This window comes from Vicia villosa, unplaced genomic scaffold (assembly GCF_029867415.1).
Source record: "Vicia villosa cultivar HV-30 ecotype Madison, WI unplaced genomic scaffold, Vvil1.0 ctg.001235F_1_1_3, whole genome shotgun sequence".
NCBI classification, from domain to species: domain Eukaryota; kingdom Viridiplantae; phylum Streptophyta; class Magnoliopsida; order Fabales; family Fabaceae; genus Vicia; species Vicia villosa.
Genome location: NW_026705544.1, coordinates 183,031 through 255,119, shown reverse-complemented (window position 1 = coordinate 255,119; position 72,089 = coordinate 183,031). Strand labels below are relative to the sequence as shown.

The window sequence follows — 72,089 nt, the reverse complement described above, 5'->3', positions numbered from 1 at the left end:
AAGCATCAATCAGGTGATTGGAAATATCTCAGTAATGTTACTGGCATCGGTAAGGTTACCGGAAGCATCAATCAGGAGATTGGAAATATCTCAGTAAGGTTACTGGCATCGGTAAGGTTACCGGAAGCATCAATCAGGAGATTGGGAAGCACATCTCAGTAAGGTTACTGGCATCGGTAAGGTTACCGGAAGCAGGTGGATAGTATAGCTTAGCACCAGAGTTTTTGATGTATGGGATAATGCTTATGCTCGTGCATATGTTGATTGATGTAATGAGTGGAACGAAGTAATGTCTTCTATTAGACTACCTGAAAAGGTTTCCGGAATGGATACGAACATTTGTCTTAAAGAAGACTACCTAAAAAGGTATGGTGTAATGCATCAACCAATGTATGTAATGCATGATTTGTATGTATTTGTATGATGCTCCAACGATAGGTTATTAATAACCAAAGCGTATATAGTTTGCTGGAGTTGTGGGTTTGTTTGATGGGGTGTGATGCTAGCGCGATTCCCCGATACCTATTTTTGAAGATCGTAGTTAGGAGAAAGATTTGTAAAGTGTGGGAACACCTTTTTTTCTTTTTTTTTGTGCGCCTTGCCCTAGTTTGCCCCTTTGAATTACTCCACGCCTTTAACCTTTGAGGTTCTCCGCGCCTTTAACCTTTCGCGGTTCTCCCCACCTTTAACCTCTCGAGGTTTTCCACTTTTAAGCTTTCGGGGTTCTCCACACTTTTAACCCTTGAATTATTAACCTTATGTAACTCTCCACACCTTCACCCTTTTTTTTTTGGAATTCTCCACATCATTCGAGATTTTCCACGCCTTTAACTTTTGAAGGTCTTCTTTATGGATTTGATATCCAATGCCCCAGTATTTAGTGGAAAAAGATGCCTATGATCTCTAAGCCATGAAGGTAGTGCCCCGAGAGATAACCTTGTCATATGCTTCGACGTTTAGATTTAAGGGTATACCCTTGATCTCCAGGATATGGAAGATTATCCATAGTGTTCTATCCTTTGTATTTGAATTCTTCCCATGTTTGACATGCCCCTGTTTGTTTCGAGATGTGACCCGAATCAATTGAACCTTAGGATGACTGCCCCTAGTTAATAGGATGTTTGATTGCATGCCCCTGCGATCCTTGAACTTTTGCCCCTGTTTAGGAGAACCCCCTAGATGTGGTTATCCTTATTCCAGAGTCTTTATTCGAAATGATCGCCTTTGATTAAACCAGTTTCGAGATTTCCTCGATGCTAAGTGTATATTTGTAGATGACATTGTACTCTTCGGGAAGTAACTCCAATGGAATGTGTATGCAAGTTTTGAAATCGAAATCCGTTATGAATTAGGACGGGATGAATGCTTGAAGAAGCGTAGTGGTTAGAAATAGTTTTAACAAACTTCAGGAGTCAGTATAACAATATCCTGCTTAATATGCCTTCGTAGTTAACCTCGCCTCAATTAGGACTTTTAAATGTTGTAACTTGGCCTGGTTCATGTTTTAAGAAACAACGGATATAAGGCTCAAAGTTTTATTTATCCCACCCCTTTCTCCTTGATGTTTCTCCAAGTCCTAAAAATTCGCCTAATCCAATGGATGTGCTTTGTTTGTAAGAGAATCAGTTTTGATTTCAATGTTGAGCAGAAGCCTTAGTAGAGATCCAAGCATTGACGAAAGATGTTGTAGAGACCCAAGCATTGATGTGAATCCTTGATGGTTTAGCAGTCACAAGTTTATCCTTTGTAGTTCGCCTTTGTTTTTATCCCTTATTTTTTCATGAACCAACTCCTTTGAGTTTGATCCATCGGGATGCCCTAGTTTTGCCTAAGTCATTTTTGTTTTCTTTCCTGAAATTTTCCATTTTGACTTAGCGGACGTTTTTATTTTGAAAGCTCCTTTTGAGATTGATCCTTGGATATCGAATGTTGTGACTGCCATGTTGACTTTGATTTGGTAAGCTTCACCTTTGATACTTCCTCGATCTTGAATGATGTATTGAAGAAGAAGATTGTTGTGAATGTTATCTCCATTGCTTCCTCAATCTTGGATGAATGCGAGGAAGAAGATATGCTTGAACCTTTACTTTGCTGGATCCTTGCGCTTGAACCTTTGCTTCACTGATTGACTCTCTTTACAACCAAAATACACAATTGAATTAATTGAAATCTACCCTGCCCTTGGTTAAAATCAAGGTTTTTTTGAAAAGTATAGACAAACTCCAACTCCTGGCTCGAGGGGGTGACGAGGGATTAACATCCTTATATCTCCACTGTTTGGGAATTGAAACAATGCCTGTACATCCTCGGCTCGGTCTTACCTCGAAAGCATATGTTTAGCGAGACTTAGTTATTTGTATTCTTCATTCTCCCTTAAGTTTGTTAATAACTTTAAATTTGAAATAGAATAGGATAGAAGCGAAATGAATTGACTCAAAAACCTGCATGGTCATCCCATTAGAATTGCTAATCCGAAGGTACAACTTTTTATTTTGAGTAACACTTAGCGCTCGTGGGGGTTGAAATTCTGAGCATGATAAACATCTATTAATCCTAAGGACAATCTCCTTTGTAGATCCATTGACCTTGTTTTACTCCTTAGTTGATGAACTTGTAGAAGTGAAGTGTAACCTCGAGTTCTTCTTGGACATGTCAAACCTGTTGGGAATAAATCGTCAGCGGTGGGTTTTTGTCGTATCGGAACTTCATGAGATTCCTTCGACTGAACCTCTTTTTCTTTTCCCAAGGATAGTATCACTTATGACCCTTTTTTTCCTTTGGTATGGGGTTGACATATGTCGCATTCCCTCCATCGTAGTCATGCATTTTTGTTCAGGGTATTGCCCCAGTTGGACTGACCCTTGCCCCTAGGTTATCGTAGAGCGTCCTTGTAAATTTGATATGTTCTAGATGAACCCCTTTTATGACTAGATACATCTTGAGTGTATCTATGAGGGAACTCTTTGTTGAACTAATCCTTGCTCGATAAAAACCTTTATTGTATTTATAATCCTGTTATGACAAGGCATGGACATGCGGCTGGCATGGTGAAAGACATTCTCTTTTTCTTGGTAAGACTAAGATCATTCTCAATAATTTATCCTCCTTTCTCCATATTCTATGATCCTTTTTCTTTCTTCGGGAGTTTCGGGAAACCGACTAGCATGGTAAGTATGGGTGCGGGTGAAGATGTAGATGTAAATGTAAATGCAAATGTATGACTGCATGAAAATGCGAATGCACGCGTACGCGAGAGACTCCTTGTATTATAGCTCCTTGTATGCAATGCAGACGGGTGACATGTAATCCTAGCCTTAGAGGAAAATCCTGGTAAGATAGATGTTATGACACGCCAATGGAAATCCCTTAGATTAGGGGGTAAGCAGAAGGTAGCGGTTGGTGACCGTTCAAGACAGTCACCAAGTCTCATGGCCATCGAGAGGCCAATCAACGTGTACCAATGAAGTTGTCCCTCGTGGGAAGGTTCTCTATGCGGAACACAGCCAATATAAGGACGATTATTGGATGAAATGAAATCCCTACAGGCTAGGGATGAAAGATGTATAGATGGAAGTCCAAACCCTACAAGTTAGAGGCTGCGCGGAAACAAGCATGGAGTGACCGTTCATGACAATCACTAGATCTCATAGCCATCGAGAGGCCAATCGAACGCATGCTAGTGAAGTTGTCCTTCAGGGAAGGACGCGTCGTTGTAAAAACACATGGATGTAAAAGAAAATCCCTATAGGCTAGGGAGCACGTAGGAGTAAGCACGGGGTGACTGTTCGAGACAGTCACTAAGTCGCATGGCCATCGAGAGGCCAATCAACGTATGCTAACGAAGATGTCCTTTGTGGGAAGGACATGTTTTTGGAGTTAGAATCCCTATAGGCTAGGGAATGCGTAGATGTAGGCACGAGGTGATCGTTCAAAACAGTCACTAGATCGCATGGCCATCGAGAGGCCAATCGACGTGCGTTAATGAGGATGTCCTTCGTACGAAGGATGCGATTTTAGAAATATAATCCCTATGGGCTAGGGAACGCGTAGATGTAAGAACATGGTGACTGTTCAAAATAGTCACTGGATCGCATGGCCATCGAGAGGCCAATTGACGTGCGTAAACGAAGATTTCCTTCGTGGGAAGGACACGTAGTTGTAAGAATACACGGCTATATAAGGAAGGTCCCTATAGGCTAGGGAGTGCGTAGATATAGGCGCGGAGTGACCGTTCATGACAGTCACTAAGTCTCATGGCCATCGTGAAGCCAATCAACGTGTGTAAATGGAGGTGTCCTTCGTGGGAAGGACATGGTTTTGGAAATAGGGTCCCTGCAGGCCAGGGAACGCGTAAGAGTACCTGCAAGAATTAAAATGCAAGGCAATCGCAATATATAAATTGCATATATATAATAAGCACGTAAGCACATAAGCCCTAGGTTCATAGGTTCGACGTGACGGCTTATGGTGCCTACCCTTCCCATTGGTATGTTCTAGAAGGTCTCATGGGATCGTTCGTAGCCGCCGAGACTTTTTGTCTCTTTGGATTTTAGAACAACTCATTTATCCATGAGGTTCGAGTTTTAGGGGTAGGTTCCTAGAGAGATCAGCCAAATACCAAGTCCAGCCCTCAACAAGGTCAAGCCTCGTATCAGACCTTTCCGGATATTCAACCCACTCTGAGTGGAATTATAATAGGACTCGTAGGCGATGTAATTCCCCTCTGGTCATTATTATAATTCCCACGCTTAGGTTTAACACAATTTATATATACCCAAAAAGTGCAGTAAAATAGCAAATATTCACGTAAACAAATATTTAATTAAATTACTGTAAATAAATGTAATTGTTGTAAATAATTGAAATTGCAAGTAAATAAATAAATAAATAAAATTTAAATATTTACAATAAACCATAAATATTAAGACTTTTAGAGTCGCCACCTATTCTGAAGGGCGAATAGGAAACCCTACGCAGTTAAGAGATTCGGGGTAAGTTATTATAATCAGGTCGAGGGAAGGTGTTAGGCACCCTCAACCCTTTCCTATTGGCTTTGAATCTAGGGTAACAGTTTTATGGCTAAAATATTGAGGTTTAATAGCTAAGAAAGTGAATAGGGTGAAAATTGAGATTTTAGGGAGGGGGACTCGCCTTGGTTATCCAAGTGCCTACGTATCTCCGTAGGGAGAATCAGAGTCAACGTAGTTCGGGCACAGGATTGTACGCCTTTGAATTTGAATTGATATGGTTTGGAGGCTTTTTGAGTGGCCTATCGTAGTTTGAATTTGATTTGAAAGGCATTTTGAATTGCCTAGGATAAAAATCCGTAGTGTCGTGGTTTGGTGTATTTTAGATGTTTGGGCGTACAACCCTGATTTGATATGGCACCGTTAGATGCGGTGACCAATAGATTTGGTCAGTATAGCTAACGGATTAAGGGGCATTGCTGGTTACTCAGATCGATAGATTGATCGTCGCGAGCAGTAAATTAAATGTGTTTTGGATTTTATGTATTTTTTATCTCACGTCTAAAGCGACTAAATGATTTAGTCGGGTCAAGGAGAGAATTAAATAAAGAATTTTAGCATTTTTTATCTCTCGTCTTTGCGACTAATAGCTTTAGTCGGGTCGAGGAGAGAATTAAATAAAGGACTAATTAAATTATTATTAATAAATAAATTAGATTAATCCAAATTATTTCTCGCCTAATGCGACTAATAGGTATAGTGGGTTTGGGGAGAAAATTAATTGAATGTTACTGTTTCACCAAAATGGGCAATGGGATCGGGCGAACCCTAATGCATATAACCTTTCTAGGGTTTTTGTGATTTAATCAATTAAAATTAATTAAATCAATTAATTCGAATAATCGAAATAATCGGGGAAGATAATTCTACCTAATTATAGCCTAATCTTATTTTTAATTTCTAACCCTAAATATATTAATTGATTAAACTAAACCTATTTTATTAATATCTAATCTAAAAAATAAAATAAAAAAATGTTAGAAAAACCTGGTTATGATTGTATGTGGCATGTCCTTGGCTATCCATGGTGGTCTTGCTGCATCCAGGGCGTTGGATCTTGCTTAGTGATGATCCAATGGTTGAGTGGAGAGGGCGCATGATGGACGAATCTTGGTTGCACGCACCAGATCTGTAGGCGAAGGAGTACATATGAATGATAAAAATATTAGTGGACCACGGGGATCGAACCCGGATCTGTTAGGTTATCCATACGTATGCCTTGCGACTGAACCATCCACTTTCTGTTGACATTGCATGAGGACATGTTTAATATATATGAACAATTAATCATTGAATTAAAAAAACGCATGGAAGACACGCGCTCCCCCTTTCTTCTTCGCGAACTCTTTTGGAAACAGACACAGGCTTTTGGCAACAGTTCCTGATTGATGATATTGGTTCTGAAAGAGCAGGGACGAAACCCTGAGATTCTTGGTTCCGCTCATAGCCGCGGATCACTTCATGCGCTTCACCATAGTTCCTTAACCAAAGCACCACGAGCGTTGCCGCCGCCATGAACACACAAACGAGAGAGAAGATGGACGGTGCAAGGCAATCCAATCTGCTGCGATTTGCAGCATCAGATTGTCGAGGATATCGACAATATTTTGGTCGTACTATCTTGATTCCACCGCCGTCAGCTTCGACAAACTCGTTCTCGCTAATCTCAGATCCAATCGGTTGATATGGTTTGTCGAAACTAACAAACTAAGAAGATCCCTCAAACTTCTCTAATCACTAATAACAAGTGTCTATGTGTTTTCTCTGGTTTCATATAAAATTGTAGGATGATGCTGTTGTTTTTCTTTTAATCATACACTCATGTGTGAGAGAGTGTTGTTTTGAGAGGTTTTCTTCCTTCTTGACTTGTGCTATTCTGATAGAGAATACATGAACCAGACCCCCTTTCCAGGTGGTTGTGTGAATGGGAAATATACAAGGGTATGGATTGGTTTTATGAAAAGAAAAAGGGTCTCCTTGTTTTTGTTTTTTTTTTTCGGTGTCCCCTCCCCTGGTTAGAAAAAAAAAATGCCTCTCTTATAATGTACAAATTAGGTTTTCTATACCCTAATGGGCCTATCATCTATTTAATCATTTTAGCCCAAATAAATTACCCGTCCATTAATTAATTGTATATTGTATATATAATAACAATAATAGTTGGACATAATTATAATAGTCTTAATAATAATATTATTAAAACCACTACTAATTAATAGTAATAACTAGTTATAATAATAAAATGATTAAACCAATTATAAATAATAAACCATGTGAATAATTTTGTAAGAATGGACTAAAAACCTCAAAAAAAAAAAGGAATATATGTGTCAGATGACTGGGCCCAAACACCTTCTATCCTTAACCACATTGTTTGGGCAAATTTTGGGGTACAACAAGGTGCAAGTGTGCAAAGTGCTTTTTTTTTTTAAGTTTTATCTTGATTATTAATGTTTTAGATCAAAGGTAAAAATATGGTCCAAGTGGTCAAAAGGAAGATGACGGAAACATAAACAATGCGTCCAAATGGACAAAGAAAAATAGCGGAAGCATAAATAATATGTCCAAATGGACAAAGAGAAAATAGCGGAAACATAAATAATATGTCCAAATGGACAAAGAAAAATAGCGGAAACATAAATAATATGTCCAAATGGACAAAGAAAAAATAGCGGAAACATAAATAATATGTCCAAATGGACAAAGAAAAAATAGCGGAAACATAAATAATATGTCCAAATGGACAAAGAAAAAAAATAACAGAAATATAAATAATATGTCCAAATGGACAAAGAAAAAATAGAAGAAATATAAATAATATTTCCAAATGGACAAAGAAAAAGTAACAGAAACATAAATAATATGTCCAAATGGACAAAGAAAAAATGACAAACATAAATAATATGTCCAAATGGACGAAGAAAAAATGAAAGAAACATAAATAATATGTCCAAATGGACGAAGAAAAAATGACAGAAACATAAATAATATGTCCAAATGGACAAAGAGAAAATAACATAAACATAAATATGATGAATGATAAAATAAAGTATAAAGCAAGAAATATAAAGAACAATATAATAAAATGCGGAATTTAAAGTTAATTGTTAGTATGTTAGCACGCGAATCATCTTGAAGCTAGTCAAGTATATCCACGATGTTAGTGAAGATCAATGGTGAGTGAATGATGATCTCGGATTTAAAGTTAATGAAAATTTATCAGAAGCTTTATAGAATCATAGCGACTACACGATAAATTTCCAAAAGTCTTAAATCAACTGCATACAATCTCTGCCATATTTGATCTTTTATTCCAATTTAGGACAAAGAAAAAGATAAGAAATAATATCAAATAATATACAAAAATAAATATAAAACAAATTAAACTTAATTCAATTTTTTTTGTGATTTTTTTGGAATTGATTTTAAGTTAATTAACAAACTAACTAAACAAATAATTATACAAATAATTAAACTTAACAAGAAAAATATTCTTTTTATTTCAAAAATTAGATTATAAAAATATAAACCTAAATCTAAAGGAAAACTATTTTTTTTTGGTTTTTTAGGTATTTGCAATTCCAAATTCTTACTCCCTTTGAAACTTGAAACTTGAAACTTGGAAGAGAGAAAAGAAAAGAGAAAACAAAAGACTTGGCAATGTTTTTTTTGTGTCCTCCAATTATTAACATATGGTTGCCTATTTATAGGAAAAACTTGGCTTATGGAACAAGTAAGGTAATGTATGCAATGGTTAATGGATAGAATTGTGAAGTTTGAATAGAATTTGTTGAATGGTGACTTAACAATTCTCTCTTATAATATATAAGGATAATGACACAAATAAAAATTAAAATATAACATTTAAAGATAATATCAAAATAAAAATAGTTAAATCAAGTTACAAGATAATATCAAAATAAAACTTGAATACTAATTTTGGTTTAAGACAATAACAAAAATGAAAAAAAATATAAAAAAAGAAAAACGAGATAATAATAATAACATAACTAATAAAATAAATTTAAACAAAAATATGGTTAATTAAAATAATATTAACTAAAATAAAAATTGAGAATGAAGATTTGTAGAAAAAATCAGATAAGATGGTTAGATAAACTATTCTAATAAATTAAAATGATTGTGGAATAAAAATATAGTTAGTTAGAATATTCTATTATAACAAAAAAAATTATGATATTATTTGGATAATTATTAATAAATATGTGATGATGAACTTTGAAGATAAAATGGAATATTAGCATTTAATGCTTTAAGTTAAAAAGACTAACCATGGTTTAAAATCTCAAGTGTTTTATTATTCCTTCCAACTTATGATCATTTCATATCTTGAATGGAATCTTGGCCTTTAGAGATGAATTGGATCATTGCTTGCATCATATGAGCATCTTGGATATGTTGTGAATATCTTTAAACATATGAGAATCAATATTGAATCACAAAAGAATTGGCCTTTTTGAAAAAAAAAATCAAATTTTGGTCATTACTTGTTTCATGCATTTTTCCAAAAAAGGTCAAATTCATCAAGGCATATCTCCCTCAATTTTGATCCTATGAAAGTGTTCTTGTACTTTTTGGAAAGCCCAAGATGTCCTCTACAAGCCACTTTGGAAACTTTTCTGCATTTGGAGAAGTTATCTTGATGATATGGGCTTTGACAAAAAACTGCTTTTTGTTGACTTTGAAAATGACTTGTAATTTTTTGGCTTATATCTCTTAGGCGGGAGCATTTATTGACCTTGGTCCCAACATCAAAGTTGTAGAGAATTGAATTTCCTTGAGAATGAGCTTTGGTTGGAATTTTTCTGATAAATTATGAGAGAGTTATGGTCGGTCAGAGTTTAGTTGACTTTTAGGTAAAAAACTCTAATTTTGCAATTTTGAGTTTTGTTGATTTCTAAACTTTTCTTGATGAATTATGATCAACCATTGATCACATGATGAATCTTTTGACAAAATATGGATGTTGACAAAAAATTGCATTTTTTACTGTCTGTTGACTTTTTGGTCAAACTGGTCGTTTGTTGACTATTTGAGCTGTTGACTGTGCGTCTGGGTATTAACGTAACAATTAAAGTGAAAACTTAATAGTTAAAGTTAATTTTTCTCCTTGTTTTTGTTGTGTTAATGGTGAAAAATTATTTACATGGTTTGTTAGAAAAACAAAAAAAAACATAAAAAATATACTATACGCGAATGAAATTATCGATAATAACATTGAAAAGGATTTAATGCATAGAAATACAAATTTAACTAGCAATAAACACGCATAATATCATCTTCAATAATTAAACGACGGTACAACAAATAATACAATATTTAATACTGACAGTACAAATATTATATAACAAAAATATAACAAACAGTACGACAAATATTATGAACGGTACATTATTTGAAAGCGACAGATACGACAAACTTTAAGTATGACGATTAAAGATCCATGCTATAAACAACAGTATATAGATGCATGGGAGTGTAAACATCCCAGGTCCGCATTTTTCAGGACTATGCAGACAGAAAAAGGACATGATCACCACAAAAACAGTGATGACCACAAGAAGAAACGTATCCACCCACTTTGCCATTTTTTGCCGGGGAAGAAGAGAAAATGATTAGGAGATAGTATGATAGAAATTTGGGAGATGAGTGAAATTTGATGTGATCAAATTACAAAAAAAAATGAGGAGTATTTATAGAGTGAAAAGAGAGAGATAGAGACGTTGGGAATGGAGTGGTACCAATAGTAGTAGGATTTGAAAAAAAGTATGGTAGGTTTTGAAAAGAAAAGGGGTGTAGAATAAAACTAGGATTTGATTTGAAAGAAAGAGATTTGAAAAGAAAGGAAGATATTTGAAAAGAAAGAAAGAGATTTTGAAAAAATAATATAGTATAAAAATAAAAATTAGTGGGAAATAAAACCAATAATAATTTAATTGTTACCAGTATAATCTGACACCCAGACTCCGCGCTTGCAAATTTTAATTTTGTACCAACTGCGTCAGCATTATTTATCTGAAAATATATCTCAAATAAACAGTGTATGAATTGATAAATAGTATTTGGCGTTTATGTAAGAATAAATTTAACAGCGAACCAAAATACTGGAGTATTTATAAAATCAGGATATTTATGAAATAAAAATCCAAGATTGTATAAAACTCCAAATTTTTAGACATAAGTCGGTTGACTTCTCTTTTTAAAAAAACGCAGGCAAATTTTGGGGTATAACAATAATGATCATAACACTTAGAAAATGATGGGATCTCAGAGGTCAAAATTTGGGGTGCAACAGATGCCCCTATATAAGTATCTTCTTTCCGGAGATGTGAAGATTGTAAATCTTCGTTTCGACGTGATTGAAGAGACTTAAATATATATAAAAACACAATTTTTGAACCTGAGATGCAATGTAATGCTTATGATTATGAATGCATATGATTTCCACGAGAATGAAACAGGACACCACAGGGGAGAAGTAAACAGACTCCGTTGGGGAAAAGGTATAAGTCATCCAGGAATAGAATCGGACTTCACAAAAGAAAGAAATAGTCGACATAAGCTTTCAGGAATAAAACGTGAAAGGAACTCTGGACAGGAAATCAATAGAGACGTTCAGAAAGAAAAATCTCTGGAACTCATATCAGAAATAACTCAAGTGTAAAACATGAATGAATTTGAAAGGAGTATAAATTGACAGAGGCATTCAAGAGTAAAACATGATTGAACATCACCATAGGCAATCAAGACTAAAACATGATTGAATATTCATCAACGGACAATCAAGAGTAAACCATGATTGGATAACATCATAGGCAATCGAGACTAAAACATGATTGAATAGTATCAAAAGCAATCAAGAGTAAACCATGATTGGATAACATCAAAGGTCATCAAGAGTAAATCATGATTGAACAACATCAAGGGTAAAACATGATTGAGACACCAACCGAGAGTAAAGCACGATCAAACAACATCAAGAGTAAAACATGATTGAGACACCAACCGAGAGTAAAGCACGATCAAACAACATCAAGAGTAAAACATGATTGAATATAAATAAAGATTAATCAAGAGTAAAGCGTGATTGAATAATATTAAAGGTCAATGCTAAGTAAGTTGGACTTTGATCTCAGGGTAAGATGTTGATAACAACAAGACTTGGAAAAATATAAATGAGCACGAGTTTGTTTCTATGCATGATGTTAAATTTTTCTATGCATGATGAATGCTCAATGCAATGTAGTTATTTATGACAACTGAGAATGAATCTTTTGTGAGGCAAGATTGGGGCTTTGATTCCTCAACACGGGAACTCTGAAAGTTCTGCTTGGAAAGAAGATGCTTGAACAAACTTCTTGTCACACTGATAACTGTATAAAACAAATGATCCTTTGAGAAAGACTGGTAAATTGTGCTTGGGGATTACTGAAGAAGATTGCCCCTGATTGAATAATTGTTGCAAGTTAACTGATCATGGCTTCAGTTGAACTATGTTGGGGATGAATTGATCATAGATTCAACTCTTGAAATGAATGTTAGGAAGACTTTCCCCAGTATACATCTTGCAAAGGATATTCTGATCAACAAATCTTGATTAAACATCTGAACAACAGGATCTTGAAGTAATGTGCCCCTGACAGGATCACTGATCAAGTTTCTCGACTGTTTGAACTTCCTAGAAGATGAGTGCTTACTTGCAAATAAAATGTTCATTCAAGAATGGTAATTTTAATGCAATGCTCAAAACATATTTTTGAAATCAAAGTCACTTTTAGAATGATGTTATATATGTGAAAAGCAAATGGAATCACTGGTCAAAACATAAAGGTTAAGACAATCAACGTGAAAGATAAAGCAAAGATATGGTATGAACATAAATGATTGGTAAATCTCTTAGGAGTCAGCTTACGTAACCTTGTTGTAGTATGCTTTCAAAATAAACGTTGCTTCAATTAGGGCTTTTGAAGGTTGTAACGTGGTCAGGTTCATGGTTTAAAAAACAAAAGGTATAAGGCTCAAAAATTTTGTAACCCACCCCATCTTCCTGATGATCTTCAGTCCTAAACTCAGTTAATTCAAAATATGCATTCAGGTTCTAAGAGACTTCTGGAATTTTATCTGTTGTAATGATGATAGTTCACAAGCCAAGAAAACTTAGAGATGGCAGACACTTCTTCCTTTTGATAGTCACAACATTTTGTGGTTCAAGAATTTATTGACTTATCTCTCCTTTGTCCTTCTTTTTATATCCATGACTTTTTCCTGAACTGTTTATTTTGAACTTACAGTCAGCGGGATGCCTTAATTTTTGCCTAAGTCATTTTTTTGATTTTGACTTAGCAGGCTTTTCTTTGATTTTATTTTTTGATACTTTTTTTTAATGATAGTGACTACCTTGCTTAATGATTATAATGAACCATCATCGACTTTTGCTTGGCGTTTCCAACATTTCTTTGATGTAAGCGGAGGAAAGCTTGTGATTAAAACACTTGTTGAAAGGTGTATTGAATGATTCTCTTAAAATAGAATGCACAACCAAATTAACTGGGAACTACCCTGCCCCGGGTTAAAATGTGGGTTATTTCATACAGAAAGAAACACCAACTTCCAGGCTCAAAGGGGTTGACGAGGGATTAACTTCCTTATTTCTCCAGTGTTTGGGAATTGAAACAATGCATGTACATCGTCAGCAAAGTTTTATTTGAAAGCATACAGTTCAACAACCTGGGTATTTCGTTGTCATCACCCTCCCTCCAATCTTTGCATAAAACACAAGTTTGATAGAGAAAGCAAAATTATTATTATTTTTTTGTAAAAGAAGCATAAACATAGACATAGCAGATGAAAATGAATTCAAACATACAATGCTCATTTCATTAAAACTAACATTAAGGAATAAACAAATTTTAAAAGCAAATAATACAACTGAGGAAATGCAAACAGTAAGGAAACATGGCCTAGTGACTAATCAATGACGAGGATGAGCTGTCCTGCCTTGATACACTGGCTTTAGGGAGGTAATTGTCTCTGACCCGTTTTCAGCCATTCTGATTCGGCAAAGGATTAGTGACAACATTGGGACCAACATTCTTAAAAGATAACATCTTTGATCTAATCAACTCTTGAACTCTGGCCTTCAAAGGGAAACATCTTTCTAAATCATGGCCCGCTGCCCCTTGATGGAAAGGACAATGAAGATCAGACCTAAAACCTTCTGGAAGAGGATTCTGAGGAGGAGGCATAGATCTTGTTGTGATCAACCCTTTATGAACCAATGCAGGATATAATTCAGTATAAGTCATAGGGATGGGGTCAAAGTCAACCCTATTACGAATCTGATTTTGGTTAGCAACCTCAGGTCGAGGAGCTTGAACTTGTACAGGAGCAACAGCAGCCACATAAGGTTGATCACCATTATGAGGTCTATGACGAGATCTTCTGTCTTCCGACACAGCATTCATCTCATTTTTCTTCTGGAAGTTTCCATAAGGCTTCCTCGCCCTACTAGAGGATTCAACAACATGAGTAACTTTTCCATTTTTGATTCCTTGTTCAAGTCTCTGACCAATGGTTACCAAGTCTGTGAAGTTGGAAGATACACTACCGATCATCTTCTCCCAGAAGAAAGGTGAGAGAGTATCCATAAACATGTCTGTTAGTTCCTTTTCAACTAAAGGTGGCTCTACTTGAGAAGCAAGCTCTCTCCAGCGTTGAGCGTATTCCTTGAAAGACTCTTTCTCTTTCTGGGACATGCTTTGTAGTTGTCGGTGATCAGGTGCCATGTCCAAATTATACTTATATTGCTTAATGAAAGCATCAGTTAGGTCTTGGAATCATTGAATACGACTCCTCTCGAGTCCCATATACCATTTTAGCGAAACTCCGCTCAAACTATCTTGAAAACAATGGATGAGCAGTTTGTCATTTTGAATGTAAGCAGCCATTTTGCGATAGTACATGATCAAATGGCTTTTTGGACAGGTGTTTCCTTTGTATTTCTCAAATTCAGGAGTCTTGAATTTTGCAGGCATGATGACATCAAAAACCAAACACATATTCTTAGCAGCAACCCCAAAGTAATTATTGCCTTCCATGGCTCTCAGTCGCTTTTCCAAAGTCTGATACTGTTCTTTGACATCTTCAATATCTCCAGCATCCCCTTGGCTTCCATTCTGGGAATTGGCAGCTTGGTATTCAAATAGAGGATTTTCATAAGCATGCTGAGCAACAGTATGCACAATGGGCTGAGACTCAGTCATGATAGGAGCACGAATAACTGGGTTTGAAGTTTGACCCATCACATGTCGTGATGATTGACCAATACCAGGAGTCTTCTCATAGGGAGGAGTAAAATCAGGTGGAAAACCAAACTCAGGCCATGTTGAAGGTGGTTGTTGAGTAGGTTGAGGGTCAACATCAGCACTTGGGACTTCAACAATGACAGTCTTCTGAGGTGGTTCCCCTCTAGCGATCAAAACTTGCAGCATTTCAGTAAGCTTGGTCATACTTGACTTCAAATCCTCTATTTCCATTCTGACCTCTACGTTATGTTGCTCTTGATACTCCATTCTTAATCCGACGTTGGCTCTAGTTCTGTACTTGTGTGAAGGAATCAGCTTGACGGTAGACAGACAACTCTGAAGAAGATGGAGACAGACAAGGATAAGTTTCTTGGGTAACCTGGATGTATGTATGCAAATGATGCAATTGTTGTTTATATTATTTGAGTTTCAAAGAACTTAAGATATTTATTTGCAAACATTCAAGCATCGGATTAAAGCATTGATCAAGTTATCATCAAAATCAATCATCCATTTTGGTGGATTAGAGTTTTCACCCCATCAACACCCAAGATCCATTGAGTTTGATGAAACTTACGATGTTTACAAAAAAAGACCTCTGAGTTCATTGGAAATCAGAGGAAAAGATTTTTATGAATGTATGAATGCATGAATGCCACATATACATAAATGGTAACACAAACATGGTGCACATAAGGTAGGTTCCAAAGTTCAACGTCACGAGCATGAGGTCAAAGAACCAAATATGGGATAGTACTAGGGGTTAATAACCTGCACAACATGTTCTACTGATACATCAGAGTCTACATTTTTCTTTCGGATATTACCGGCTTGCACAACTGAACTTGTGAGCTAGCAATATTCTCAAGAAAAACTCGTCTGAGTGTGGCTCTTCGCATGACAACTAATCCAAGCCTTCACCTGAATAGTTTCTGCGCCACAACATAAGAAGGCCAAGATGGGATAATGGGTTCTACGGTCAACTCAGCTTCTATAGTTCAATGAAAGCAATAATGTTTTAGCAACTGAACTTGCTAAACATATACTGTAACACCCCATATTTTCTATTTTTAATTTAATCGGAAATTAAATTATTATTTGGAATTTATTTGGTATTTTCGTTGAACTAATTGGAAGAATTATTGAGTATTGGTCTTTGGGCCAAGTGGAGTATTTAGTAATGAGGGGGTGTTAAGTGTTGAGCCCATTACTAAATTATGCCATGTTTTAATAAAACAAGTAAATAAGAGAAAATTGAGAAATAGAGAAGGAAAACCTAAGAGGGAGAGAAGGAGAATTCATGGAGAAAAGGGATTTTCGTATTCATGGTGCAGCCCTCACAAAATGGGTCATAACTCTCTGCTCGTAGCTCCAAATCAGGTAATTCTTGAAGATTCGGATTCTACACGAAATTTCCTTCGATTTGATATATTAATTCGTGTCAGGGAAGTTCTCGGTGAGGGAGATAAACGGGTTTGAAGATTGGAGATTCTTGCTGAAAGTGATGAAAAGAGCCTTACGGGTTTGATGGAGAAGAAGGAGAAATGTCCGGATTCTTGGCTAAGGTAAGGGGGGACTCTTCCGGTTAATTTCTATTATGTGATTATGGGTAATAGGATGAATTAACGTATGATTCGATTCGATTGGGTATATTGGGATTTGATATTGTTAGGTATGTCATGATTTGGGATAATTGATGAATTTGTATAGATTGTTGGTTATTGATGTGTTGTTTTGATGTATAATGATGTGTGATGATAAATTCAATGTTTGTGTACCTGTATATGATGTCTAGAATCGTTTTATGGTGAAAAGGGGTGTGGAATCGCAGGTATATCGCAGACCTGAGAATTGGTGAAATCGCAGGTCCGCTGAGCGGAGGGTGTCCGCTGAGCGGAGGGTGTCCGCTGAGCGGAGGTCCCAACGTAGTTCGCTTCTGTTGGAAGTCGCTAGAGGTCCGCTGAGCGAAGGTCTGAAGGATTTGTTTCTGTCGGGCTTCGCTGAGCGAACTTTGCTGTGTTGAATTTTTCTAAAACTTTAAAATAACGTATCTTTTGATCCGTGTATCCTTTCTTGGTGCCGTTTGGGACGTTGTGAAGCAAATTAAATATTTTATATGACGAATTGGTGAGATGGGCGGTGACCCGAATTATTTTTAAAAGATTATTTAATTGCTTCGGTGATATACATCGTGTGTATGTGGAATTGTGTAAACATGACAATGTTTTCGTGGGATGATGGAATGAACCGTTATTATTATTAATGTGATGATTATATGTTATATGTGGACATGTATGATTGAATGTAACATTGTGTGCATATGTTTTTGAATGTGACAATGTGTTGATGCGGTGATAGATTTGTTGTGACTATTATCATGATTGTTGTGATAATATAACAGTGATGATTGAATGATATATTTGATGTAAATATATGTGAATAATTGAATAATTGTGCAGCGTGTACATACTTATTCGGTGATGAAAATGGTGAGTTATGATGAGACGATGCGGTGCATCGGATCGGTGATGTTTTTAAGTATGGTATATGTGTACATTCATTCATATGCATTTGATGATGGATCCCGGTGATGTTTGGATCGTTGGTGGACATATTTCCCATTGTGCGGAAATTGTGTCGGTGGGCCGTATCTCGATGAGGCGTAGATCGGTTAGGTGGATTAATTCCACGTTTTATTGGTACCACATGCATAGTGTCAGTTGGTCATATGCATCTTTGTCATAACATGATTGAATTGAATTTCAGTGTTATGTTTGGTGTCGTATTTGTTGTAATTGTTGTATTTGTTGTGATTGATGAATGATCATTGAATATCTGAATATATGACAAATTGGGTGAATGATATATTATGATGTTTTGTTGCTTATGAATGCATAACATTGATTAATTGAGAATGAGACTCACCCTTACTTGTTGACATTTTTCAGATTTGAGAAGTAGCGGCATTAGTGCTCGGTGAGGATGACTCGTAGAGTTTATCCGTTGTTTTGGGTCGTGTCGGTCATGCTCTGATCTTGTAACACTGGGGAACGATAGTTTTAGAGTTTTAAGAGATTACTCTATTTTATTTCGTGTTGGATTATATTTCCATTTGGTTGTATTGACGCTGTTTCCCATTCCGCTGTGATAAATATGATTATGTTTTGGTAAATCGTTTCCTAATGAAGCATGACTTCGACCATAATTGGTTTATTTGTTTTTTTAAATAATTGTGGCACCCTTGTAATTATATTTTACTCTGATTATTTATTAAAACTTCCGCGGGGTTTAGAAGGGTGTTACAATAGTGGTATCAGAGCAGGTCGGTCCGTCCGGCCAATTGTCGAGTCAGTTGAGTTGCACGACTGTTGAATACCGTCGGCGTATTATCCCTTGGTACGTGACATGTGAGTGAATCACTGTCGGTACTTGGTTGTTTGTTGCAGAAGTTGGTTTGAAACAAGTGGAGGAGAAGCTTCGCTTCTCGGTTATGTTTCACTTGTGAGATGATTGATTCAGTAGGCTGTTGTTGGCAACAGTGTGAACGTTGTTGGAGTCGTTGTTTTCCGAATTGAAGGTGACTTGGAATTAAGACTTGACTGGTAATTTAGTTGGAGCATCTTGAAGGAGGATGATTATATGCAATTGATGATTGTTTGTAGGAGAGGAAAAATTAGAAAGTTGCAATGTATCAGCTCTGCTGGTGTGCTGCGAAGTTGTCAGTTGAGTAGACTTACGTCTCGGAAGAGGTTCAGCTGCAAGTTTACAAAGAGGATTGATGTCGTAATGTTTCAGAAATCGCACTTCGGCGATGGGATGTGTTGCTCAAGTTATAAGAATGTTTGGAAGTGAAGAGATATGATAAGGGGCTGTTTGGAATGTGATTGAGTTGAAGAGAATGAGTTTTGGAGTGAGATTTTCGTAAGCAAAACGTAGGAAAATTGCTGAATAGCTGCATAACTTCGAAAATTCATAACTAGAGTTCTGGACATCCGATTTGAGTTCCGTTTGAAGCGTCGGAAAGCTAACGAGATGAACTTTGTTATAAAAATAGTTGCAGGAGCTGTAACATAATTAGTTGTGACAGGGAGACGTTGGAAAGAGGTGACGTTACGGTTACTCTTGTTCTTAGAACTAGACTTATTGGTACCGCACGGGCTGTCAGTGTCAGCGTTGGACGGATTGAAGGAATAATTAGAAGGTTGTTGAGAAGTAATTTTAAGAATTCAATATACCATTTGAAGAGTTTTGCAAATACCGTATAGAGCGTCGCTGCATGATGTCGATGTTGCATTTCGGATAATGATTGGAAAATTCATATCTTGAGTTCCGAGTGTCGGATTAATGTACCGTTTGAGCCTATGAAGGGGTAAAATTATGTTCTACCTTATGGGAGAGTTATAAATACAGTAGAGGTGATCCTATGAAGAGATATTTTGAATTCGGTTAAGGAAGCGTGAAACTTGTTGAATAGGAATGCCTACTACCGCGATTGTGTGAAACGAAGTTGAGTAGTATATGTTGTTGATGAATAAGTTGATGAGATGTTCAGTAATAAAGATGATTTGAGTGCCGATGGATTTTAAGTGAGGGGTGGATTAGTAGTAAAGGTGAAATAAACTTTAGAGCCGTTTGTGGTGTATTGTGATGCGTCACCGATGAGTTTGGGTGGTGTATTGATGCAAAATCAGCAAGTACTAGCTTATGCGTTGAGTAAGAAGTCTTTAAATATGTTGGTGCTGATGGTGAAAGAGTTGGATTTAATTGGACAATTTAGATATTTGAGATTGATATGTGAAGGTACTCCTAGGAATGTTAGATTGGGTATGTTAAAGCTGACTAGTGGTATTTTTGATGGGATTAGAGAAGGTCAGAAAGCTAATGTTGAGTTGACCGATAAGTTGACTTTGAATTACCAAGGTAAAGGCGGTGAATTCAGAATCGACGAGAACGGTATGACGAGGTTAGTGAGCAGGTTTGTGTTCTTGATGTTTTTGAGCTTTGAAAGAATATTCCAGAAGAAGGACACCGTAGTGAATTATTGGACTATGACGATGTTAATGAGTGAGTGTAAACTCAGAAGGGACACTATTATGTAGTAACGACAGTTTATGCTTAAATGTGGTTGTCAGCTATCTATTGACAAATTGAGGACTTGATCACCCTTAATCTCTTGTTGATAGTAGGCGGAATCATATAAATAGAATGAACTTGTTTTGTTACCTTAATGGTATAAGATGCGATGGATACTAAGCCGTAAAGAATAAATCACTCACCATGTTGTGTGAACTTATGAAGAAGTGAATATGAAAGAGTGAAATATATTGGATGATGACCTAAGATGGGTAATCAGAGTCGCGTAGCGAAAGTGTGATGTGGAGTAGTGTTGTGAGTACTACTCGTGGACAATGAGGAATTAATATGTCGGGAGCCTACTTAGAGAATATGTATTAATCTATATGTTGGATTTAGAATTTAGAGGATGTAAAGATGTTGTGTCGGGGAATTAGAACTCTTTTGAATAATTTCCGAGATGATGAACATGTTATTATGGTTGTACGTGGTTGACGAGTATGCATTCGGCGAAGTTAAGACGATGAGTTGATACTATATGATTCTATAATAATTTTGTGCTGTTGAAAGGTGTTATTATAGATTTTCATATATAATGAGGAATTATACTCTATGAAGGACGAAGTTGATTTAATTCTTGGAGAAGAGTGGGACTCAGTTGAGCTATTTTGTAAGCAATGGTATAATGAGGTTAATGAGTGTGGTTATAACTACTCATGTATACTCGTTCCGATGATTGAAATGTCTTAATAGATGTAGTAACTCAGGAATTTGTTGTTGAATGAGTATAAGTATTGCTAAGTGGTAAATTAATACCATGTATGGTAAAGGAGGATTTTAAACAAATGAGTAAAGAGAGTTGGAATTGCGCAAAACTAAGAAATCTAATTGGTGTAGATGATTGTAATGAGTAATCGGAGTAGTGTAGCGGAAGCAGAATGTAAAGTGTTGGATAGTTGATGGTGTGACTTAAGAGGAGTCAGATAATTTGAATTCAATGGTATGAAAAATGCTATTATTGAGTTTTCTTGAAGGAAGCAGTGGGTGAAAAGTGTAAGTATTACTTTATCGCGCAAATGGGAAAGTGTGTTTCAGGTTGGTACGTTCGAATATGGAATGCATTGCTGCATAGTTGATCAGGTGTGATTATACCACGAGTTGTGTAATTATATTATTCAGTTATTGGGCGTATTGTATGGGTTGTACCTCAATGCTCTATTGTTGTTAACCTTTTGGAGGTATAATGAGTAGTACACCTTTGGGTGGTCAAATACGACGTAAGAGCTGAGATTGAATGTGTGAGATGTGCTTCCTATTGGTTATGTCAGATGGATTTTTGAGGATCGACTGATGGAAATTTTACATGGGAACTGAAGATTCAGATGAAGGACTCCTATCTGAGACTTTTCACTTGAAGTATGTTTTCGAGGACGAAAACTCTTTTAGTGGGGGAGAGTTGTAACACCCCATATTTTCTAATATTAATTTAATCGGAAATAAAATTATTATTTGGAATTTATTTGGTATTTTCGTTGAACTAATTGGAAGAATTATTGAGTATTGGTCTTTGGGCCAAGTGGAGTATTTAGTAATGAGGGGGTGTTAAGTGTTGAGCCCATTACTAAATTATGCCATGTTTTAATAAAACAAGTAAATAAGAGAAAATTGAGAAATAGAGAAGGAAAACCTAAGAGGGAGAGAAGGAGAATTCATGGAGAAAAGGGATTTTCGTATTCATGGTGCAGCCCTCACAAAATGGGTCATAACTCTCCGCTCGTAGCTCCAAATCAGGTAATTCTTGAAGATTCGGATTCTACATGAAATTTCCTTCGATTTGATATATTAATTCGTGTCAGGGAAGTTCTCGGTGAGGGAGATAAACGGGTTTGAAGATTGGAGATTCTTGCTGAAAGTGATGAAAAGAGCCTTACGGGTTTGATGGAGAAGAAGGAGAAATGTCCGGATTCTTGGATAAGATAAGGGGGGACTCTTCCGGTTAATTTCTATTATGTGATTATGGGTAATAGGATGGATTAACGTATGATTCGATTCGATTGGGTATATTGGGATTTGATATTGTTAGGTATGTCATGATTTGGGATAATTGATGAATTTGTATAGATTGTTGGTTATTGATGTGTTGTTTTGATGTATAATGATGTGTGATGATAAATTCAATGTTTGTGTACCTGTATATGATGTCTAGAATCGTTTTATGGTGAAAAGGGGTGTGGAATCGCAGGTCTGTCGCAGACCTGAGAATTGGTGAAATCGCAGGTCCGCTGAGCGGAGGGTGTCCGCTGAGCGGAGGTCCCAACGTAGTTCGCTTCTGTTGGAAGTCGCTAGAGGTCCGCTGAGCGAAGGTCTGAAGGATTTGTTTCTGTCGGGCTTCGCTGAGCGAACTTTGCTGTGTTGAATTTTTCTAAAACTTTAAAATAACGTATCTTTTGATCCGTGTATCCTTTCTTGGTGCCGTTTGGGACGTTGTGAAGCAAATTAAATATTTTATATGACGAATTGGTGAGATGGGCGGTGACCCGAATTATTTTTAAAAGATTATTTAATTGCTTCGGTGATATACATCGTGTGTATGTGGAATTGTGTAAACATGACAATGTTTTCGTGGGATGATGGAATGAACCGTTATTATTATTAATGTGATGATTATATGTTATATGTGGACATGTATGATTGAATGTAACATTGTGTGCATATGTTTTTGAATGTGACAATGTGTTGATGCGGTGATAGATTTGTTGTGACTATTATCATGATTGTTGTGATAATATAACAGTGATGATTGAATGATATATTTGATGTAAATATATGTGAATAATTGAATAATTGTGCAGCGTGTACATACTTATTCGGTGATGAAAATGGTGAGTTATGATGAGACGATGCGGTGCATCGGATCGGTGATGTTTTTAAGTATGGTATATGTGTACATTCATTCATATGCATTTGATGATGGATCCCGGTGATGTTTGGATCGTTGGTGGACATATTTCCCATTGTGCGGAAATTGTGTCGGTGGGCCGTATCTCGATGAGGCGTAGATCGGTTAGGTGGATTAATTCCACGTTTTATTGGTACCACATGCATAGTGTCAGTTGGTCATATGCATCTTTGTCATAACATGATTGAATTGAATTTCAGTGTTATGTTTGGTGTCGTATTTGTTGTAATTGTTGTATTTGTTGTGATTGATGAATGATCATTGAATATCTGAATATATGACAAATTGGGTGAATGATATATTATGATGTTTTGTTGCTTATGAATGCATAACATTGATTAATTGAGAATGAGACTCACCCTTACTTGTTGACATTTTTCAGATTTGAGAAGTAGCGGCATTAGTGCTCGGTGAGGATGACTCGTAGAGTTTATCCGTTGTTTTGGGTCGTGTCGGTCATGCTCTGATCTTGTAACACTGGGGAACGATAGTTTTAGAGTTTTAAGAGATTACTCTATTTTATTTCGTGTTGGATTATATTTCCATTTGGTTGTATTGACGCTGTTTCCCATTCCGCTGTGATAAATATGATTATGTTTTGGTAAATCGTTTCCTAATGAAGCATGACTTCGACCATAATTGGTTTATTTGTTTTTTTAAATAATTGTGGCACCCTTGTAATTATATTTTACTCTGATTATTTATTAAAACTTCCGCGGGGTTTAGAAGGGTGTTACATATACTACCAACAAGGAACCTCCACTGAGCAGAAGGATTCTCATGACAGCTTGTTAAGGACTGAAATCCTTGTATGCCATACATGAATATACACTCCACCTAATTCTTATGTGTACTTAATCCGGGTTAGGATTTGTCCATAATGTATCTCAAGTGACGGAACCACACATATATCCAGAATAGCAAAAAATAACAAAATAAACAAGTATAAGCAAGTATTAAAGTGATCAAAAACTCTAAGGTAACCCCTCTTTTAAAAAGATTTTCTTAAGTCCCCAGCAGAGTCGCCAGTTCTGTAAACTCGGTTTTTTGCGAACTGACTCCTTACTCTCTCTTTTTTTAATTAATTTTTTTATGCAAGAGTCGCCACTGACTTTTATTTTATCCAAAAAAAGGAAAGGCATAAAAGATTAGGAAAGACCTTTTGACATATTTTGGGTTCGGGGGGTTGGTTATACAAAGGGAAGGTTTTAAGCACCCTTTGTATCCATGGTTATCCATGGGCTCTTAATTGCTTAGCTCACTTTTTAAATGCTTTATTGATTTAAAAATAGAAGAAGTGAAGATGGACAATAGGTCACATAGGTCTATGAAGAGTTTCACCGGGAATAATGCCCTTCAAATACCAGATGAAAGTTTTGAAAATAGATGAGAAGTTTTGAAAATACGTTGTTTGAAAATGAAAGTGTTTGAGCAAGCAATTAGGAGTTATCTACTCTCAATTTATAAGATCTTTCCTAAGCATTTAATACTTTTCTTATATGATGGTATGATTAAAGAAAAGTAATAAGAGGGAAAACCATAGAGGTGCAAGTGTGCAAAGTGCTTTTTTTTTAAAGTTTTATCTTGATTATTAATGTTTTAGCTCAAAGGTAAAAATATGGTCCAAGTGGACAAAAGGAAGATGTCGGAAACATAAACAATGCGTCCAAATGGACAAAGAAAAATAGCGGAAGCATAAATAATATGTCCAAATGGACAAATAGAATATAGCGGAAACATAAATAATATGTCCAAATGGACAAAGAAAAATAGCGGAAACATAAATAATATGTCCAAATGGACAAAGAAAAAATAGAGGAAACATAAATAATATGTCCAAATGGACAAAGAAAAAATAGCGGAAACATAAATAATATGTCCAAATGGACAAAGAAAAGAAATAACAGAAATATAAATAATATGTCCAAATGGACAAAGAAAAAATAGCAGAAATATAAATAATATGTCCAAGTGGACAAAGAAAAAGTAACAGAAACATAAATAATATGTCCAAATGGACAAAGAAAAAATGACAGAAACATAAATAATATGTCCAAATGGACGAAGAAAAAATGACAGAAACATAAATAATATGTCCAAATGGACGAAGAAAAAATGACAGAAACATAAATAATATGTCCAAATGGACAAAGAGAAAATAACATAAACATAAATATGATGAATGATAAAATAAAGTATAAAGCAAGAAATATAAAGAACAATATAATAAAATGCGGAATTTAAAGTTAATTGTTAGTATGTTAGCACGCGAATCATCTTGAAGCTAGTCAAGTATATCCACGATGTTAGTGAAGATCGATGGTGAGTGAATGATGATCTCGGATTTAAAGTTAACGAAAATTTATCAGAAGCTTGATAGAATCATAGCGACTACACGATAAATTTCAAAAAGTCTTAAATCAACTGCATACAATCTCTGCCATATTTGATCTTTTATTCCAATTCAGGACAAAGAAAAAGATAAGAAATAATATCAAATAATATACAAAAATAAATATAAAACAAATTAAACTTAATTCAATTTTTTTGTGATTTTTTTGGAATTGATTTTAAGTTAATTAACAAACTAATTAAATAAATAATTATACAAATAATTAAACTTAACAAGAAAAATATTCTTTTTATGTCAAAAATTAGATTATAAAAATATAAACCTAAATCTAAAGGAAAAATATTTTTTTTTTTTGGTTTTTTAGGTATTTTTAATTAATTATGCAAAGAAAATAAAATGATTAAAAGATATTGAAGAAAATTAAATAAAAGGATCTTGTGTGGTGAGTTTATGATGGATCATGGTGAGCTTGATCAATGGCAAAGAAGTATTTCAATTATTAACATCATCGAGTAAAAAAGGAAACAAGGCTGAATACTTAGATAAATAAATCAAAGTATATTTGGAAAATAAAAGAAACTATTGAATTAAAATGAAATATAAATGATGCATATTTTATAGAGTTTCAAAGTAAGGAAACTTACCTTCAAATGATGCTTGGTTTGAGTGGAGGTTTCTTGGTTTTGCAATTCCAAATTCTTACTCCCTTTGAAACTTGAAACTTGGAAGAGAGAAAAGAAAAGAGAAAACAAAGACTTGGCAATGTTTTGTTTTTGGTGTCCTCTAATTATTAACATATGGTTGCCTATTTATAGGAAAAACTTAGCTTAAGGAACAAGTAAGGTAATGTATGCAATGGTTAATGGATAGAATTGTGAAGTTTGAATAGAATTTGTTGAATGGTGACTTAACAATTCTCTCTTATAATATATAAGGATAATAACACAAATAAAAATTAAAATATAACATTTAAAGATAATATCAAAATAAAAATTGTTAAATAAAGTTACAAGATAATATCAAAATAAAACTTGAATACTAATTTTGGTTTAAGACAATAACAAAAATGAAAAAAAATATAAAAAAAGAAAAACGAGATAATAATAATAACATAACTAATAAAATACATTTAAACAAAAATATGGTTAATTAAAATAATATTAACTAAAATAAAAATTGAGAATGAAGATTTGTAGAAAAATATAAGATAAGATGGTTAAATAAACTATTCTAATAAATTAAAATGATGGTGGAATAAAAATATGGTTGGTTAGAATATTCTATTATAACAAAAAAAATGATGATATTATTTGGATAATTATTAATAAATATGTGATGATGAACTTTGAAGATAAAATGGAATATTAGCATTTAATGCTTTAAGTTAAAAAGACTAACCATGGTTTAAAATCTCAAGTGTTTTATTATTCCTTCCAACTTATGATCATTTCATATCTTGAATGGAATCTTGGCCTTTAGAGATGAATTGGATCATTGCTTGGATCATATGAGCATCTTGGATAATATCTTTGAATTATCTCACTTTAATTAAATTTTAAATGAATAAAATTTAATTAAAATAAAATAAAAATGTCATGAATCACGTATATGTTGTGAATATCTTTAAACATATGAGAATCAAGATTGAATCACAAAAGAATTGGCCTTTTTGAAAAAAATCAAATTTTGGTCATTACTTGTTTCATGCATTTTTCCAAAAAAGGTTAAATTCATCAAGGCATATCTCCCTCAATTTTGATCCTATGAAAGTGTTCTTGTACTTTTTGGAAAGCCCAAGATGTCCTCTACAAGCCACTTTGGAAACTTTTTTGCATTTGGATAAGTTATCTTGATGATATGGGCTTTGACAAAAAACTGCTTTTTGTTGACTTTGAAAATGACCTGTAATGTTTTGGCTTATATCTCTTAGGCGGGAGAATTTATTGACCTTGGTCCCAACATCAAAGTTGTAGAGAATTGAATTTCCTTGAGAATGAGCTTTGGTTGGAATTTTTCTGATAAATTATGAGAGAGTTATGGTCGGTCAGAGTTTAGTTGACTTTTAGGTAAAAAACTCTAATTTTGCAATTTTGAGTTTTGTTGATTTCTGAAATTTTCTTGATGAATTATGATCAACCATTGATCACATGATGAATCTTTTGACAAAATATGGATGTTGACAAAAAATTGCATTTTTGACTGTCTGTTGACTTTTTGGTCAAACTGGTCGTATGTTGACTGTTTGAGCTGTTGACTGTGCGTCCGGTATTAACGTAACAGTTAAAGTGAAAACTTAACAGTTAAAGTTAATTTTTCTCCTTGTTTTTGTTGTGTTAATGGTGAAAAATTATTTACATGGTTTGTACGCGAATGAAATTATCGATAATAACATTGAAAAGGATTTAATGCATAGAAATACAAATTTAACTAGCAATAAACACGCATAATATCATCTTCAATAATTAAACGACGGTACAACTGATAATACAATATTTAATACTGACAGTACAAATATTACATAACAAAAATATAACAAACAGTACGACAAATATTATGAACGGTACATTATTTGAAAGCGACAGATACGACAAACTTTAAGTATGACGATTAAAGATCCATGCTATAAACAATAGTATATAGATGCATGGGAGTGTAAACATCCCAGGTCCGCATTTTTCAGGACTATGCAGACAGAAAAAGGACATGATCACCACAAAAACACTGATTACCACAAGAAGAAACGTATCCACCCACTTTGCCATTTTTTACCGGGGAAGAAGAGAAAATGATTAGGAGATAGTATGATAGAAATTTGGGAGATGAGTGAAATTTGATGTGATCAAATTACGAGAAAAAAATGAGGAGTATTTATAGAGTGAAAAGAGAGAGATAGAGACGTTGGGAATGGAGTGGTACCGTTTGAATAGTAGTAGGATTTGAAAAAAAGTATGGTAGGTTTTGAAAAGAAAAGGGGTGTAGAATAAAGCTAGGATTTGATTTGAAAGAAAGAGATTTGAAAAGAAAGGAAGATATTTGAAAAGAAAGAAAGAGATTTTGAAAAAATAATATAGTATAAAAATAAAAATTAGTGGGAAATAAAACCAATAATAATTTAATTGTTACCAGTATAATCTGAAACCCGGACTCCGCGCCTGCAAATTTTAATTCTGTACCAACTGCGTCGGCATTATTTATCTGAAAATAAATCTCAAATAAACAGTGTATGAAGTGATAAACAGTATTTGGCGTTTATGGAAGAATAAATTTAACAGCGAACCAAAATACTATATAAAAAATTCTAAAAATTGAGTAATTATAAAATCAGGATATTTATGAAATAAAAATCCAAGATTGTATAAAACTCCAAATTTTTAGACAGAAGTCAGTTGGGTTTGTGTCATGCTCTCGTTGTGTAACACTGGGGACGTCGTTTAGAGTTACTTGCTGAACTCTTTTTATTTAGGTGTTTTATTATGGTGGTGTTTTAAGTCTATGACTTGGATGTGGCATTGTTCAGATGTTAAATATATTTCCGATGTGTTAACATGATGATTTGAAAAATATTTGGGTTTAACGTTCTCTTTTATGGCATGACATGAGTAATTGTTATATTAATGGAAGTTGTAATGGCCTTTTCATGTTTTACTCTGATTATTGTTTAATATTTATGCGGGGTATTATAAGGGTGTTACAACTTCAATATCTGCAAAATTCTCAAACTGCTTCGGCTTTTCAAGACCAAGCTTATCATCAAATCTGATATTGATTGATTCTTCAACAATCAATGTTTCAGTATTGTATACTCTGTAGCTTTTTGAGCGGTCAGAATATCCAAGAAGGAAACACTTCTGTGCCTTAGAATCAAACTTACTCAGATGATCCTTAGTGTTCAAAATATAACAAATACATCCAAAAGGATGAAAATATGAAATGTTGGGTTTTCTGTTCTTCCACAATTCATAAGGAGTCTTTATGAGAATAGATCTAATAGAGATTATATTCTAAATATAACATGCAGTATTTATTGCTTCTGCCCAGAAATGCTTAGCCATATTGGTTTCGTTGATCATGGTTATGGCCATTTCTTGTAGAGTCCTATTCTTTCGCTCTACAACTCCGTTTTGCTATGGAGTTCTAGGGCATGAGAAATCATGGTAATACCATTTTCTTTGAAATAAATATCAAAGAATCTGTTCTCAAATTCGCCACCATGATCACTTCTGACCTATATGATTTTATACTCTTTCTCAGATTGAATCTGAGTGCAAAAGTCAAAGAACGCTGAATGAGACTCATCCTTGTGTTTTAAGAACTTTACCCATGTCCAGCGACTATAATCATCTACGATGACTAATCCATATTTATTCCCTCTGACAGATGCTGTTTTGATTGGGCCAAACAGATCAATGTGCAGGAGTTCTAGCGGCCTAGAGGAAGAAACAACATTCTTAGACTTGAATGCAGATTTGGAGAACTTGCCCTTCTAACATGCTTCACAAAGAGCATCTGATTTGAATTTCAAATTTGGGAGCCCTCTGACTAGATTTAGTTTGTTAATCTGAGAAATCTTTCTCAAACTAGCATGGCCTAATCTTCTGTGCCAGACCCATTGCTCTTCACTACCAGGCATAAGGCAAGTCACCTTCTGCTTCTCAAGATCAGAAAGATCAATCTTATAAATGTTGTTCTTTCTCTTGCATGTAAATAGGATTGATCCATCCTTCTGACTTACATCCTTGCAAGACTTTTGATTGAAGATTATGTCATAACCATTGTCACTTAATTGACTTATGGACAATAAGTTATGAGCTAATCCTTCTACAAGAAGTACATTAGCTATGGAAGGAGAGTTACCAATACTTATGGTACCAGAGCCAATTATCTTGACCTTCTGATCTCCTCCAAACTTTACTTCTCCAGTGGACTTAAGTACCAGGTCTTGGAACATAGACCTTTTTCCCGTCATGTGCCGCGAGCACCCAGAGTCCAGGTGCCATGACATGTTTTTCGTTTTCTTCTTTGTTGCCAAGGATATCTGCAACATAAATTATCTTGTCCTTAGGTACCCACAATTTCTTTGGTCATTTCTTGTTAGATTTCCTCATGTTCTGATTGAACATGGGTTTATCATGATAAACAATAGGAGGAACAACGTGATAATTCTTAGGTTGAGCTGCGTGATATTTTTTAGGTTGTGTCACATGCTTCTTAGTGTGTGTTATGTGAAAGCTTTTGACATGTGATGTGAGCCTAATATCATGAGAGTGGCCAAACTTGAACTGATCATACAATGGCTTGTATGTGATTTTCATATCATCCACGGGTTCAAGTTTGTATGGGGTTTCACCCTCATAGCCAATGCCCACTCTTTTGTTTCCAGAAACAACATATATCATAGAAGCAAGATGACTTCTACCTATACTTCTAGATAAGAATTTCCTGAAACTCAAGTCATATTCTTTAAGAATATTGTTCAGGCATGGAGTAGAACTTTCAGAACCAGAAGATGACTCAACATCTTTGGATAATTTTGAAACTTTTTCTCTAAGTTCAGAATTTTATAATTCAAGCTTCTTAGTTTAAGATACAAATAGCTTTCTCGGCTTCTTGTACTTGATACTAAGTATGGCCTTGATTTCAAGAATTTCTGCTAAACTGGAAGCCAGCTCTTCTCTAGAGAGTTTAGAAAATACCTCTTCTGAATCTGATTCTAATTCTGATGTAGATTCTGATCCATCGTCGACTGTGGCCATCAGCTCAATGTTTGCCTGCTCGCCTTCAGAGTCTGATTCTGATGAATCTGAATCATCCAAAGTTGCCATAAGACCCTTCTTCTTATGAAACTTCTTCTTGGGCTTCTCCTTCTGAAGCTTTGGACATTCACTCTTGAAGTGTCCAGGCTCATTGCACTCGAAGCAAGTGATCTTCTTCTTGTCATATCTTCTGCTTCCAAAAGATTCTCCTCTTTCAGGCTTCTTTGAACTTCTGAAGTTCTTGAACTTCCTTTGTTTGCTCTTCCAGAGTTGGTTTACCCTTCTGGAGATCATGGACAGTTCGTCTTCTTCTTCTTCTTCTTCTTCTTCTTCTTCTGATTCTTCAAAATCTTCTTCTTGTGCCTGAAATGCATTAGTACATTTTTTATAATTAGATTTTAACGCAATAGACTTACCTTTCTTCTGAGGTTCATTAGCATCTAGCTCAATTTCATGACTCCTTAGAGCACTGATCATTTATTCAAGAGAGACTTCATTCAGATTCTTGGCAATTTTGAAAGTAGTCACCATTGGACCCCATCTTCTTGGCAAGCTTCTGATGATCTTCTTGACATGATCAGCCTTGGTGTATCCCTTGTCAAGAAATCTTAATCCAGCAGTTAGAGTTTGAAATCTTGAGAACATTGTTTCAATGTTTTCATCATCCTCCATCTTGAAGGCTTCATATTTCTAGATCAAGGCAAGAGCTTTGGTCTCCTTGACTTGGGCATTTCCTTCATGAGTCATTTTCAATGATTCATATATATCATAGGCAGATTCTCTGTTTGATATTTTCTCATATTCAGCATGAGAAATAGCATTCAGCAGAATAGTCCTACACTTGTGATGATTTTTGAATTTCTTCTTTTGATCATCACTCATTTCTTGTCTTGTGAGCTTTACATCACTAAAGACCCCATAAGTCACCATCTAAACCAAGAAAGTAACTTTCGAGTCTATCTTTCCAATATTCAAAGTTTTCACCATTGAATACTGGTGGTCTAGTGTAGCCATTGTTTCCATTTCCATTATGTTGCTCAGTAGAGCCATATGTAGATGTGGGTGTAGGAGTAGCATCAGCCATTGTTTCCATTTCCATTTCCATCATGCTTCTTGCGATGATGACAAAAACATACATAATTGATATGAATTTGCAATCTGAATTTCAGATGACTAAAGACAATTACATAGTTATAGCATAAGCATTTAAACATAGTGAATATGTCTCCCCCTGAGATTAACAATCTCCCCCTGAAATAAATACTAGAAGAATTTATGAATAAAAGACTTCCCTTAGTATTTTCAATTTCAGTCGAGACTTTCACATTTGCTTAGATCTTTAGAACATTCAGAGCTTCTACTTCTTGCTTCCATGGGACAGCTTCAGAGCTTTGAATTTCTTCTTGAATCATTGCATGCTATATTGTATCCTAACATTCTTGAATGTACCAGAGCATCATCAGAGCATCTCTACATCCTGAAATGTTTCAGAACAAACTAAATGACAAAAGACAGAGCATGTGACCTTCTTTTTATCAAATCTACTGATTCCAGAATATTCTCCTCTTTCAGGCTTTTTTAAAACTTCTGAAGTTCTTGAACTTCCTTTGTTTACTCTTCCAGAGTTGGTTTACCCTTCTGGAGATCATGGACATTTCGTCTTCCTCTTCTTCTGATTCCGACTCTTCAGAGTCTTCTTCTTCCACCTGAAAAGCGTTAGTGCATTTTTTATTCAAAGACTTTAAATCAATAGAATTACCTTTCTTTTGAGGTTCATTGGCATCTAGCTCTATTTCATGACTCCTCAAGGCGCTGATCAGCTCTTCCAAAGAGACTTCATTCAGATTCTTCGCTATCTTGAATGCAGTCACCATTAGGCCCCATCTTCTGGGCAAGCTTCTGATGATCTTCTTAACATGATTAGCCTTTGTATATCCCTTATCAAGAACTCTTAATCCAGCAGTTAGAGTTTGAAATCTTGAGAACATTGTTTCATTGTTTTCATCATCCTCCATCTTGAAAGCTTCATACTTCTGGATCAAGGCAAGAGCCTTTTGTCTCATTGACCAGGGCATTTCCTTTGTGAGTCATCTTTAAGGATTCAAAGAAGTCATGAGAAGTTTCTCTGTTTGATATCTTCTCATATTCAGTATGAGAAATAACATTCAACAGAATAGTCCTTGACTTGTGATGATTTTTTAATTGTTTCTTTTGATCATCACTCATCTCTTGTCTTGACAACCTTGCTTCACTAACATTTACCGGATGTTTGTAACCATCCACAAGTAAGTCCCATAAATCACAATCTAGACCAAGAAAATAACTTTCCAACATGTCTTTCCAGTATTCAAAGTTTTCACCATCAAATACTGGTGGTCTAGAATAACCATTTAAATGGTTGTGTTGATCATTTGAAGCAGATGTAGAAGTAGATGTAAGAATATCAACCATAGTGACTTTGTGTTTTTCTCCCTGAATATTTTTCTAACGCGGTTAAGTGCTTGCACCTATAACCGGCGCTCTGATGCCAATTGAAGGATATAAAAACACTTAGAAAGGGGGGTTTGAATAAGTGTGACATTAAAAAATCTTAAGACAAAAACAATGAACACAATATTTTTATCCTGGTTCGTTGTTAACGAAACTACTCCAGTCCACCCCCTTAGAGTGATTTACCTCAACTGAGGATTTAATCCACTAATCAAACTTGATTACAATGGTTTTCCACTTAGAAACACTCTAAGTCTTCTAGAGTATACTGATCACACCTTGATCACTCTAGGAAATTAACACTTAGAAACTTCTAAGTCGTCTAGAGTTTACTGATCTCACTGATCACTCTATGAACCTTTTACAATCAATGTAAAATAAATGTTACAAGAGTTTGAATTGCTTCTTAGAAAGCTATAATCACAACTGTGATATTTCTCTTAAGTTTTATGCTTAACACTCACTAAAATATTACAAAGAATGTGAGGTTGAAGATGAAGTTCGTATGATTTTAATTCAACAGCGTTTCAGTATGATAGCAAAAGTTCGTTATTAGCTTTTGATCAGAACTTCATATTTATAGGCGTTTGAGAAGATGATTGTTGGGTTGCATTTAATGATTTGCGTGAATAGTGCAACTCTACATTTAATGTTTCACACTTTTGTCAACTACCTCGAGCCTTGCTTTTCCTGCTTTTACTGACTTTGCCTTTTGTAGCTTCAACGTTCCTTTTGTCAGTCTTACTAGCCTGACATCTAGTACTTGCTTCTGATTCTGATGTTTATGAATACAATGTTTGAATAATCAGAGTCTCAGCTTGGTGCAAAGCATCTTCTTGTCTTCTGACTTTGAAGAGCTTGAGCGTGATACCATAAGAGCTTCAATGCTTCTGCTTCTGAATTCATGTTCTTATGATGCTTCATTAGACCATGTTCTGATTCTGCTTGACCATCTTCTAATGTCTTGTGACCGCATGTTCTGATGTTGCAATCGTGAACCTTCTGAGTCAGTGCTTCTTAGCGTTGAATTGTGCATACTCCTTATATATTTCCTGAAATGGAAAATGCATATGATTAGAGTACCACATTTTCTTATACAAAATTCATATATAATGTTATCATCAAAACAAGAATATTGATCAGAACAAATCTTGTTCTAACAAGTATTCCTTCCGTCCATTATTATGAGCAAAAAATTTCTTTTTAGGTTTATTGAGAAATAAATGCATCTGGTTTACATAAAAGACCAAATATATTTATTATTCAATAATTCTTAAAAGATAATATTTGCTTATAATAATGGTCCGAGAGAATAATAATGAAGGTCGACTGTAGTCAGCAACGAATAATTTTAATAAACAAATAGTTATTAACGTCAATGAAAAAATATGACAAAAAGAGAAAAATATTTGTTAATTGTTGACTGCAGTCAATACTTTTATAATAACATTTGTTAAATATTAATTTATAATGGTTAGATTAATAATAATGATATTTAGCAAAATAGTTAGATTTGTAAAATACTGCAACATGATAAGAACATAATTATTGATAATATTAGTAATAATAATAAGAAATGACTATTTGTTTAGGATTTATTAAACTTCAAAATAATATTTTAATTTAACCTAATATTGGGTGACAATCTTAGAATGTTAAGCCCACTGATAGATACACCCTCTTAGATTTCTTCCCAGACCCAAATAAATAAACTCACCCTCATTTTATATTACTAAGCCCAATTATATACATACTTGTTTTTAAATACACCTCTCTATTCAACAACTTAAATATGCATCTCATAAGCAACAATTATTTTGAATATTTGAAGCAAATCATAATTCTTTTAAATATGCACCCTACAAATTTAATTTAAATGCACAGAGGAAAGGAAAATAAATTGTTGATGCTCGAGGCGGTCAAATTTGGTGTATGACATGTAGCATTGCATTCTTTGTGACATTGCATAATTTTTGATTCCGTGATGTTTGACAATTCGTGAATAAGTGAGATTTAATTAAGGAATATGACTGAATTATGTGATGATGTTGTGAGTAGATGATGATGTGCAGGTGTGAGTAAATATGTGAAGTATGAGGATACACATGTGTTAGTATATGTATAATTATTGATGCATATTGTATAACTACTATATTTCTCCCTTATGTCTTCTATAATGACTATGAATTACTCACTCTTTCTGTTTGAATGTTACCTCCACGTGGGTAACGCGCAAGTAATCAAGAATAGTTCGTTGGTGTTTGGAGGATAGTTTCATGAAATCTCTTAGCGCTTTATTTGGAATAAAGATGGTCTTGCTCGCTTACGTAACATCGAGGTTGGGGTCATTTAATTGGAACAATGTCATTCTTTTAATTGTTTTGAGATCTGAACTATCTATTGTGGTATTTAAGATGTTTTGAAATATGAATTCCGCTATGAGAATTTGAATTACAATTGTTGTCATTGAAGAAGTATTTTGTTTTGACAATTTGAAAACCCGTGTTACAGAGCAGAACGTTTTATTATGAAGTTTTTATCAAGGTGACACTCTAGTTTGTGATTCGTGTTAATTTAATTATTAGAATTTATGCGAATTATATATGTGGGTTTAGATGGGTGTTACAACCTCCCACTTATCTAAAAATCCAAGACGAGCGTTCATTTGAATACTCCAGTTTTATTAGTTAGACGTTGTTAGCCATGGTAGTGGCATTTCACTCATCACGTTCACCATTAGCTCTAATGTCAATTTGTTGATATAAATACTACTTTATATATTGCTCTCTTGCTTATTGAAATGAAAATACAACAAAGTCTTTATAAAGACCCAAGATACTACTATTCTAGGAATTAAAATGCAACTGATTTCTATTAAAAGACCACTAACCTCTTGGCCTTTTTATTTGTCCACTGACTTCTAAATTAAAACTCATTTAAAAAATTAAACACATACTTCATACTCTCTTTTATAGAATTAATAAATAGAGTTGATTTTTGCAAAATCAAGAGTCTTTTTTCCATCATGAGAACTTCTGAAGTAGTTGTCCATATAATCCTGCCACAAGACATCTCTATAACCAGCGAATCCATCTTTCTTCACCAATTCTGGAAATGGGCCAATCCTCTCAGTAAGCATAGAAAGACTGAACATTGGAACTGATACTCTTGATTGTGTGGAAGTTGTCAGTACTCTATGTTCAGCACTTTTATATTTTCCATTGCTAAGTACCTTCAAGTAAAATACAAAAGGATTATTAGTTATGATGCAAAGTACATTAGTACCTTTAAGATTTTAACTATGTCGTATTTTTTGATTTAAAGATATATCAAACCTCTAAAGCATCACCAACATTGATGACTAAAGCTTCCTGGATTGGAGGAATTTCAAGCCACACTTCTTTTTCATCATTACTCTCATCTTTTGATTTAACATGCAATCAACCAATTCCATCTTGAAGAAGAATTGTGATAGTTCCCGAGTCTGAGTGACGCACTGTACCGGCGGTGAGTTCTGGATTTGGACATGCTGGATAGTAGTTCATGTTAACCATCTTCGTACCAATAAGACTCTCCATTTTTGACTCATCTAGTTTCACTCCAAGTTTATCAATTAATATTTTTAATAAGTCTCTCGCTATCTTGGATGATAACTTCAAATATTCAAGTGCAATTTCCCTGCAAATTGAGAGAAATAAATAATTCAACAAAATCTATAATGTCTAATTTCTATGCTATATTAGATTGGACTTACTTTCATATATTAGGCCAATGTTGAAGAGCATCTTCATCACAACTATAAACCATATTGATATAACCTTTCCATTCCAACACTTTTTCTAACTCAGGTACAAAGCTAGTTTTATATCTCGTATTACTCGCACTATTGCGGTAAATAACTTTCTCCTCTGGTGGCAAGTTGAAGAAAGAGTGTGCTGAATCTTTAAGTGATTCCAACAACTCGGGAGGAACACAATGATTCACTACTTGAAAGAATCCAAGTGTCTCAGCAGCTCTAACAATTTCATCCACCACTTTTTCATGTTCTGGCCCATTGAGTTTTGATAAATCAATAGGTTAAATTTCACATGGTTTTGAGTTTAGTTTGTTGATTCTGTTGTTTATGGGTTGTATGTATATTTTTGGAACCTCTGATAAACCTGAGTCAACTAAAACTTTGATCCCATTTCCATCTTTTACATCAAAGTTGTACAATGAATCTGAGGAGTTGGAAATTTGTGCCATGAAAGTGTGCAATTTTTTATGCTTGGATTAAGAGGAAATTGTTGTGAAAGAAGGAAACTTATTAACGAATGTAACATGAGTGATATGCTTTTATAAGTCTTCGTAAGTGAAAAATAATACACATAAGGAGTTCAGCCACGGTTAAAAAGTAAGAAAAAAAACGGTTTAAAAATATATTGACATAAGGACTAATACGACTTGATTAAATTTAGCAAAAAATTAAATAGATACTATTTTTTATTTATGAATTTATTTGACCTCTCCAATTTTTGTGAGGAACTAAAATACTAAAATAGTTCTTTACCTTAAAATAAAAGAACAAAGCACAAAAAGTAAAAGAAAATTACACAAAATTCAAACACAAAAATTTGTATTGATAATATCAAAAAATGATATATTTGTAAAGACTAATAACATAATTAAACCTTAAGTAATTAATCTTTCAAAATAAAAAATATTCATTTGAATTCTTTCATAGTAGCTATCATTCTTCGTACCTTTCAATGTCTCGATACTATCTCATATTCTCTTCACCAATAAAAGAATTAGATTTTCTTTCTCCCCAAATTACTATGGCCAAATATACGACATCCTCATCCACTCTCATTTTCCAATATTATTTTTTGTTTTTGTTTGTTGCACCATTCTCATTCCCCAATATTGTTTTTTGTTTTTGTTTGTTGCACCATTCTTTTTTCCCAATATTATTTTTTTTGTTTTTGTTTGTTTCACCATTCTCATTTTCCAATATTATTTTTTATTTTTGTTTGTAGGACCATTCTCATTTACCAATATTATTTTTTGTTTTCGTTTGTAGGACCATTCTCATTTACCAATATTATTTTTTGTTTTTGTTTGTTGCACCATTCTCATTCTCCAATATTGTTTTTTGTTTTTTTTTTGTTGCACCATTCTTATTTCTCAATAATATTGTTTTGTATTTGTTTGTTTCACCATTCTCATTTTTCAAAATTATTTTTTATTTTTGTTTGTAGGACCATTCTCATTTACCAGTATTATTTTTTGTTTTTGTTTGTAGGACCATTCTCATTTACCAATATTATTTTTTGTTTTTGTTTGTTGCACCATTCTCATTCCCCAATATTGTTTTTTGTTTTTGTTTGTTTCACCATTCTCATTTTCCAATATTATTTTTTATTTTTGTTTGTAGGACCATTCTCATTTACCAATATTACTTTTTGTTTTTGTTTGTAGGACCATTCTCATTTACCAATATTACTTTTTATTTTTGTTTGTTGCACCATTCTCATTCCCCAATATTGTTTTTTGTTTTTGTTTGTTGCACCATTCTCATTCCCCAATATAATTTTTTTGTTTTTGTTTATTTCACCATTCTCATTTTCCAATATTATTTTTTATTTTTGTTTGTAGGACCATTCTCATTTACCAATATTATTTTTTGTTTTTGTTTGTTGCACCATTCTCATTCCCCAATATTGTTTTTTGTTTTTGTTTGTTGCACCATTCTTATTTCCCAATATTATTTTTTTGTTTTTGTTTGTTTCACCATTCTCATTTTCCAATATTATTTTTTATTTTTGTTTGTAGGACCATTCTCACTTACCAATATTATTTTTTGTTTTTGTTTGTAGGACCATTCTCATTTACCAATATTATTTTTTGTTTTTGTTTGTTGCACCATTCTCATTCCCCAATATTGTTTTTTGTTTTTGTTTGTTGCACCATTCTTATTTCCCAATATTATTTTTTTGTTTGTATTTGTTTCACCATTCTCATTTTCCAATATATTTTTTATTTTTGTTTGTAGGACCATCCTCATTTACCAATATTACTTTTTGTTTTTGTTTGTAAGATCATTCTCATTTACCAATATTACTTTTTGTTTTTGTTTGTTGCACCATTCTCATTCCCCAATATTGTTTTTTGTTTTTGTTTGTTGCAGCATTGTCATTCCCCAATATTGTTTTTTGTTTTTGTTTGTTGCACCATTCTTATTTCTCAATATAATTTTTTTGTTTTTGTTTGTTTCGTCATTCTCATTTTCCAATATTATTTTTTATTTTTGTTTGTAGGACCATTCCCATTTACCAATATTATTTTTTGTTTTTGTTTGTAGGACCATTCTCATTTACCAAATTTTTTTTTTATTTTTGTTTTTTGCACCGCCTGCCTTAACAACAATATTTTTTTGTCTTAAGAATCCAATGTATATGGCCATAAACGACCTAACTCATGTGCCCCTTCTTGAAATAGTCTACATATGAAAGTCAAAAAAATCAATATTGTTGACTACACTCAATACTTTTATAATAACATTTGTTAAATATTAATTTATAATGGTTAGATTAATAACAATGATATTTAGCAAAATAGTTAGATTTGTAAAATACTGCAACATGATAATGTCGCGGGGAAAAATCGAGGTCCTTTCGGGATGAGACACCTGATGCCTTCTTTGGGCTCGAGTGCTCAAGGAAAATGATTTTTCTTTTGTTTTTGTCACGACCAAGCTTTTTATTGTTTCCAGAGTAGGAAAAGGAAAAAAAGTTACAATAACCTTAAAAGAGATGCAAAGCCCAAAACTAAAAGCAATGCAAAAGTGGGGGAGAGATTCCGGGTAAGAGGGTTGGTTATACGAAGGGAAGGTATTAGCACCCAACGTATCTATAGTACTCTATAGGTTTCTTTGTTATGTTTGTTTCATTCTATGTTATGGTGGGGGTTCTATTGTGAGATAGGTGGGACCTAAGGTGTTTGTTTGATTATGCTCGCAAAGATCATCGCGATCCTCTGCATACATATCCCTTAGAGGGAATCAGAGCATCTGTAGCTCGGGGTCTAAGGTTTGAGTGGTTTGAGGGAGAAGTTTTGCTCGCCAAGAATACGACCTTGTGCCTACGTATTCTCAAAGGGATGTTGAGAAAGTCAGAGCAATCGTAGTTCCCACTTATGCTAGTGGAAGCAAAGGGTAAGAGACAAATGTCATCTTAATGATCGATGTATCTAATCTATATCATCACATACATCTGTTTGATTATTGTTTGAAAATCTTTTCATTACAAGCCCTGGGATGTGCCACTTATGGTGCTTAGAATGATAAAGATGTTTTAGCCAGCCTCGTGGCAAAAACTTTCAATGAAGTCAGCCTTGTGACAAAAAGTTTTGATTACTCAGCCAGCCTTGTGGCAAAAGTTTTGACGAAGCCAGCCTTGTGGCAAAAACTTTGATTAATCAGCCAGCCTGGTGGCAAAGGGTTTGATTGATTAGCCAGCCTTGTGGCAAAAAAGTTGAGTTTTAATTGTTTGTGATGATATAGAAGAGATACTCCTATCATAGAGATGAAAAATGTCTAATCTCCTAGGGTATTTGTTTTGGATATCGGGGATGTTTATAAGAAGCCCGTGGGTCCTTGTACGAAGCCCAAGAGGAGGCTATCCGAGGGTCCTTGCATTGTAAGCCCAAGAGGAGGCTATGGGAGGGATAATCGAGGGTCCTTGCATTGTAAGCCCAAGAGGAGGCTATGGGAGGGACAAGTCGTTTGTACAAAGCCCAAGAAGAGGCATGGTATAGTTGGTTTGAGCTCTTAGAGCGATTTCACCGAGAAACCATACTCTATGTCCTAACCTAAACTAGGGAGATTCTTTGCATGAAGCCCAATAGGAGGCTATGGGGAACCTAGTGTTGTACTAAGTTGAACAAGTATATATAACATGAACAAACACATGAACAAGTATGAACAAACATGAACAAGTATATGAACAAGCACATATATATGACAAAGTGTGTGTATACAATGGAGTTTATGAAGGAAATATACCTGTAAGTATGATCTGTTTGTATACACGGGGCTCGGGACTTATACTCGGGGAGATGCCCGTTTATTCAAAGCTATGTAAACAAATATTTACAAGGAAGGTTGGGAATTATACCTACATGGAGGCCCATGGTATTTTTGGGAAGATTCAAAGAAAACCTTCATTTTTTGTTATTCGAGGTCAAAAAACAAATTGATCGAGGTATGTACAACAAAGGTGTATGTACAATGAAATACCTAATTTCATGTAAGAGAATGGGACTTATACCTATGTGGAGGCCCATGTTTTATTTTATAAAACATGGTTGATTCTTTTGTTAAAAACGCGAGGTTTCGTCGTTTGAAAATATTTTGAAAGTTTTGTTTCGAAAGAAGTTTTCTATTTAAAGAAAAAACTATACAACAAAAAGGAAAGGGACTTACACTCTCTAATATTAGAGAGGCCCCTTATTTTGAAAATCAATTGGTCAACCCAAAAGATTTGATCAAGAGTTTCTTTTTGAAAAGAAAGTCAAAAAAGTTTTATTTGTTTTGAAAAACGGTGATCGTTTGTTTTAAGATGGTTTGAAATTTTGAAAGAAATCAACTTAATTAAGATAAAAATAAAGATTATAATTAATTAATACCTAAATGATTAGGGTTTGATCACAAAATATTTACAAGTGACTAAGTTTGAAAAATCAAATGAAAAACAATATTTAAAGTATTAAAAAACACTTAAAAACATGTCATTTTAAACCTATTAAAAAATGTATTAAATAAATATTTTTTTTGTGATTTTTTTTTTAATCATCATAAAATATATGTGTTAAATAAGAAGTGTACAAAAAATGAAGTGAAAATGGATTGATTTGATTGGTTAATTAATTAGATGAAGTTGTGTAAAAAATGAAAGGAAAATAGTGATAAAAAATAAGGTTTGTCTTCACAAGGACTTGAACCCACACCCTTATGTTCATCATTAAAAAACATAACCAACTGGACCACGCGTGTTGTCTGATAAACAAAAGCATTGAAAAGATTATATTTTGAATCAATTTCTCAAGTTCAGAACCAAAAATATGGCGCCAAGAACATGAATCCTTTTTGAATTTGAAAATTCTCAAAACTGAATTGTTTGGATCAAGTGAATAGCCTATCTTGCTCGATTTTTCACAAGGAACATGATGGTATCATTTAATTTCATTTATTTTTGATCTAAGATCATTGATTTTCTGATGAACATGAAGAACCCTAATTCCATGATTCAATCTGAAATCGTGTATGTGCAAGTTATGATGCAATTGATTGAGGGTTAATGATCCATATGTGTGCAGAAACAAGATGGCAAACCAGTTTTTCATTTATGATGCATGTATGATGGAGTTTGAAGTTCAAGAGATCTTACCTTAAAAATAGAAAAACTGAGAATCGAATCCTTGCCTGGAGGTGTTACAGATGTTGTTTCATGATCTTGATAGCTTCAATGGACCTTATGTAAGGTGTTTGAATGCTTTGAGTGGATTGAATTCATCTGGATCAAGGTGTGGAACTCGATTTGCAGTCACTTGGAGCATGAATCAAATTCGATGATTATGATGTTACAGGTCATGGATGATGATTGGGATATCTCACATATGGTATATTGAATCTGTTTGGATGATTAGCTTGGACAGAATTGGCCTGGAATTGATTTTGGCATGATAAGGCTAGTGTTATGCATATTTGGGAAGTGAGGTAGTGATTCTGAGTTCTTGGTGTTTTTGGGAGGTTTCAATGGTTCAAACAACTTCCATATGATATTTGGGAAGTGTTAGAAGCAACACTTTGCCTAGACCTTCAAAGGTTTAGAGGTTGAGAATTTTACCTCTTTGAAAACTATGAAACTTGTAATTCAAGAAAGGAAGAGAAAACCTATGCTTATGAGGTTTTGGTGTGATTTGAAGAATGGAAATGACCTCTATTTATAGGCCAAGCTTTCTGAATACAAAGCCTTTGTAAGTGGATCAAAGAGTGATGATTTGGCTTAAGAGATAAAATGGAATCTTTCACATTAAATGCAAGATGGTTAAAACCTAAACCATGGTTAAAATTGGCTATGCTTCTTATCTCTTTCCAATCTGTCTACAAACCAGAAATATCTACCAATTATTGCATGTATATGTCATTGCTTTCATCATAAGGTAAAATAGTGCATAACTTTGGCAAGAATGACTTGTAATTTCAAATGAAATGCTCACTAATGGCAAAATTCAAAACCATAGCTATGCTCCACATTTTTCCATGCTCTTGGACATTTTGGAAAGCTCATGTTATGTACTTCAAAACCCTAGTTGAAAGTTTCTTCAAGACCTTTAGGAAATGGGTGAAAAAGATCCATGAACTTTGAAGAAAATGAGATTTTAAGTGAAATTTTCAAAAGATACCAACATTGAAGCTCCATATCTCTTAAATGGTTGATCTTTTGAAAAAAAAATTATGTGACAAAGTTGTTCATTGGATCAAAATCTACAACTTTCATGTTGGAAGTTTTTTTCAGTTTGTAGGTGAAATTTTGAGTTATTCCCTTCCAAAGTTTGGAAAAAACCATTGAAAAACACTTAGAAAATTTTCTAAGTATGAAAGTCAAACTTTTGACTTTTTGATTCTTGATTGATTTTCTTGATTTTCCTTGATCAAATGACTTCATATAACATATATTGATGATTTAAAACTTCGAAAGTCATGGTTGACCAAAATTTCCAAAAAGTCAATGGTGATCTTGTACAGTTGACTTTTTCAGACGAATCGCGTTTCTGGAGATTTCAAATGAACCAAGCTATCCTCACCAAATGAATGGTATGAATGGATCACATTGAGTTATTGGAGAACCTTGAGACATGGTTTAAGTTGTGGCACCATGTTCTGATTAAAAAGTCAGTTGTTTAGGTGAATTAGGTCAAAAACCCTAATTGTCGACCTGATGAGATTGATGACTGTGGATCTTGAATTGAGATACAATTTCCATTGGATATTGTCATAGGGATTATTTGAAGATGATTGAAACTTTTGAGTGATCCCCTGGATCTTGTTAGGGTTTCCCAAATGTGATCCCTGATTTTAGTCCCTGATAGTTCAAAACCCTAATCTGATGATTTGAAACTTCACTGTTGATCAATCTTTGTGTAGGAGGTGTCTTGAGCCAATAGATTAGGTCAAAATGATGTAATTGGGGGCTTGAGGTCATGTCCCAAGTCATTAGGTCAAATCCTGAGCAAAAGTCAGGAGTATGCTAACTTCAGTCAAAACCCTAATCTGGTTGATTCAGAGCTTTTGGAGCTGGTTGAAATGAATCTTTGAGAATCAAATGTTGACTGTTGATGAAGATGATTCATTTGAGATGAAGGGAGAACAAAAACCTAATTGATTGTTTCTTGTACTGATGAGTGATTTCTTATTTAAATCCTGCTGAGTCACAAGTAGCAAACACAAGCTATGCAATTTGTTAGAGATGCAAATGATGCATATGCTGTGATATGAGGTGGTATCTTAGGTCAAAAATTGGGGTATGACAGATGCCCCTATTTAAGTTTCTTCAACCTGAGACATGAAGATTGAAAATCTTCGTTTTGATAGGGTGGAAGAGACTTAAATATCAGAAGACGCGAATTTTGGACCTAAGATACCAAAATTGCGGATGATGCAAGAACATCTTTGCCGAGGGGACATCAAGAACTGACTTCACTGGGGACAAGAGATTGGGAAGGATGTCTCAATCTGTCTTAGGAAGAGAATCCGTTTTTCTCTTTTCGGGAAAGCAAGTGTATGCTTCACCGGGGAATGATAGCTTTGTAAGAAAAGCTTACCTATCGACATTACCGACTATCAGCATAATGATAGACTTGTTAATAATGCGAAGGTGGAAGGTATGAAACTGTATTACCGACTATCAGCATTGTGATAGACTTGACATGGTAAAAAGAGTTTCAAAGGTGCGGTTAATATTACTGACTACCAGCACTGTGATAGACATGATAAAGTAATATAACCAGAACAAAAGGTTACCGAATATCATCCTCGTGATAGCGGTTTTGAAGACATGATCAATTATCATCCGAGTGATAAAATGATCCTGGAGACTTTGTTAGGGAAATTACTGGTTATTTAGCCTTGTGAACAGTAATAAGGCCCTAATTGTCAAATGGTCTTCATGATTGATTTTCTTGAGAGGAAAAATCTTTTGAAAGAAACATAAGCTGCTCAGATGATGAGGCTTTTGTTTATGGTCTATTTTTCTCGACTCTATTTGGGGAATCGAAATTTGAATCTTTGGTAAAGACATGGTTCTAACCAAGAATGAATTGGAAAGAAACAGTCAAACAAGACTTTGTACCCACGAGGAATGAACTCAACTGGGGATTTTCTCCTTTGTTTTGGAGAGGATAAACTGAAACAACCTTCTTCCACGAGGAATGATCTCAGTGGGAAACTGGAGAAAGGAGATATTCTTTATGCTTATGGGTGACAACCTACTAGAGAGATGACACGCCCATGCTGTTTCCTTTTTTGGGATGGATACATCTTAAACAAGTGATTCCAAAGCAATCATTGAAAAATGCAAGAATGCATAAATGATGCAAATATGTATGAATGATGAATGTCATGAATGTCGCATGCATGCTGACGATACTGACAGACAGAAAAGTATATACTGGAGAAAGACCAACGTCGCAATACAACCAGATACTTGGCAAATGTTCTTCAACATGGTGCAGATAACATGGGTGATGAATGGTGTTGCATGCTTTAGACTTCTCTGGGGAAAATAAACATCTTTTCTTATTGAGATGGAAGAACTTCTTCACTGGGGATAAAAGAACTTTTTCTACCACAAGAGGTGATTGGTTTAGGAATTCTTTCCTGTGATAAGAATATCGTTGTCTCATGATCTCTTTTGTGGAAGAGAGCAATTCTCCGGGAGAATCCTTTTGTTCGTCCTATGGAGATAGTTGTTGATGTTCCTTCTGTTGTTCACAACTCAGAGGAAAGTTTCGCTTTTATTTTGAAAAAGGAAAGTAAATTCATTTAAAACTTTTTTTCTTTTTTTTTCTTCAAAAGTGAATAACACAATTAAAGTGTCATTTTGAAAGCTAAAAGAAATTAGAGATTGCAAACAAATGGGCACAAGGCTCAAATTTATTTAATAGGATGGTAATCAGCTAAAGGCGTGATTCCATGGAGTATTTACAAAAGTTGGAAATGGTAATTATGCGGAAAAGGCTACATCGAAAGCAATAACCACTATTCTCCCTAACAACTTTTGAGTTCTAACTGTGTTTGCTGCTCCAGATTGGCGATGATTTGATTGAAGATCCTTTGATGAAAAAGACTCTTCAGGTGACGAAGTATGGACTGATGTAGTTACTTTGTCATAAATCCTTAATTTTTGCCTAGATTGCCTTTTTAGGTTTTCAATCTACCAGGATAATTTTTCTTTTTATTGTCTCTAATTTTTGCCTGGACCGCCCTTTCGGGTTTTCAGTCCACCGAGACGCTCATTTTTTCCTAAGTCGCCCTTTGCGGATTTTCGACTTACCGAGCTGTTTTTTGTTTTTTTACACAAAGTATTTCTTGACTGCATCAGCATTCACAGGATGTGGGAGTTCATCACCATCCATGGTTGCAAGAGTCATGGCGCCGCCAGAAAATGTTCTTTTGACAACATACGGGCCTTCGTAATTAGGAGACCATTTGCCCCTAGAATCCGGTTGAAAAGACAAGATCTTTTTAAGCACGAGGTCGCCTTCTTGAAATTCACGAGGTCGAACCTTTTTGTTGAAGGCTTGTTTCATCCTTGCTTGGTATAACTGTCCATGGCATAGAGCAGTCATACGTTTTTCTTCAATTAAGTTCAACTGATCGTATCTGCTTTGACACCATTCAGCCTCTGATAACTTAGTCTCCATGAGGACTCTCATTGATGGGATTTCAACTTCTACGGGGAGCACATCTTCCATGCCGTATACTAGAGAGAAAGGGGTTGCCCCTGTTGAAGTACGCACTGAAGTACGGTACCCGTGTAAAGCAAATGGCAGCATTTCATGCCAATCTTTGTAAGTGACGACCATTTTCTGGACGATCTTCTTAATGTTCTTGTTGGCGGCTTCGACGGCGCCATTCATTTTTGGTCTGTAAGGAGAAGAGTTGTGATGCTCAATCTTGAATTCCTCACATAATTCTTTCATCATTTTATTGTTTAAGTTCGAACCATTGTCAGTAATGATTTTGCTGGGAATACCATATCGACAAATGATGTTATTCTTGATAAACCTCACAACCACATGTCTTGTAACGTTGGCGTAAAATGCTGCTTCGACCCATTTGGTGAAGTAATCAATAGCCACCAATATGAAACGATGTCCGTTTGAAGCTTTTGGTTCGATCATTCCGATCATGTTGATACCCCACATGGAGAAAGGCCATGGAGATAATAGAACGTTGAGTAGAGTCGGTGGCACATGGATCTTATCTGCGTAGATCTGGCACTTCTGACATCTCTTCACACGTTTATAACAATCAGATTCCATTGTCAACCAATAGTATCCTGCTCTTAAGATCTTCTTGGACATTGCATGCCCATTTGAATGAGTTCCAAAGGACCCTTCATGCACTTCATGCATTAACATGTCTTCTTCGTGTCTATCCACACATCTGAGCAAAACCATGTCGAAGTTTCTTTTGTATAGCACATCTCAGTTCTGGAAAAAACTGCTAGAAAGCCTCTTTAGAGTTTTCTCATCTTTGTTTGATGCCCCAAGCGGGTACTCTTGAGTTTGAAGGAAGCGCTTGATGTCGTGGAACCACGATTTATCATCGATGACTGCTTCAGTTGCAAACACATAGGCGGGCCTTTCAAGGCGCATAATCCTGACTTTAGGCATATCATTCCAATGACTGACTTTGAACATGGAAGATAGAGTAGCCAAGGCGTCTGCCATTCGATTCTGATCTCGAGGTATATGATGCAATTCAACAGACGTCTTGCATAATCTCTGTAAGGGATCAAGCCAGGGTGGTAAGTTTCCCATTTGTCTTTGATTTGGTTGATCACGAGGGATGAATCTCCATATATGTCGAGGATCTTGATCCTTAAGTCAATGGCTTCTTCGAGACCCATGATACAAGCTTCATATTCTGCGACATTGTTGGTACAATTAAATAATAATCTGGCAGAGAATGGGATATGAGTACCCTTGGGAGTGATAATGATTGCCCCAATTCCGTTGCCGAAAGCGTTTACTGCTCCATCAAAAATTAGGCCCCATTTTGATCCAGGATCAGGACCTTCTTCCGGTAGCGGTTCGTCATGATCTTTCATCTTCAAGTACATGACATCTTCATCAGGAAAGTCAAACTTGAGAGATTGATATTCATCAATTGGTTGATGTGCCAGGTGGTCTGCGAGAATGCTTCCTTTGACCGCTTTTTGGGCACGGTACTCGATGTCATACTCGGATAACAGCATTTGCCACCGGGCAATCCTTCCTGTTAAGGCCGGCTTTTCAAAGGCGTACTTGACCGAATCCATTTTGGAGATCAGCCAAGTAGTATTGTTGATCATGTATTGACGGAGACGTTTTGAAGCCCAAGCCAAAGCAAAACATGTTTTTTCGAGCATGGAGTAACGAGACTCACAATCTGTGAACTTCTTACTTAAGTAATAGATGGCATGCTCATTCTTACCGGTTTCATCTTGCTGTCCAAGCATACAACCCATGGATTCTTCCAACACAGTAAGGTACATGATTAATGGTCTTCCTTCAACCGGAGGAATCAATATTGGTGGTTCTAACAGGTACTCCTTGATACTGTCGAATGCTTTCTGGCAATCTTCAGTCCATACAACCCCTTGATCTTTACGGAGAAGCTTGAAAATTGGCCCACAAGTAGCAGTCATTTGAGAGATAAACCTGGAGATATAGTTCAATCCTCCGAGAAATCCTCTTACTTGCTTTTCTGTTTTTGGTGCTGGCATCTCTTGAATAGCTCTGACTTTGTCGGGATCTACTTCAATACCTCTTTGGCTGACAATGAAACCCAAAAGTTTTCCAGATCTAACCCCAAAAGTACATTTGTTAGGATTCAAGCGAAGCTGATATTTCCTTAGTTGTTGAAACAACTTTAAAAGGTATTCAATATGTTCTTCTTCTGTGCTGGACTTAGCTATCATGTCGTCCACATAAACTTCAATTTCTTTATGCATCATGTCATGAAAGAGAGTAGTCATTGCCCTTTGGTAAGTTGCACCTGCATTCTTTAATCCAAACCGCATCACTTTGTAGCAAAATGTACCCCATGGGGTGATGAAAGATGTCTTCTCCATGTCTTCAGGAGCCATCTTGATCTGATTATAACCGGAGAACCCGTCCATGAAGGAGAAGACGTTGAACTTAGCGGTGTTATCGACCAGCATGTCAATATGAGGTAATGGGAAGTCATCTTTTGGACTGGCTTTGTTCAAGTCACGGTAGTCAACACACATTCTGACTTTGCCATCTTTCTTCGGAACTGGCACTATGTTGGCCAACCATTGAGGATACTCAGAGGTGACAAGAAAACCTGCGTCGAGGTGTTTCTGAACTTCCACTTTGATCTTATTAGCCATGTCAGGGTGAGTCCTTCGTAATTTCTGCTTAACTGGCAGACATTCTGGCTTCAATGGCAAGTAATGCTGAACAATATTGGTATCCAACCCAGGCATGTCTTGGTAGGACCAAGCAAACACGTCAACATATTCTTTGAGAAGATTTATCAACTTACTCTTGATATCAGCATCAAGCAGCGATCCAATGGTCACTTCTTTTTTGTCTTCTTCAGAACCCAAGTTGATCTTTTCTAAAGGCTCTTTGTGAGGCAGAATGGCTCTTTCCTCGTGCTTAAGTAATCGAGAGATCTCGTCCGGGATCTCCTCTTCTTCCTCTTCTTCGGCTTCGAACACAGGAAACTCAAAGTTGGGAGAGGGCATAGGGTTATTGCATTCAATGGGTTTATTAATAGTTAATCTGCACATATGATTGATGTTTGTTTCAGAAAAACTATGAATGCAAGAGTGTATGCAGATTATTGAAGAAGTTTTTTTTTTGGTTTTTTATGATTACCATTTCCGAAATAAGCAAAAATAAAACATATAATGTAAGGGAATTCAAAATGACACTTTATTTATGATTCATTTTTGAAACAAAGCCCTAAACACAAACAAATTTGTCTTGGGCAGGACAAAGAGGGAAACTTTTGAAAACAAAGCCCTATACACAAACTTATTCGGGCGAAACATTTAAAAGCAAAGCCCTATAAAACATCTCTCTGCTTTGGGCCAGGCAGGAGGTCAAAATAACAGCGAGGTGATTACTTTGAGCGGCGAACAACATTCGGAACGTCGACAGCTTTCCAGTAGCAACGAACTCCTCTATGTATTATGTATTCAGGAAAATTCTCCTCAAAATTATCTTCAGTATTGACATTGACCGTTGGTCGAGCAGGATTTGAAGGTCCTGGTTTGTCAATCTTGTTCTTTGTGGAGTTGAGACAGTCTTCTTCTACTTCTTGAAGAGCATAAGATGAGTCACAATCTTCAGAATTTTCAGGATATACTTCCCAGTCTTCAAGATGAAGAGACTCATTGTTAGAGACACTTTTCGAGTCAACGGCGGGGCCATCTTCCCCTTCATCTTCAAAAATGGCATTTATGTGATAATAACCATCTTCAGGATTGTCAATCTCGGTAGATGCGTTGAAGCCGAAATCTTCAGTAATTTCAGGCTGTTGAGAAAATTGAGAGGGCTGATAAACCTCTTCTGGTTGACTGTTATATTCAAAGGAATATCCCCATCCAGTTGGTTGGATATCTTCAATCGCAATCTTTGAACTTTCAGGTGCAGTATATTTCACCATATAATCATATTTGCCACTTGGTTGTCCCAAGGTGTCCCAGACCTCTGCAGGAACAGGCTCACTTTCGTTGCCTTTTGATTTCTCTAAAGGAGGATAGAACGGAGGATATGGTTCTTCCTGAGATATATATCCCGAGTCATTGAGATAACATTTCCATTCTTCTTCAGTATCAGGTAGACCTTCTTCGATGCATTCTTCGATAAGGACATTAGCCTCTTGAGGAATTGGGTTAAGGAATCCCCCACTAATGAATGTATCTTTGATCGGACGAAGGGTTTCATCCTTCTTGGTGCAGTTTGAGAATGTTGGTGAACATCCGAGCCCTGCTCTGGTTTCATTCTTGGTAGGGATCACAACTTGCCCCCCGCCAGTGGTAGTTCCATCTTTTACTGCTTTTATCGCCTCTATGTAAGAAGAGATTGATGCTTTCTTCCTGGAAGATTCGTCTTCTAAAGAGAGACCTTGGAACTGCGTTCCTTCCATATTATCAGAACCAATGAAAGAGAAATTGGATAAATGGCTCACCATCAAGGCTTGTTCTCCACTTATTGTTACCAATTTGCCGTTTGTTACAAATTTTAACTTTTGATGGAGCGTAGAAGTTATTGCCCTTGCTTCATGGATCCATGGTCGTCCCAACAGACAACTATAAGCACCTTGAATGTCCATGACCTGGAAGGTGATTTGAAATGTATGTGGACAAATTGTCATGGGAAGGTTGACTTCACCAATAACAGATTTTCGCGACCCATCAAATGCTTTGACAACTACACCACTGAACTTCATAGGCATTCCTTGGTAAGATAAACGAGCAAGAGTCGTCTTCAGCATCACATTCAAGGAAGATCCGGTGTCTACCAACACATTGGACAAAGATTCTGACTGACAGTTCATAGAAATGTGCAGAGCAAGATTGTGATTTCTACCCTCCTCGGGGAGTTCTTCATCACAGAAGCTTAAATTGTTGCAAGCTATTATGTTGGCTATTATCCCATCAAAATGGTCAACAGTCACATCATGATCTACAAAAGCTTGATCCAAGACTCTCATTAGGGCTTCCCTGTGGGCTTCAAAGTTCAAAAGCAATGAAAGTATTGAGATCTTTGAAGGAGTCTGCATAAGCTGATCCACAATCTTGTATTCGCTTCTTTTGATAAGCTTCAAGATTTCATCAAAGTCAGGATTGACATTGGTTCCACTGGATTGGCCAACATCAGTGCTTGTATTACTGATAGGAGTTTCCACAGGATTCCCCACTGGTGCATTGATAGGATTTTGTCCGGTTGTAGGAGCAACAGGCTGCTTTGGAGGTAGTGGAGTATACACACGTCCACTTCTTGTTACTCGACTTACATCAGCGATGTTTACGACAGATGAAAGAGTAGGTAAAGGAACTTCTTGTCCATTCTTTATCATTGTTGCATTGTAGTTGTAGGGAACTGCCTTGTCGGAGTCATAGGGAACAGGTCCAGGTAGACAAATGATCAGGGGAGCAATAGGAACCTTTGGCTTGTTGTAGGTAACTTCTATGCGTTCGCGCATGTTGAAATGAGGAACGATGGTGTTAACCTTAGGCATTTCCGAGTTGATATCTGAGACTAAAAGCTCATGCGGATAACATCCTATCATGTTAACTTCATCTTCATTCCTATTTCTGTAGATCTGAATAGTACCATTATCTAGCAAAACTTGAAGATCTCTTCTCACAATCTAACATCCATGAGGATCTACACAGCATATGTTACAGGAACGGTAGTGATGCTGGCGAAAATTTTGCCCTTGACAGAGAGTGGCGTGCATCTGTACCAAATCTGCTCTTGAGAAATTGATATTATAGACTCGGTATGGACCAGGACATCCATACACCATGTTTACAACCTGCCCTCCATGATTGGGCAGCGGATTTTCTTGCACATTTGGGTTCAAATTTCTGAAAGAGAGGATATTAGATCTAACCAGCCTCTGAACTTCATATTTCAAGGCTATGCAGTGCTCAAGATCATGGCCAGGTGCTCCTTGATGATAAGGGCATGAGACCTCAGCCTTGTACCACCATGGGAGTTTTTCAAATACTGGTGGTGGTGCTTTGGTTTGAACAAGACCTCTTTCAATCAAGGCAGGGTACAATTCTGTATAAGTCATTGGAATTGGATCGAACTGTGGAGATCTTTGCACGCGATTCTGATTATTGTTAAACTGTTGAACCTGTTGTCGAGGCTGCTGTTGTTGAAATTGTAGGGTAAATCCCGGATTTGGTGCTGCGTTAATGGCTGGTGCGATAAAAGCTACCTGTTGTTAACGATTGACGTTCCCTCTTGACTTTCCTTGGGATACCATGTCAACACTCTGTTCTTTCTTCTTTTGGAAACCACTTCCGAACTTTTTGGTTCCGCTTGAAGATCCACCTTCTTTAGTTAGACGTCCAGTTCGGACTCCTTCTTCTAGACGCATCCCCATGTTTACCATTTCGGTGAAATCACTTGGAGCACTAGCAATCATGCGTTCATAATAAAACGGGCCAAGAGTATTCAAGAAGATCTTTGTCATCTCTTTCTCTTTTAACGATGGATTAATCTGAGCAGCAGTTTCTCTCCATCGTTGGGCATATTCCTTGAAAGCTTCATGGTCTTTCTGAGCCATGGATCAGAGATGATCTCTGTCTGGAGCCATATCTGAGTTGTATTTGTACTGTCGGACAAAGGCCTCGCCTAGGTCATTGAAAGTTCGAATGTTGGTGCTATCCAATCCTGTGTACCACTTCAGTGCGGCACCAGTCAAACTGTCTTGAAAGTAATGGATGAGCAACTGATGATTATCTGCGTAGGTAGACATCTTCCTAGCATACATCACGAGATGGCTTTGTGGACAAGAACTACCTTTGTACTTCTCAAAGTCAGGGACCTTGAATTTGGCTGGTATTTGTACACTGGGAACTAAGCAGAGCTCCTGGGCGTTCTTTCCAAACAAATCTTTCCCACGAATAGCCTTGACTTCCAGTTGAATCTTGTTGAACTGTTCTTGGAGATCTTCCACAAGGTTACGCTGATTTGTGCTATCACCTTGATCATGATAAATCTCATTGCCATCATAAGGAACTGTGTGAACCGTAGGGGTCGGAACTGTCATAGTGGGTTGAGAAAGTGCCATAGTGATTTGGGAAAAAGTCACCCCTGGATGTGGAGTAAACACTGAACCTTGTGTAGCAAGCGCTTCAGTTGTGGTTGTTTGAACCCCAAAGAAATTATGGCGGAAGCCTGCACCAAAGCTGAAAGGCGTGCCCCAACCTTCTGGCATGGAGAAAGATGGAATGCTGAATGCGACTGTAGAAACTGGAGTAGTGACCTCGGATATCATCGTTGCTTGACTGTTGGGTGGTGGCAGCTGATTCTGTGCGGCCATTAAAGAGTCAACCAGAGTAGTGAGACTTTCCAATTATTCCTGAAGGGTGGTTACTGTACCACGGAGCTCAATATTCTCTTGTTCAGAGTGTTCCATTACTCTTCTTCTATTTGAACGAGTATTGTATCTGTGATCTGATTGCGAGCGCGGTCGAGAAACTTTGAGACGCGACAGCTTGATGATCTAATGGAGAAAAATCCAAGAGATGAGACTCTATACGACAGACTCGATATGCAGAATGATGCATGTAAAAAGGAGTTTATGATTTTTCCAAACATTTTAAAGATTATTTTCTTGCAAACATTTGAACACAAACTATTCTTTTATTGAAATAATGGGAAATGTTACAACATTGGAGCGTAGCTCCTTACAGAAGCAAATGATAAATAAAAGTTAAACAAATCCTAAACATCTTCATCGGACGAAGAACCAAGTGCGTTATGCAGCTTGAGCTTCATGATTTCTTTCCCATTGTAAGCTTTCAACTCGGCCTTTTCAGTCCTCAATTTGTCAACAACATTCTTCCAATTGTCAGGCATCGGAGCGTTGCTTGTCGAGCCTTCAAGATTTCTCTTGCTTTCTTTGATGTATCTCCTGATTGCGGCGTCTTTCCGACGAATCTTCTCATCTTTACTCATGAGCCACCCATCTTGATAATAGAGAGTTTCTTCGTGATCTTTCACTCTTTTTTTCAACTTTCTATTTTCCTCATCAGTTTTACGAAATTTTTCTTCCCAAGCGTCCTTTTCTAAACTCATCTTAGCCAAAGTCTCTTGGTATTCCTCCACAGTGTTAATGGGAATATTGGGTAGTTGAGATATCACAGGGAACATGGGTTTTTCATAATCATAAGGCATTTGAAACTCCCTTGCTCTTTTCTTCACCCAACAGGTGTAGGCGTTCGTAGCAATGCAGTTCCTTATCTCACCTTTTTCTTTTCTTCGGACGTCGTACCAGGCTCTTACCATTCTTGTTTTCAACCCTTGAGGATCCTCTCCTTCTTGGTAGAAGTAGCTTTCTACTGTGAGACCAATGGGTTTAACTGAATTTGCATACCCGAGTTGTCGTCGGGCTAGGACCGGATTGTAGTTAATTCCTCCTTGTGTACCAATGAGGGGTACGTTGGCGAATTCTCCACAACTATCAATGGTTTTTGTACTGCAACGAGCTAGAGTATACCAATGGATATCATTATTAGTAAGGGACATAAGTCTTCGAGGCCAACGCAAGCATTTCCGGTTTTCCGTGAAAATAGGAGACTTAGGTAAGTGTGAAACAATCCATTTGAACAAAAGAGGTGCGCAACATACAACGATTCCATCGCCTTGGCGATTCCTATGATGAATAGAGAAATACAGGTCACCCAGCAAAGTCGGGACAGGATTTCCAATCAGAAAGATCTTTATGGCGTTGATATCAACAAAGTCGTTGATGTTGGGAAACAGAACCAACCCATAAATAAGCAAGGCTAATACAGCTTCAAAAGATATCATGCTACGAGTTTCAATGAATTCAAAGGCTTTCTTTATTAGAAACTGCGAATTCAAACCCGGAAGGTTTCCTTTGGTAGTCCAATTGCTCTCTACTTCAGATTTCTTCAAGTGGATACCTGCTGTAATGACTTGTGACTTAGGAATGGCTTCCAAACCATTGAAAGGTATTTTGTCAAACACAGGAATACCCAAAAGATTGGCATATTCTTCCAAGGTTGGTACCAACTGGTAGTCTGGAAAGGTGAAACATCGGTAGACGGGATCATAGAACTGAACCAGAGTTTTGAGAAGTCCTTCATCAACATGAGTGTTTAAGATAGGCAAAAGCTTTCCATGGATTTTCCTAAAATCGGAAGGATCTTGTACAAAAGATGCTAACTCTTTCAGTCTTTCCACATTAGGTGCTTTGAAACCGTACTTCTTGGTATGCCTTTTTACCCACTCCATAATTTAATCCTATAATCTTTGCAAGGAATATTTCTCTAATTTTTTGGAAAAAAACATGTTGTTTTTTTTTTTTGAAAAAATGAATTTTAATGAATGTATGAATGCATGGATGCATGAATGCCACATATACAAACATGGTAAGGCAACATGATAATGCAAACATGGTAGTTCAAACATAGTTCTAAAAACATGGTAATTCAAACATGGTACACATAGGTTCAAGGGTCCAACGTCATGAGCATGAGGTTAGAGAACCAAACATGGGATAGTACTAGGGTTTAATCACCTGCACAACATGTTCTACTGATATGTCAGAGTCTACCTTTTTCTTTCAGATATTACCGGCTTGCACAACTGAACTTGTAAGCTAGCAATATTCTCAAGAAAAACTCGTCTGAGTGTGGCTCTCCGCATGACAACTAATCCAAGTCTTCACCTGAATAGTTTCTGCGCCACAACCTATTAAGGCTAGGATGGGTTATGGGTTCTACTGGCAACTCAACTTCTACAGTTCAATGAAAGCAATAATGTCTTCGCAATTGAACTTGCTAAACATATACTACCAACAAGGAACCTCCACTGAGCAGAAGGATTCTCATGCCAGCTTTTTAAGGACTGAACTCCTTGTATGCCATACATGACTATACCCTCCACCTAATTCTTATATGTACTTAATCCGGGTTAGGATTTGTCCATAATGTATCACTTGTAACAGAACCACACAAGTAACAGAACCAAAGAACCACACATGTAACAGAATGAAATAACAAACATAAAAAAATTAGAATTAGCCCTTTCTTTGGAAACAATAAAAAGTTTTGTCCCCAGTGAAGTCGCCATTTTTCTGTCGCGGGGAAAAATCGAGGTCCTTTTGGGATGAGACACCTGATGCCTTCTTTGGGCTCGAGTGCTCAAGAAAAATGATTTTTCTTTTGTTTTTGTCACGACCAAACTTTTTATTGTTTCCAAAGTAGGAAAAGGAAAAAAAGTTGCAATAACCTTAAAAGAGATGCAAAACCCAAAACTAAAAGCAATGCAAAAGTGGGGGAGAGATTCCGGGTAAGAGGGTTGGTTATACGAAGGGAAGGTATTAGCACCCAATGTATCTATAGTACTCTATAGGTTTATTTGTTATGTTTGTTTCATTCTATGTTATGGTGGGGGTTCTGTTGTGAGATAGGTGGGACCTAAGGTGTTTGTTTGATTATGCTCGCAAAGATCATCGCGATCCTCTGCATACATATCCCTTAGAGGGAATCAGAGCATCTGTAGCTCGGGGTCTAAGGGTGCTAAGGTTTGAGTGGTTTGAGGGAGAAGTTTTGCTCGCCAAGGATACGACCTTGTGCCTACGTATTCTCAAAAGGATGTTGAGAAAGTCAGAGCAATCGTAGTTCCCACTTATGCTAGTGGAAGCAAAGGGTAAGATACAAATGTCATCTTAATGATCGATGTATCTAATCTATATCATCACATACATCTGTTTGATTTTTGTTTGAAAATCTTTTCATTATAAGCCCTGGGTTGTGCCACTTATGGTGCTTAGAATGATAAAGATGTTTTAGCCAGCCTCGTGGCAAAAACTTTCAATGAAGTCAGCCTTGTGACAAAAAGTTTTGATTAATCATTCAGCCTTGTGGAAAAAGTTTCGACGAAGCCAGCCTTGTGGCAAAAACTTTGATTAATCAGCTAGCCTGGTGGCAAAGGGTTTGATTGATTAGCCAGCCTTGTGGCAAAAAAGTTGAGTTTTAATTGTTTGTGATGATATAGAAGAGATACTCCTATCATAGAGATGAAGAATGTCTAATCTCCTAGGGTATTTGTTTTGGATATCGGGGATGCTTATAAGAAGCCCGTGGGTCCTTGTACGAAGCCCAAGAGGAGGCTATCCGAGGGTCCTTGCATTGTAAGCCCAAGAGGAGGCTATAAGAGGGACAATCGAGGGTCCTTGCATTGTAAGCCCAAGAGGAGGCTATGGGAGGGACAAGACGTTTGTACAAAGCCCAAGAGGAGGCATGGTATAGTTGGTTTGAGCTGTTAGAGCGATTTCACCGGGAAAGCATACTCTATGTCCTAACCTAAACTAGGGAGATTCTTTGCACGAAGCCCAATAGGAGGCTATGGGGAACCTAATGTTGTACTAAGTTGAACAAGTATATATAACATGAACAAACACATGAACAAGTATGAACAAACATGAAAAAGTATATGAACAAGCACATATATATGACAAAGTGTGTGTATACAATGAAGTTTATGAAGGAAATATACCTGTAAGGATGATCCGTTTGTATACACGGGGTGTTAGAACAAGATTTGTACTGATCAATATTCTTAGTTTTGATGATAACAAGAATATGAATTTTGTGTGAGATAATGTGGTACTCTAATACATTGCAATTTCCTTTTCAGGAAATATATATATATAGAGTATGCACAAATCAACGCTCAGAAGCTTTGTCTCAGAAGGTTCAGCATGCAACATCAGAACATGGTCTGGCAAGACATTAGAAGATGGTCAAGGCAGAATCAGAACATGGGTCTATGGAAGCATCAGAAGAACTTGAGATCAGAAGCAGAAGCACTGAAGGTCACATGGTATCATGCTCAGAAGCACTTCAAGGTCAGAAGACAAGAAGATGCTATGCACCAACCTGTTTGACTCTGATGATATTCAAACGTTGTATACACAAACATCAGATCAGAAGAAAGTACAGGTGGCAGGCTACGCTGACTGACAAAAGGAACGTTGGAAGCTATTAAAGGCAACGTCAGTAGACACAGCGTGAACAAGGCTCGAGGTAGTTGACAAAAGCGTGAAACATTAAATGCAATGCTGTACGGAACACGCAAAGCATTAAATGCTCCCAACGGTCATCTTCTCAAACGCCTATAAGTATGAAGTTCTGATGAGAAGCAAGGTTAACAACTCTGAACCAATTCTGTGAATATTAACTTGCTGAAACGTTGTTCAACTCAAAGCTCAGAAACTTCATCTTCATCAAAGCTCACTACATTGCTGTTGTAATATATTAGTGAGATTAAGCTTAAACGTTAAGAGAAATATCACTGTTGTGATTATAGCTTTTCAGAAGCATTTGTAATACTCTTAGAATTGATTACATTAATTTGTAAGTAACTAGAGTGATCAAGTGTTGATCAGGATACTCTAGGAAGTCTTAGCTTGTGTCTAAGCAGTTGTAATTAGAGTGATCACGTGGTGGTCAGGATACTCTAAGAAAGTCTTAGCTTGTGTCTAAGCATTTGTTCCTAGAGTGATCAGGTTGTGATCAGGATACTCTAGAAGACTTAGTCGTGGGCTAAGTGGAAAACCATTGTAATATGTTGCGATTAGTGGAATAAATCCTCAGGTGAGGTAAATCACTCCGTCGGGGAGGACTGGAGTAGTTTAGTTAACAACGAACCAGGATAAAAATAACTGTGCAATTTATTTTTATCGTCCAAGTTTTTAGACTACACTTATTCAAACCCCCCTTTCTAAGTGTTTTTCTATCCTTCACGGGGCTCAGGACTTATACTCGGGGAGAGGCCCGTTTATTCAAAGCTATGTAAACAAATATTTACAAGGGAGGTTGGGACTTATACCTACATGGAGGCCCATGGTATTTTTGGGAAGATTCAAAGAAAACCTTCATTTTTTGTTATTCGAGGTCAAAAAACAAATTGATCGAGGTATGTACAACAAAGTTGTATGTACAATGAAATACCTAATTTCATGTAAGAGAATGGGACTTATACCTATGTGGAGGCCCATGTTTTATTTTATAAAACATGGTTGATTGTTTTGTTAAAAACGCGAGGTTTCGTCGTTTGAAAATAGTTTGAAAGTTTTGTTTCGAAAGAAGTTTTCTATTTAAAGAAAAAACTGTACAAAGAAAAGGAAAGGGACTTACACTCTCTAATATTCGAGAGGCTCCTTATTTTGAAAATCAATTGATCAACCCAAAAGATTTGATCAAGAGTTTCTTTTTGAAAACAAAGTCAAAAAAGTTTTATTTGTTTTGAAAAACGGTGATCGTTTGTTTTAAGATGGTTTGAAATTTTGAAAGAAATCAACTTAATTAAGATAAAAATAAAGATTATACTTAATTAATACCTAAATGATTAGGGTTTGATCACAAAATACTTACAAGTGATTAAGTTTGAAAAATCAAATGAAAAACAATATTTAAAGTATTAAAAAAACACTTAAAAACATGTCATTTTAAACCTATTAAAAATGTATTAAATAAATATTTTTTTGTGATTTTTTTTTTTGAATATTCATAAAATATATGTGTTAAATAAGAAGTGTACAAAAAATGAAGTGAAAATGGATTAATTTGATTGGTTAATTAATTAGATGAAGTTGTGTAAGAAATGAAAGGAAAATAGTGATAAAAAATAAGGTTTGTCTTCACAAGGACTTGAACCCACGCCCTTATGTTCATCATTCAAAAACATAACCAATTGGACCACGCGCGTGGTCTGATAAACAAAGGCATTGAAAAGATTATATTTTGAATCAATTTCCTAAGTTCAGAACCAAAAATATGGCGCCAAGAACATGAATCCTTTTTGAATTTGAAAATTCTCAAAACTGAATTGTTTGGATCAAGTGAATAGCCTATCTTGCTGATTTTTCACAAGGAACATGATGGTATCATTTAATTTCATTTATTTTTGCTCTAAGATCATTGATTTTCTGATGAATACGAAGAACCCTAATTCTATGATTCAATCTGAAATCGTGTATGTGCAAGTTATGATGCAATTGATTGAGAGTTAATGATCCATAAGTGTGCAGAAACAAGATGGCAAACCAGTTTTTCATTTATGATGCATGTATGATGGAGTTTGAAGTTCAAGAGAGATTACCTTAAAAATGGAAAAACTGAGAATCGAATCCTTGCCTGGAGGTGTTACAGGTGTTGTTTCTTGATCTGGATAGCTTCAATGGACCTTATGTAAGGTGTTTGAATGCTTGAAGTGGATTGAATTCATCTGGATCAAGGTGTGGAACTCGATTTGCAGTCACTTGGAGCATGAATCAAATTCGATGATTCTGATGTTACAGGTCATGGATGATGATTGGGATAGCTCACATGTGGTATATGGAATGTGTTTGGATGATTAGCTTGGACAGAATTGGCCTGGAATTGATTTTGGCATGACAAGGCTAGTGTTATGCATATTTGGGAAGTGAGGTAGTGATTCTGAGTTCTTGGTGTTTTTGGGAGGTTTCAATGGTTCAAACAACTTCCATATGATATTTTGGAAGTGTTAGAAGCATCACTTTGCCTAGACCTTCAAAGGTTTAGAGGTTGAGAATTTTACCTCTTTGAAAACTATGAAACTTGCAATTCAAGAAAGGAAGAGAAAACCTATGCTTATGAGGTTTTGGTGTGATTTAAAGAGTGGAAATGACCTCTATTTATAGGCCAAGCTTTCTGAATACAAAGCCTTTGCAAGTGGATCAAAGAGTGATGATTTGGCTTAAGAGATAAAATGGAATCTTTCACATTAAATGCAAGATGGTTAAAACCTAAACCATGGTTAAAATTGGCTATGCTTCTTATCTCTTTTCAATCTGTCTACAAACCAGAAATATCTCCCAATTATTGCATGTATATGTCATTGCTTGCATCATAAGGTAAAATAGTGCATAACTTTGGCAAGAATGACTTGTAATTTCAAGTGAAATCCTCACTAATGGCAAAATTCAAAACCATAGCTATGCTCCATATTTTTCCATGCTCTTGGACATTTTGGAAAGCTCATGTTATGTACTTCAAAACCCTAGTTGAAAGTTTCTTCAAGACCTTTAAGGAAATGGGTGAAAAAAATCCATGAACTTTGAAGAAAATGAGATTTTAAGTGAAATTTTCAAAAGATACCAACTTTGAAGCTCCATATCTCTTAAATGGTTGATCTTTTGGAAAAAAAATTTATGTGACAAAGTTGTTCATTGGATCAAAATCTACAACTTTCATGTTGGAAGTTTTTTTCAGTTTGTAGGTGAAATTTTGAGTTATTCCCTTCCAAAGTTTGGAAAAAACCATTGAAAAACACTTAGAAAATTTTCTAAGTATGAAAGTCAAACTTTTGACTTTTTGATTCTTGATTGATTTTCTTGATTTTCCTTGATCAAATGACTTCATATATCATATATTGATGATTTAAAACTTCAAAAGTCATGGTTGACCAAAATTTCCAAAAAGTCAATGGTGATCTTGTACAGTTGACTTTTTCAGACGAATCGCGTTTCTGGAGATTTCAAATGAACCAAGCTATCCTCACCAAATGAATGGTATGAAGGGATCACATTGAGTTATTGGAGGACCTTGAGCCATGGTTTAAGTTGTGGCACCATGTTCTGATTAAAAAGTCAGTTGTTTAGGTGAATTAGGTCAAAAACCCTAATTGTCGACCTGATGAGATTGATGACTGTGGATCTTGAATTGAGATACAATTTCCATTGGATATTTTCATAGGGATTATTTGAAGATGATTGAAAATTTTGAGTGATCCCCTGGAGCTTGTTAGGGTTTCCCAAATGTGATCCCTGATTTTAGTCCCTGATAGTTCAAAACCCTAATCTGATGATTTGAAACTTCACTGTTGATCAATCTTTGTGTAGGAGGTGTCTTGAGCCAATAGATTAGGTCAAAATGATGTACTTGGGGGCTTGAGGTCATGTCCCAAGTCATTAGGTCAAATCCTGAGCAAAAGTCAGGAGTATGCTATCTTCAGTCAAAACCCTAATCTGGTTGATTCAGAGCTTTTGGAGCTGGTTGAAATGAATCTTTGAGAATCAAATGTTGACTGTTGATTAAGATGATTCATTTGAGATGAAGGGAGAACAAAACCCTAATTGATTGTTACTTGTACTGATGAGTGATTTCTTGTTTAAAACATGCTGAGTCACAAGTAGCAAACACAAGCTATGCAATTTGTTAGAGATGCAAATGATGCATATGCTGTGATATGAGGTGGTATCTTAGGTCAAAAATTGGGGTATGACAGATAAGAACATAATTATTGATAATATTGGTAATAATAATAAGAAATGACTATTTGTTTATGATTTATTAAACTTCAAAATAATATTTTAATTTAACCTAATATTGGGTGACAATCTTAGAATGTTAAGCCCACTGATAGATACACCCTCTTAGATTTCTTCCCAGACCCAAATAAATAAACTCACCCTCATTTTATATTACTAAGCCCAATTATATACATACTTGTTTTTAAATACACCTCTCTATTTAACAACTTAAATATGCATCTCATAAGCAACAATTATTTTGAATATTTGAAGCAAATCATAATTCTTTTAAATATGCACCCTACAAATTTAATTTAAATGCACAGAGGAAAGGAAAATAAATCGTTGATGCTCGAGGCAGTCAAATTTGGTGTATGACATGTAGCATTGCATTCTTTGTGACATTGCATAATTTTTGATTGCATGATGTTTGACAATTCGTGAATAAGTGAGATTTAATTAAGGAATGTGACTAAATTATGTGATGATGTTGTGAGTAGATGATGATGTGCAGGTGTGAGTAAATATGTGAAGTATGAGGATACACATGCGTTAGTATATGTATAATTATTGATGCCTATTGTATAACTACTATATTTCTCCTTTATGTCTTCTATAATGACTATGAATTACTCACCCTTTCTGTTTGAATGTTACCTCCACGTGGGTAACGCGCAAGTAATCAAGAATAGTTCGTTGGTGTTTAGAGGATAGTTTCATGAAATCTTTTAGCGCTTTATTTGGAATAAAGATGGTCTTGCTCTCTTACGTAACATCGGGGTTGGGGTCATTTTATTGGAACAATGTCATTCTTTTAATTGTTTTGAGATCTGAACTATCTGTTGTGGTATTTAAGATGTTTTGAAATATGAAGTCCGCTATGAGAATTTGAATTACAATTGTTATCATTGAAGAAGTATTTTTATTTTACAATTTGAAAACCCGTGTTACAGAGAAGGACGTTTTATTATGAAGTTTTTATCAAGGTGACACTCTAGTTTGTGATTCGTGTTAATTTAATTATTAGAATTTATGCGAATTATATATGTGGGTTTAGATGGGTGTTACAACCTCCCACTTATCTAAAAATCCAAGACGAGCGTTCATTTGAATACTCCAGTTTTCGTAGTTAGACGTTGTTAGTCGTTGTAGTGGCATTTCACTCATCACGTTCGCCATTAGCTCTAATGCCAATTTGTTGATATAAATACTACTTTATATATTGCTCTCTTGCTTATTGAAATGAAAATACAACAAAGTCTTTATAAAGACCCAAGATACTACTATTCTAGGAATTAAAATGCAACTGAGTTCTATTAAAAGACCACTAACCTCTTAGCCTTTCCACTATAAGAACTTTTTATTTGTCCACTGACTTCTAAATTAAAACTCATTTAAAAAATTAAACACATACTTCATACTCTCTTTTATAGAATTATTAAGTAGAGTTGATTTTTGCAAAATCAAGAGTCTTTTTTCCATCATGAGAACTCCTAAAGTAGTTGTCCATATAATCCTGCCACAAGACATCTCTATAACCAGCAAATCCATCTTTCTTCACCAATTCTGGAAATGGGCCAATCCTCTCAATAAACATAGGAAGACTGAACATTGGAACTGATACTCTTGATTGTGTGGAAGTTGTCAGTACTCTATGTTCAGCACTTTTATATTTTCCATTGCTAAGTACCTTCAAGTAAAATACAAAAGGATTATTAGTTATGATGCAAAGTACATTAGTACAATTTTAAGATTTTAACTATGGCGTATTTTTTTTATTTAAAGATATATCAAACCTCTAAAGCATCACCAACATTGATGACTAAAGCTTCCTGGATTGGAGGAATTTCAAGCCACACTTCTTTTTCATCATTACTCTCATCTTCTGATTTAACATGCAATCCACCAATTCCATCTTGAAGAAGAATTGTGATAGTTCCTGAGTCTGAGTGACGCACTGTACCGGCGGTGAGTTCTGGATTTGGACATGCTGGATAGTAGTTCATGTTAACCATCTTTGTACCAATAAGACTCTCCATTTTTGACTCATCTAGTTTCACTCCAAGTTTATCAATTAATATTTTTAATAAGTCTCTCGCTATCTTGGATGATAACTTCAAATATTCAAGTGCAACTTCCCTGCAAATTGAGTGAAATAAATAATTCAACAAAACCTATAATGTCTAATATGTATGCTATATTAGATTGGACTTACTTGCATATATTAGGCCAATGTTGAAGAGCACCTTCATCACAACTATAAACCATATTGATATAATCTTTCCATTCCAACACTTTTTCTAACTCAGGTACAAAGCTAGTTTTATATCTCGTATTACTCGCACTATTGCGGTAAATAACTTTCTCCTCTGGTGGCAAGTTGAAGAAAGAGTGTGCTGAATCTTTAAGTGATTCCAACAACTCGGGAGGAACACAATGATTCACTACTTGAAAGAATCCAAGTGTCTCAGCAGCTCTAACAATTTCATCCACCACTTTTTCATGTTCTGGCCCATTGAGTTTTGATAAATCAATAGGTTGAATTTCACATGGTTTTGAGTTTAGTTTGTTGATTCTGTTGTTTATGGGTTGTATGTATATTTTTGGAACCTCTGATAAACCTGAGTCAACTAAACCTTTGATCCCATTTCCATCTTTTACAACAAAGTTGTACAATGAATCCGAGGAGTTGGAAATTTGTGCCATGAAAGTGTGTAATTTTTTATGCTTGGATTAAGAGGAAATTGTTGTGAAAGAAGGAAACTTATTAACGAATGTAACATGAGTGATATGCTTTTATAAGTCTTCGTAAGTGAAAAATAATACACATAAGGAGTTCAGCCATGGTTAAAAAGTTAGAAAAAAAAACGGTTTAAAAATATATTGACATAAGGACTAATACGACTTGATTAAATTTAGCAAAAAATTAAATAGATACTATTTTTTATTTATGAATTTATTTGACCTCTCCAATTTTTGTGAGGAACTAAAATACTAAAATAGTTCTTTACCTTAAAATAAAAGAACAAAGCACAAAAAGTAAAAGAAAATTACACAAAATTCAAACACAAAAATTTGTATTGATAATATCAAAAAATGATATATTTGTAAAGACTAATCACATAATTAAACCTTAAGTAATTAATCTTTCAAAATAAAAAATATTCATTTGAATTCTTTCATAGTAGCTATCATTCTTCGTACCTTTCTATGTCTCGATACTATCTCATCTTCTCTTTAACAATAAAAGAATTAGATTTTCTTTCTCCCCAAATTACTATGGCCAAATATACGACATCCTCATCCACTCTCATTTTCCAATATTATTTTTTGTTTTTGTTTGTTGCACCATTCTCATTCCCCAATATTGTTTTTGTTTGTTGCACCATTCTTATTTCCCAATACGATTTTTTTTTTGTTTTTGTTTGTTTCACCATTCTCATTTACCAATATTATTTTTTGTTTTTTTTGTTGCACCATTCCCCAATATTGTTTTTTGTTTTTGTTTGTTGCAACGTTCTTATTTCTCAATATTATTTTTTTGTTTTTGTTTGTTTCACCATTCTCATTTTCCAATATTATTTTTTATTTTTGTTTGTAGGACCATTCTCATTTCCCAATATTATTTTTTGTTTTTGTTTATAGGACCATTCTTATTTACCAATATTATTTTCTGTTTTTGTTTGTTGCACCATTCACATTCCCCAAGATTGTTTTTTGTTTTTGTTTGTTGCACCATTCTTATTTCCCATTATTATTTTTTTGTTATTATTTGTTTCACCATTCTCATTTTCCAATATTATTTTTTATTTTTGTTTGTAGGACCATTCTCATTTACCAATATTACTTTTTGTTTTTTTTTGTAGGACCATTCTCATTTACCAATATTACTTTTTGTTTTTGTTTGTTGCACCATTCTCTTTCCCCAATATTGTTTTTTGTTTTTGTTTGTTGCACCATTCCCATTCCCCAAAATTGTTTATTGTTTTTGTTTGTTGCACCATTTTTATTTCCCAATATAATTTTTTTGTTTTTGTTTGTTTCACCATTCTCATTTTCCAAAATTATTTTTTATTTTTGTTTGTAGGACCATTCTCATTTACCAATATTATTTTTTGTTTTTGTTGGTTGCACCATTCTCATTCCCCAATATTGTTTTTTGTTTTTGTTTGTTGCACCATTCTTATTTCCCAATATTATTTTTTTGTTTTTGTTTGTTTCACCATTCTCATTTTCCAATATTATTTTTTATTTTTGTTTGTAGGGCCATTCTCATTTACCAATATTATATTTTGTTTTTGTTTGTAGGACCATTCTCATTTACCAATATTATTTTTTGTTTTTGTTTGTTGCACCATTCTCATTCCCCAATATTGTTTTTTGATTTTGTTTGTGGCACCATTCTTATTTCCCAATATTATTTTTTTGTTTTTGTTTGTTTCACTATTCTCATTTTTCAATATTATTTTTTATTTTTGTTTGTAGGACCATTCTCATTTACCAATATTACTTTTTGTTTTTGTTTGTAGGACCATTCTCATTTACCAATATTACTTTTTGTTTTTGTTTGTTGCACCATTCTCATTCCCCAATATTGTTTTTTGTTTTTGTTTCTTGCACCATTCTCATTCCCCAATATTGTTTTTTGTTTTTGTTTGTTGCACCATTCTTATTTCCCAATATTATTTTTTTGTTATTTTTTGTTTCACCATTCTCATTTTCCAATATTATTTTTTATTTTTGTTTGTAGGACCATTCTCATTTACCAATAGTACTTTTTGTTTTTTTTAGGACCATTCTCATTCACCAATATTACTTTTTGTTTTTGTTTGTTGCACCATTCTCTTACCCCAATATTGTTTTTCGTTTTTGTTTGTTGCACCATTCTCATTCCCCAATATTGTTTATTGTTTTTGTTTGTTACACCATTCTTATTTCCCAATATTATATTTTTGTTATTGTTTGTTTCACCATTCTCATTTTTCAATATTATTTTTTGTTTTTGTTTGTAGGACCATTCTCATTTACCAATATTATTTTTTGTTTTTGTTTTTTGAACCATTTTCATTCCCCAATATTGTTTTTTGTTTTTGTTTGTTGCAGCATTCTTATTTCCCAATATTATTTTTTTGTTATTGTTTGTTTCACCATTCTCATTTTCCAATATTATTTTTTATTTTTGTTTGTAGGACCATTCTCATTTACCAATATTACTTTTTGTTTTTTTTAGGACCATTCTCATTCACCAATATTACTTTTTGTTTTTGTTTGTTGCACCATTCTCTTACCCCAATATTGTTTTTCGTTTTTGTTTGTTGCACCATTCTCATTCCCCAATATTGTTTATTGTTTTTGTTTGTTACACCATTCTTATTTCCCAATATTATATTTTTGTTATTGTTTGTTTCACCATTCTCATTTTTCAATATTATTTTTTGTTTTTGTTTGTAGGACCATTCTCATTTACCAATATTATTTTTTGTTTTTGTTTTTTGAACCATTTTCATTCCCCAATATTGTTTTTTGTTTTTGTTTGTTGCAGCATTCTTATTTCCCAATATTATTTTTTTGTTATTGTTTGTTTCACCATTCTCATTTTCCAATATTATTTTTTATTTTTGTTTGTAGGACCATTCTCATTTACCAATATTACTTTTTGTTTTTTTTGTAGGACCATTCTCATTTACCAATATTACTTTTTGTTTTTGTTTGTTGCACCATTCTCTTTCCCCAATATTGTTTTTTGTTTTTGTTTGTTGCACCATTCTCATTCCCCAATATTGTTTATTGTTTTTGTTTGTTGCACCATTCTTATTTCCCAATATAATTTTTTTGTTTTTGTTTATTTCACCATTCTCATTTTCGAATATAATTTTTTATTTTTGTTTGTAGGCCCATTCTAATTTACCAATATTATTTTTTGTTTTTGTTTGTTGCACCATTTTCATTCCCCAATATTGTTTTTTGTTTTTGTTTGTTGCACCATTCTTATTTCCCAATATTATTTTTTTGTTTTTGTTTGTTTCACCATTCTCATTTTCCAATATTATTTTTTATTTTTGTTTGTAGGGCCAATCTCATTTACCAATATTATATTTTGTTTTTGTTTGTAGGACCATTCTTATTTACCAATATTATTTTTTGTTTTTGTTTGTTGCACCATTCTTATTCCCCAATATTGTTTTTTGATTTTGTTTGTGGCACCATTCTTATTTCCCAATATTATTTTTTTGTTTTTGTTTGTTTCACTATTCTCATTTTCCAATATTATTTTTTATTTTTGTTTGTAGGACCATTCTCATTTACCAATATTACTTTTGGTTTTTGTTTGTAGGACCATTCTCATTTACCAATATTACTTTTTGTTTTTGTTTGTTGCACCATTCTCATTCCCCAATATTGTTTTTTGTTTTTGTTTCTTGCACCATTCTCATTCCCCAATATTGTTTTTTGTTTTAGTTTGTTGCACCATTCTTATTTCTCAATGTAATTTTTTTGTTTTTGTTTGTTTCACCATTCTCATTTTCCAATATTATTTTTTATTTTTGTTTGTAGGACCATTCTCATTTACCAATATTATTTTTTGTTTTTGTTTGTAGGCTGCCCCTTATTTAATCGTCTTATACTCGAAGGTGAGATTGGCGCTAGCCTTTCGAGCATTCGAGGTAGAAGAAGATTAAATATCAAAGTACCAGAAATTTGTCCTAAAGAGAAGATGGTGTGAATGTTATCCTTATTTTTTGTTATCTGCTGGGGAAAGAGAATTTTTATTTTTCTTTCTAGTGGAAGAATTTATGGTGAGTAATGGTTGAATGGGGATAGCTTGTAACGTAGCCCAAGGTGCCAATACAAGGTTCTCAAAGGAAATGTTTACTACATGGAAGTGGTCGGAGCAGAAGTATGTCTGGTGGGAAGGTAAGATAGACAAGTGTTTTAAAGGAGATACAGACGAGTATCGACAGAATGACACATACGAGCATCAAAAGGGAGATACAGACGAGTATCGAAAGAATGACACGTACGAGAATCAAAAAGAAGATACAGACGAGTATCGAAAGAATGACACGTACGAGCATCAAAAGAAGATACAGACGAGTACCAAAGGAACGACACATACGAGCATCAAGAGAAGATACATACGAGTACCAAAGGAATGACACATACGAGCATCAAAAGAAGATACATACGAGTACCAAAGGAACGACACATACGAGCATCGAAAGAAGATACATACGAGTACCAAAGGAACGACACATACGAGCATCGAAAGAAGATACATACGAGTACCAAAGGAACGACACATACGAGCATCGAAAGAAGATACAAACGAGTATCGAAAGAATGACACATACGAGCATCAAAAGGGGATACAGACGAGTATCGAAAGAATGACACATACGAGCATCAAAAGGAGATACAGACGAGTATCGAAAGAATGACACATACGAGCATCAAAAGGAGATACAGACGAGTATCGAAAGAATGACACATACGAGCATCAAAAGGAGATACAGACGAGTATCGAAAGGATGACACATACGAGCATTAAAAGAAGATACATACGAGTATCGAAAGAATGACACATACGAGCATCAAAAGGAGATACAGACGAGTATCGAAAGAATGACACATACGAGCATCAAAAGGAGATACAGACGAGTATCGAAAGAATGACACATACGAGCATCAAAAGGAGATACAGACGAGTATCGAAAGAATGACACATACGAGCATCAAAAGGAGATACAGACGAGTATCGAAAGAATGACACA

The 72,089-nt window shown here is 35.2% G+C and overlaps 1 protein-coding gene and 1 pseudogene across 1 annotated transcript; both read right to left on the bottom strand.

The window, feature by feature from the left end:
* Positions 1-36,771: 36,771 nt before the first annotated feature.
* On the bottom strand, positions 36,772-38,263 carry LOC131634129 (scopoletin 8-hydroxylase-like; annotated as a pseudogene).
* A 27,283-nt stretch (positions 38,264-65,546) lies between these two features.
* Positions 65,547-67,067, bottom strand: LOC131634124 (scopoletin 8-hydroxylase-like). Its single transcript, XM_058904786.1, has 3 exons — positions 66,533-67,067; positions 66,114-66,456; positions 65,547-66,007 (listed from the first exon to the last, which is right to left on the bottom strand). Exons 1-3 carry the CDS (start codon positions 67,021-67,023, stop codon positions 65,756-65,758), a joined length of 1,086 nt encoding a protein of 361 aa, XP_058760769.1. The 5' UTR covers positions 67,024-67,067; the 3' UTR covers positions 65,547-65,755.
* Between the last annotated feature and the right edge of the window lie 5,022 nt (positions 67,068-72,089).

Coding starts and splice junctions, on each gene's coding strand:
- LOC131634124 (XM_058904786.1), bottom strand. CDS start 67,023: ATGGCACAAATTTCCAACTCCTCGGATTCATTGTACAACTTTGTTGTA. Junction 66,457..66,532: donor CATTGGCCTAATATATGCAA/GTAAGTCCAATC, acceptor CTCAATTTGCAG/GGAAGTTGCACTTGAATATT. Junction 66,008..66,113: donor ATGTTGGTGATGCTTTAGAG/GTTTGATATATC, acceptor TTTTACTTGAAG/GTACTTAGCAATGGAAAATA.